Raw genomic sequence first — 72,089 nt, 5'->3', positions numbered from 1 at the left:
TGTATCCATTCGTAGATCTTCTATCAGACATAGTACCAGCCCAATCTGCATCTGTGTATCCAAACAGCTGTACATCTGTACTTGCCTCATAGAAAATTCCATAATGTAATGTGGACTTCACATATCTCAATATGCGTCTGACTGCATCCAAATGTGGCTTTCTAGGTACTTGCATAAACTGACTCACAAGACCAACAACGTAGCTCAAGTCTGGCCTTGTAATGGTCATGTAGATCAAACTCCCCACTATCCTCCTGAACATAGTAGGATTTTCTATCTCATCCCCAACATCAGCACTCAACTTTACATTCTGCTCCAACGGGACTGGTTTACATGCTACCATACCATACTTGGACAACATATCCAAGCCATACTGTCTTTGGGACAGCCATATGCCATCATCACATTTGATCATCTCAATGCCAAGGAAGTACCTTAGCTCACCTAAATCCTTCATCTCAAACTTCTTCTTCAAAAAGTCCTTGACTTCAGCAATCCCTCTATCACTATCACCTGTAATAATCAAGTCATCCACATAGATGACTATGATGACCAAACCTGCATCTCCCTTTCTCACATAAAGTGAGTGATCAGAATCAGAAACATAAAAGCCAATATTGACAAGATACTCTCTGATCTTGTCAGACCATGCTCTAGGTGCTTGCTTGAGCCCATAGAGCACCTTCTTCAACCTGCACACATACGTGGGATGCTCTAAATCTTCATAACCTACTGGCTGATCCATATACACTTCTTCCTACAAATCACCATGCAAGAAGGCATTCTTCACATCCATTTGCTGCAACCTCCAACCGTTGGCTATTGCCAAAGCAATCACACATTTGACAGTTGCTATCCTAGCAACTGGATTGAAGGTTTCATCATAATCTATGCCATATGTATGGGCATAGCCTTTTGCAACTAGCCTAGCTTTGTACCTACTGATAGAACCATCTACATTGTGCTTAATCTTATAAACCCACTTACATCCAATAGCTTTCTTGCCCTTCGGCAATGATACTAGATCCCAAGTCTTATTGGCCTCTAATGTAGCCATCTCCTCATCCATTGATGCATCCCAATGAGTATGACCAACAGCATCCTCAAAACAAGTGGGCTCAACATCCTCAACTAGTTTCACCATATAAGCATAATGGTGAGCTGTATAACCTGCAAAACCAAATCTTTTAACAGGATATTTGACCCTGCTAGATCTATGTACCACCGGATCACTCAATGGAGTCTTTACATTACTATGAGCTCTCTATACACCTGGTGTCCTGACAGAAGGAATGCCAAGCTCATCATCCAAGCTCTCTGAGCCACTGGAGTATCCATCAAGAACTGTATCAATGCCATCTGACACTTTATTCTTTCATTTGTCTTTACCTGTAGTGCTACTAGATGCACCTGAAGATGTAGAGCTACTCCTTAGTCTCCCGGACCAAGGACTACTAGATGATGTCTCTGGTCCACTAAGAGTCCGTGATTCTTGCTTTTCAGCCTGCACATGAGTGTCATGATCATCATCATCATCCAATACATCACCACTAGATGCATACCAACTGCTCATTTCATCAAAGATGATATCCCTGCTCACTCTAAACTTACATGTGACAGGGTTATAACAACGATTCCCTTTCTGCTCTAAAGAGTATCCAATAAAGACAGATTTTTCTGCCTTTGGATCAAGCTTCTTCCATAGCTCATCTAGCACATGAACATATGTAACACAACCAAATACCTTCAAGTACAATACATCAGGCTTCTTGCCAGTAAAGCATTCTTCAAGAGTCATCCCATGAACTGCAGTTGTGGGAGTTCTATTCATAATATAAACAGTAGTATGAACATCCTCAAATAAAAAATGCTTAGGCATATTCTTTTCAGCCATCAAGACGCATGCAACTTCTGCAATATGCCTGTTTTTCCTTTCTGCAAACCCATTTTGCTGTGGGGTATATTTGCATGTGAACTGTCTCTTTATCCCATGAGACCTCAGAAAATCACTGAACTCATTCAAGAGGTACTCTCCCCCTCCATCTGACCTCAAGCACTTTACTTTCAAGCCTGTTTCTCTTTCAACTGCAGCCTTGAAAGTTCTTAAGTGCTCAAACGCTTCACTCTTTTCCTTCATAAAATATACCCACAGCTTTCTAGAACAATCATTAATGAATGTGACAAAGTATGAACTGCCTCCAAGAGATACATTTTGTGTAGGCCCCCAAATGTCTGTATGCGCAACATCAAGGATATTTCTGCTTACATCTCTGTCATGTGAAAAGGGTTGTCTTGCCTGCTTACCAAACTAACATGCTTCGCATATCTTATGAAATTCTGCAACTCTAAATGTAGGAAAACCTATCACCAACCCTTTGGACTGTATTAATTTCAGCCTTTGTACATTTGCATGTCCAATGCATTTGTGCCAAATTTCAATATCTGCAACAACACCTTTTCCTTTAGCATACATAGCAGTATTTGTAGTAGGAATTCCAGCACCCAGAGTAAACATACATCCAACTCTACTTCCTTTTGCAACTAACCTACACTTGTCATTGAAGTCTTCTACAAAGCAGTCCTTTGCATTAAATCTGACTTGCAGCCCTTGTTCTACCATCTGACTGACTAACACCAAGTTCTTTGTAATAGATGGCACATGTAATACATATGAAAGACTCTTTGTCTTATCATCATGCAAGGACAAGGGAACTTTTCCAATGTGTGAAATTGGGTGGCATGAATCATCACTCGTCTGCATTTTACAAATCTTGCATCTCTCCAAACCATTCTGCATGGTTGGTCATATGATTGGATGCATCTGAATCAACATACCAAACATCATCATGTGTTCACTTTCCTGTAACAGCATTCAGCATATGCTGTGTAACAAACAGACGTTCATTTTTGTCTTCATTCTGTCGTGAAGACGATGCATAGTTTCTTTGCTGCAACTTACCACTGCGTGATGCCAGGAGGCATATTTCACGGTGGATTCCGTGCCACGGTGGATTCCGTGAGGTTTTACGGTGGATTCCGTAAACTTTGATGACCGGGGCTCATACACAAAGTGGATTCTTTGTGCGAGAAGTTGATGGGGACGCCTGTCCTTTTCGGGCATTTCATTAATTTAGTGTGTACATGGATGATTCCATAGCAGGTGATTCCGCAAAATGCATATTAAATTAATAAACGTTTATGAGTTTTGAGTGCGCACTCGTAATAAATTAAGGTTAGGATTTATTTCTAATCAGTTGATTTATTTATGTAGCTGAAGACTGCTAGGTATTCACTTTTGTTGGTTTAATTGTATTATTTTACTAACGATTGTGAATGCTTCAGTTGATGTGTAGAGATAGCAGCAGTGGCGGAGGAAAGCATGGGTGGATAGCGAGTATTCGATTTATGGATTATATTCTGATAGGCGCCATGCCTATATTTTGTCATGTTTATTGAGGCATTGATTATTTATTATTATTTTGTATGCGTCCATGTGCACGGTTATGTTATTTCTATTTGGACATTGTATTGGGCGTGCCAGACTCTATGGGCACCGTCCATTAGCTTTATTCCTATTTTTGTAAAAGCAAACTCAAAAGCTAAAAGCTTGATATATTTTTGTAAATTGGGCTATTATTGAGCATGAAGATGGAAATATACATAAAATACATGCTTTGTGAAGTGCTCACACAAGGCATGGGGGGAGATTGCACCCAATTGGTCTCTTGCTCTTGTCGTTCATGCTTTTTACCTTGTAACTTGTGCAAAAAGTAGAGTTCATTGTTCTTGGGGACCTTCCGGCATTCACTACGCGAGCATACAGTGTCCGATCTGCGCACCACTGCGAATATCATCTTTCTTAGCATAACATTTGGCTGCAATATGACCTGTTTTGCCACAGTAGTGACACACAATACCAGAGTTGTTAGAACCTTTGTTTTGTCATCCACCTCTTCCTCTAAAGCTCCCCCTGCCTCTAAAGTCACCACGACCTCCAGAAACCTGCATATCACCAAATTGCTGATTCAATTTGTTTTGCTGGTTGTCATTACCACGTCCTATACCACGGCCTCTTAAAGAGAACCTGCCACGTCCCCTTCTTGAAGTGGAGTAGAAAGCTTGGACATGTTCACCACTTCTTTCAGATGTCTCACTCTGCATGTTGATCTCTTCAGTGATCATAAGGAAGGCCAACTTATCGAAATCTGAAAATGGCTTTCTGACATATACGAAAGTTACAAAAGACTTCCAAGCCTTTTCATTGTTAAGTCCACCCAAGGTAGATGACACCAAATCATCATCATCGGGCATTGCATCAATCGTTGCCAAGGCATCTGCAATGCTCCTTACCTTCAGTGCATACTCATTGATAAACATCTTCCCTTTCTTCAATGTATTCAACTCTTGCTTGAGTTGAATCTTTTGTGCCTTTGTATTTACAAAAAACATACTTTCAAGTATGGTCCAAGTTGCATATGAATTCTCTGCATTTCTGATATGTCCCAACATATTATTGTCAATTACTGCAGACAGCCAATATATGACCTTTTTGTCTTTTGCATTCCATTCCTTCCATGCCTTTGTCTCTTCTGCAGTTGGAGGACCACTCACCTCCGGCTCCTTTTCTTCACCTGTCACAAACTCGTAGAGGCCTTTTCCAATAAGGGAGTTCGTGATACGGAACTTCCATGAAGGGTAGCTGTTCTTGTCGAGCTTCTCAATGATGGAGTTTCCACACTGTTCTCTGCCATTATCACAAAACTAATACCAAACAGCAAGCAGATCTTCTGCAACCCTCGACCTGTAGTGCACAGCAATACACCAGACAGCCTTTTTCACTGTCTGCTCAACAATACATGCAATCTGCAACTAGTTTGCAGATAAACCTTGTATTTATTCGTTGGTAAACACCTTTAAACTTACAGATCTGAAATCTGTAACCTGTGCACCTGTATATGGCAGACACAGCTAAAATTGCAGGGTATCTCGAACTGCTGTCTGCAACCTTGCGGCTCTAAAACAGGGCTTGAAATGACCTCAGATGGCCAAAATAGCAGCGCTCTTCGCGGACACCAAATCTCATTGCAATCTGAGATTTTTGCTCTGCCCTGCTTCTAGTGCCTCCACAAGCACTGTCCAAGAGAAAGAGTGGAAGAATGGGAGAGCTTCTTACCCATGGCCTGCTTGCTCGAACCTTGCTTCTTCTCCTTCACTTCAGCCTTCAAAATAAGCCTCTCTCAATGGCACGGCTCTGATACCATGTCAAGAATCGCGTGGTGGGGGGACTTGCTCAAGATACTGCGCCGAACACACACAGAATGCACAAGGAGAAGCTCACTCAAGAGACAAGAAGAGAGATGGAGGCCAAAACGTTTTCTTGCTAGTTTCTTCTTCTTCTTCCACACACTTTACAATGTACACAATGTACACAAAGTATAGATAAGATACAACATAAAGAAAAGTGACCTACTAAGTCAAACAATGCATAACGGACTACACTAGTCAACTGGCGCTATAACTATGCCACCTGAAAATAGATGTAACAACTTGAATATAATAAGTAATGAGTCAATGGCCATGTGAGAGTCATAATGACCACCGACATGCTAAGTGTAGATGTGTGGACCCATCTAACGAGGCGGTCCATCATTAATGTCTGCATGTGTTGAGCTTGTCATCTCAACATGACTTAGAAAAGAAACATTTAGCTTGAATTGAGGACATTCTCTCAATAGATTTCTATCTAACAATCATAAGAAATGAGAAATGAATCAAAAACAAGAAAAATAATATTGAAGATAGAAGCTAGGCAAAGATCACTAGGTTAATCCACCATCTACTGTGAAAGGCATATATTTAATCAAAGCGAGCAGGCCTCCACGAGCAACTTCCATGCTTGTTATAGCAACTACATTGGCTCAAAGCAGTGCACTTGTCTAAAATAGCCGAGTTGACTAGTTTGCGTGTTGATATAACTAACTTCCTAATTCCATTAGGGTTGGATAATTACACAATACCATGTTATGAAACAAGATGTCAGGGTCACATAAAGAAATAATAACAAAAGATTACCCATGAATCCAGCAAATTCACGAGGTGTGCTAATTTCAACCAATTTAAGCACCTCCAATACCCCTTGCTAGCACATCAATGAAAGTGTAATCACATGGTGTAGTGAGACAAGGTACACTCATTTATTTTGTAAGCACACCACATTAGGTTTGTGTTGTCATAACAATTATTTCAATGCTACTTTTTAGTAAGGGGTGCAAATCCCCATGACATTCCATGATAGTGGTTTAATTTTCATAGTCATCATCGAAGAAATCTCAATTGACTTGAAAAATCTTCCAATGTAGTATACATGCCATTAAATTATATCCCTTTCAACCCAATATTCTAAGGATTGCTTACCTAACAGTGGCTTTTCCTTCCCCTTCGATCATGTCCAAAATCAATGTGATGTTTTTCTCATTGGCTTGTTTATTCTAACCCACATATTGGATTCCTTCGATCATATAGGAGGGCATATGGAAACATTCTCTCATTATAACAAGTTGACATACAAGAATTGAGCATTTTCTAAAGTTATTTGAACAAAATACACATTGGGTACCATTTTATGCATGGTACTTTGCTATACATAGTTGAATCTCACACACACACACACACACACACACACACACACACACACACACACACACACACACACACACATGCATGCACAATCATAATGGTTAAATACACAACACATAAAGTATAAAAGAACTCAGTCTTTTTGAGTTTTCCCTCTTTTCACCCATCTTTGATTCGCACTACCTTAGCATGTTGTTTTTTTCCATTAACATAGGCAAGCTTATTCTTTGCCTCGTTAATCTTGCTAAACCTGCACAAGCTTTGTGTGAATTATGCTCGTCGGAGTTTGCTACACTCTTTGATTGTAGCTATAAAAGAAGACCTTGGCACGAGGTATCACAAAGGTAGTATATTGTCACTCTTCCTTATAACAGTCTTCAACTTCAAACACAATTACAACATGGGTCTCATAATAACATTAGGCAAATAGTTTGGACTCTAGCCTTTGACCTTCAAATAAATGTATCATGCTCTAAAAATTTTAATTCATTAAGTATTTCTATTGTTTGCAATATTAGTAATGCATGAATTGCATAATAACTAAGTAGTAATCTAGAATTTTGTTGTTAGCACCGCATGTGCATGTTAGCATCCATGCCATGTATGGAAAATAGTTGAAGTAATTGACTGGTGTGAGTTGTTGAATCTTTTGATAATCAGTAATTGCACAACCTTAATATGTAGTATAACAAACATGGTTAGCTTAGGAAGAATTATGCTCGGCTAAACCTAGTTACCCCATTTGTGTTCTCCAAAATAGAATTTTGATCCTACAAAAATTGGGATATGGCTCATTGGCCGAAATGGTAATACCCTCACGTTGAAATTTACTTTATCTTCCAAGAATATTTAATGACCTTTGGTAATTGGAACTGTGGCTATTCTGGAATAAACTATGGCTATTTTGAACATGATATCATGCTATGAATTGACATACTTCAGTAATATGTTGGTACAATGCATTCCTTATGATATGCTATGAGAGTATTGATATGTCCTTGTAAGATCATACTTCGTATTATTGTCCGATTAAGAAGCATCACAAGCATGGGATGTCTTGAAAGTGGTACATGCTATGTAATACTATATTCCAGTAGTATGTTGGTATATTGCATCTCTTATGCTATACTTTGGGAGGATTGATCTACTCTTGTGAGATCAAGATTTTGTATTGTGGTCCTAATTGGTGATAATTGAGAACCATCACAAGCAAGAAGTGATATGGTTGGTGGTATTTATGAGCCTTTGATTTGGAGTGTGATGAGTTGATGAGCTTAATGACTTGTATAATCCATTCTATTAGTTATGGGACTGAAAAATTAGTTCTCATGATTATTTGGGCAAGGATATCCCCAAATTGTTAACAAACAAATATTTTTTCTAGATATTAAGCAAATAATAGTATGATCAAATGCCTACATATGAAAGGGCATATTGAAATGAATGAAATACACTTTGGCTAACATGATGTGTACTCTGTTTGTACCTTTATATGATACAAAATAGGTGTGTAATGAGAAGTGTTATTGTAATATACCTCTTACTACAGGATGATGTCATTTGTTATGGTGAGATACTAAAACTTTCTGGCTATAATGGTCTAGTTGAAATAATTTTATAGCAAGTGATCAATTTTTGTATTTCTCTATTCAACTATAGAATAATTAACTTTATTGCATATGGTAAGCAATGATTGAATAGCCTTGAAGGTGGCTAGAGGTTGTAATGAGAATTGCTATTATAAGATACCTCTTACTATACAGGATGCATGTTGTTATGGTGAGATACTAAAACTTTTTGGCAATAATGGTCTAGCTGAAATAGTCTTATAACAAGTGATTGATTTTTGTATTGCTCTATTTGACTATAGAATGATTAACTTTACTGCATATGCAAAGAAATTGATGAGCCAGACTTGAGAAAAATAATAATTGCATAATATTAGGCCAATGGGTTAGTAGTATGACATTAGGCTAAGTCTAGATTTGCATAATGTATACTATACTCTACTTGTGGTTTAGCAATACTACAAATAAACAATGGACCTTTTGATAGCCTTGAATGGGAATGAAGGCTACGCAAATGTATGGAATAGTTATTAAATGCATAATATCTTGGTCTGGAGTTTCATGAATTATAGAACCATTGTGCTTATTGATTAGTAGTGTATTCATATAAAAAATTGATAGTCTTCTAGTTTGATGCAACTAAAAGTAAGGCAAAAAAAAAAAGAATAATGGCTTCATTGTTAGTTGTAATGAGTGGGATACATAGGAACCAAGGTTTAGATACCCAATCACACTGATCAGGGTATATAAGGTGTAAGAGACCCAGCTTAGGGCATCCAAATATTGTCAAGAACATACTCTTCACCTTCATCTCTAGCTTCCATGGCTTTCTTCTTCTTTCTCCCCTCTTTCCTCCTGTCTTTCTCTCTTCTCTTCTAGTTTTTCTTCTTCTTCTTTCTCCTCTCTTTCTCTCTCTTCAGCTCATTATCCTCTCTCCTCTCAGCTTCATTCATTAGAAGTGGTATCAGAGCATCAAGCTTTGGTTCTTTTCTTCTTTCTCTTTCTTAATCTAGTTCCCTTTTCAAATCTGAAACCCTAGTTATTCAGATCACGGATATAGGTACAATAGGAAGGACCACAGTTAGTTTCAGGGGAGTAGGAGCTATGGCTGGAGATTGAGACATATATGGAGGTAAAGTGGATAACTTAGCAAATTGTCACTCCTTTTCATGCAATTTTTAGGGTTTCTAGAATCAAAATGGAGACTCAAAAGTTAGAAAATGACAAAAATCTCAGTTACTTTTTTTCCTAGCCCCCTTGTCTCTCTTCTTTTGCAAGTTGCCATGGCTACCAACCCAAAGAAGCTCCAACAACTTACTCCAGCCTACCCCAAACCACCAACTAGCACTGGAACTCCATCCCCTGTAGGCAGGACCCACAATTTTGGGTGCATTTTGCATTGGTTACTTCTACTGTCCCCAGCCCTCTTACTATTCACTAGAGCTTCTAGCTACCCTTGGACACTCCTTCAACACTCTTCCTCTTCCCTTCCTAGCATTCTTGGACCTAGAGCAAACCCTGAAAAATGGACAACAACTATACAATTTGGGTAGCCATGGATTCTTCATCTGGAGTTATCTCAGCCACCATTAAAGCTAAGCTTAAGCCTTCCCACCTTTAAAATATTAGCTCTCTCAGGAGCTCCTTCAACCATTCTTGACCTCTCTTACCTAGATTGAAGACATGGAGCTTAGCATGTAGGGATTTCTTGTGGGCAACCATGAAAGCTCCCTTTGAAGCTTTCCATTATTAAATATTAAGCTTGAGTACAAGTGTAGAAGCCCCCACCATTAGTGGAAGCATCAAATGCTTGAAGGCTTCATCCATTGGAGGGCTCTAATCAATTGGGCTTGCTTGATGAAGAAATTGGCATCATGGTGGATCATGCTTCATCTATCTTTCCCAAACACTGAAGAGGTATGCCAGTCCAATATTAACCTTTGATTTTAATCCACTTGGTGAGCTTAATTCCTTTTGTTAGAGAGATTACAGTTGCATATGCTCTCTTAGTTAAATCCTTCATTGTATGCATGTTACCCACCTGAAATCAATGACCCATTTGTCTTCCAATGCACCACGATTAACTCTGTATCAATTACTTTTGTTGACATTAACTCTTCCTTGATCATGTATGCTTTGAATTAATCCGAAGTGGATAGTAAGCCATTGTTAAAAAAAAGGGTAAATAGGAGCTAGTGAGTCACTAGACTGCCAAGAAAAGCCCTACCCAAGCTCTTATTGCATCCTTGCATCTCATGAAAAGATCCAATGCACCTCATGCTGGTTGCTTAAGTAAAGATGTTTGCCATGTATACTTCGACTAAGGAAAAAGATTTAAAAATTACACGGTGCCATAAATATAATTTGAGCAAGAGATAGAGAAAGAGAGTACACAACAGATAAGAGGAGACACAAAAAATTTCTTTAACTCCAAACAAGCTAATATAAAGATGGCATTGTCCACCCGTGCACTTCTAATGTGAAGCTTAGATGGTGATCCAGATAGAAGATAGGTGAATAGCTTAAGGCTAGCTTTGGAATAACTCTAATTGGGTAAAAGTATGGATCATGAAATTTGTGAAGGGGTCTACCTTTTATAGCCTGTGAAGGGGGTCATGATGGATGACCTTCCATATGCACATGTGTATGTTGACCTTCCATGTGCACATGTGCCTATTGATCTTCTATGTGCGCATGTTTGTGTTGAACTTCCATATGTACCTCCACTAGTTGGCCAATGAATATTCTAGAGAATATTTCCTATCCATATCCAAGGACTACTTCTATACTCCTCAGACCCAAAATAGGGGTTCTTGATAACTTCCTTACCCCGCGACTTGATGCGGTAAGCCTTGAGTCGTTACGAGCTTTAATTACTCTGTCTAACGCAAAGGCTAGACCCATAATGGTCACCTTTTGGCCATTCGGTCACATAGAACTCATTTGATATACAAGTCAAGACCCACCAATGTCCAGGCTCACACATGGCTTCTCCTCATAATGGGGCATTATAACTTTGAGCACCATGGATTATTGGTGGCTCCTTACAAGGCTAGGGTATTGAGCATGTCCACCTCTAGGTAAACTAGATCTGTGGACCAATGTCGAGTCTCTGAAGATGAACTTGAAGGAGATCCTTTGAGAGTGCTTTGGTGAAGATATCTGCTTCATTCTTCTCTGTTGGATAGTAGACTAGTTCCTCTATCCCATCCTAGATCAAATCACACACATAGTGATACTAGCTCTCTATATGTTTTTGTGCGTGCATGAAACACTCGATTCTTGGCAATGGTGATGCAACTATGATTGACACACCTTAGCACAATTGGATCTTCATCCTGCACTCCCATATGCCATAAGATCCTCCTTAAGCATACTACTTCACATGCAATAAAATAGGCTACGCTGTACTCTGTTTTGATAGAAGATAATGCCACTGTTGGTTGCTTCTTACTAATCTAACAAAATTCCTAAATTAAAAGAAAATGATAATTAGAAACTGAATTTTTGGAATCATTATTGTCTCTTGCCCAATCTTTTGAGTCACAATACTCCACAAGAGAAGTATCTGAAGTGTAGGTGATACCATAGTCAAGAGTTCCCTTCAAGTATCTAAGCACTCATATCCTAGCCTTCCAAAGACTCTCATGGGGTTTGTTTGAGAACATGCTTAAAACTCCAATATCAAAATTAATACTTGGCTTAGTGTTGCACAAGTAGATCAAACCTCCTATACTTCCCAATGTCTGTTAGTGTTGATGTATCCTGAATGGATAACTTTGCATTGGCCTCCATAAATGTAGCTATCACCTTGCACTTAGTCATACCAAATGCTTTCAAGATCTCCCATGCATACTTTTTTTGAGAGATGATGATCTTTCTTGGATCTTGCTAGACTTCAATCCCCAAACAGTAGTGCAACAAGCCCAAGTCTATCATTTCAAACTCGAAGCTCAAAGCCTTTTGAGCTTGGTTAATCACATCTTCATAGTCACCTATTAATAAGAAGGTCATCCACATATAGGACGATAACTACAGAATTTTCACCATCCCTGCAAACATACAAGTTAGCATTTGAGATACATCTTTTGAAGTTTAAGCTTAAAAATAACTTATATATTCACTGGTATCATGCTCTAGGGGCTTGTTTCAGCCCATACAATGCCTTCTTCAGCTTATACACTTTGTTCTTAGAATGGGAGCCTCAGACCCTGGTGGCTCAACCACGTATACCTCCTCCTTGAGGGCATCATTCAAGAATGATAATTTAACATCCATTTGGTAAACTGGCTAGTTATTGTGGGCAGCCATTGTAAGTATTGTGCGAATAATGGTCATTTGGCAATTGGAGCAAATGAATATTGAAAATCAAACCCTTCAACCTATGAAAATACTTGTGCAACCAATTTGGCTTTGTACTTTTCTAAGGTTCCATTAGCCTTGTACTTGACCTTCTAGACCCACTTGCTGCCAATAATCTTTCTCTTCTTTGGTGGCCAATCCACTAGCTCCCAGCTTTCATTCTTCATTATGCTATCATACTCAACTTGCATATCTGCCTTCCTCCATGCTGGATTTGCAAGTGCTTCTTCCAAGTCAACTGGCTCCTTTAGTTCTCTCATAATCTTAGTCATCAAGACCATATTAACTATGTGAGAAAAAACCCTTCTTTGCTCCTCTATTCTCTGAGATCTCCTTGGTCTCTACCTTCTCCTCAATAGATGTAGGCATAGGATCATTTTGTTCATAGAGCTGCTTCACCCATTGCGGCAATGTCTTTTCTGCTGGTGTGGGAGCTTTCGCTCAACCGCCAAGACCCACGGACCGCTTATTGTTTCAAGCGTTCCAAGGAGCTCTAATGGCTATCTCTCACCTAGCCGACGTGCCCTCGATCCTACAAGTGTATTGAGCTTACCTTAGTGCCGATATGAGTTGCCTCCTCTCTCCCACACATCGGTAGCTCCACGATCCTAGATACTAGCTCAAGCATCCTCAAGCCTCCTCCACCTCCAAGCTCCATCCTCCATAGCCGTGCACGCAAGAAGAGAGAAGGGAAGAGAAGAAGAGAAGAGGAGATGGTGAAGAGCTTCACCCTCTTGATCCCTCACTCTCACACACACTCACTCCCTCACACTCTCACACTCCCTCTCTCAAGAGCACACACAAGCAAGAAGGTGAGAAGGAGAGAAGAAGAAGAAGACTCCTTTTGCCACACACCAAAGAATGATCTCTTATTCACTTTTTGAACTTTATATACAAACCCTAAAATCCCATGGGCACCCATCCCTTTTTTACATGATTGGCCATTGTGGCAAGGTCCTTTTTCCATTTTCCTCTTTTAGCCTTGTGCCTCTAGCCTACACCCATCTAATATTTTACAATTGGCACAAGAGGGAGCTTGGCGCTCTTTTACAAGAATTTTTCGAGTTTTTTGAGGTGCCTTTTCTTTTAAGGTTGTGCTTTTTGCCCCGGTTCCTCTTTAGAGACCGCCTGCGTGTCTTTGCTCTTTTTCCATCTTCCTTTTACTTTTTCCTCCGTTTTCACTATCTTGACTTGGGGTTAACATTACCCCCCTCCTAGACGGATACCAATCCCATGGCACTTTGGCATGGGTGTAAGGGTGAGGGCCACATGTAGACTCAAGTGCTTGTGGAAGCTCAAGAATGATGTTCGTCAGAGCAGTTCACTAGATTGCATGGGTGGACAAGGGTTTCCAAAGTTGGTGGTTGGGTGTTTTTGGTGTACCTGAAGAAGAAGGTGCGGTGCTCTACCTAAGGGGAGTGCTATTCTTAGCATGTTGGTGCAGTGTGCTCGTGTTAGTGGAATGGGGAGGTGGGTCTAACCGCAGGCGAGCCTGGGTGATGTCCCACACTTGAGGACTCCATTTGTGCCAAGGTGGTGTGGTGCTAGTGGCTTAGGGTGACAGGTCTAACCATAGGTGACTGTTACCTCCCTAGGTGTGTCCTGCCGTTGATGTGCCCTAAGCATGACGTGGGGGATCAAAAAGGGCTAGGGTGTTAGGAGCAGAGCTAGACGACCGAAGCCACCAGACACGCCTAACTTAAGGACCCCTAGGTGCAGTTTTTTTTTTTTGCCACATTTAGGGATTGTATTACATCAGGAGCAGAACAATCAAGTTTAGTTCTCATCGTCAGAATGAGGGGGGGCGGATGGATTTGCGTAAAAATTGGTGGCTTTGCATGTACCCTTTCAGGTTCATGTGGACATGGAGAGAGGTGGTGGATAGGAAGGGGTGATTACACCTAGTGAAATGGATGTCGCTCATATCGTCTAGGAGAGCTAGGCAAAAGGAAGTGGAGCCCCAAGAGGAACACCAAGGAAAATGGAATTCTCTTGCAAGAAAATCTATCTTGTAACATCAACAAGCTTTTTTATTAGGGTTTATATGATCACAATGAAGAAAAGAACACAGGGCACAACAAATCTTCATGCAGCATCATGTAGATCTCCCACAGATTTGATAGAATCAACCACATTCTTCAATATCTTCACAAAATCCATCAATAGAACAAAGAATACAAAGGAATACACCATCTTTGAATGGAAATCAATCACATAGTATTCATCTTCAATATCTTCATAGTCTTCTCTCTCAATCTCTCATATACAATTACACTGTTTTCATAGAATTGGCTATCTCTGATTCTCTCTCTCTCTCTCTCCATCAATAGTACATCATATGGTCACTACAATACTCTCATAATAACCCTCAATAATCCTTCTTAGGTCGTGGATACACCTCCCAAGAGATATGTCTGATATGAAGAGGCACCAGAGCCACTACAGTGTCTTTTCATAGCTCACCACTGTCACTTCACTCCAGTCTTTACTTGAGTCTTCAACAGCTACTTCTTTTAGCTCTTTTGCACTTGTATTCACCTCTTTCCAAGGCTAGAAAACTTTCTCAAGCTACACTCATCCAACAGAACACATATAGAAGCATACTGAAGGTCTACAGAGGCTCATAGAAGCTCATCAGAGAGTTACAGAAGGTCAATAGAAAGCATCAGAACCACATAACTCATACCAAAACCATTCCAAACCATCAAAAATCACTCAATAAGCTTTCAAACAATCTCAAACCCAAAACAAAACAAAACAGAAGCTCAACAGAAGCTATCAGGACCAAACAGAACATATCAGGACATCATCAAAACTTCACATCTCTACTAATAAACATCACGAGCTTAATAAAACCATTCCAACCTATCCAAAACACTCTCAAACCACTTCAAAACCAATCAATCATCTCATAAAATAAACCATTCAACTCTCAAAAACAACAAAAATCAACCAAAAAATAGGTCATTTCAACACTCAACAGGAAGGTAGTAGGCTAGCTCTCAGCATTAAGCGGGTCATAGCGCAGCTACCAATAGCATTAGGATCAAAAAAGAGGGGAGGCAAGCCGTTTCCTTGCGGTGCCGAATCTTGCTTAAGTAGGAGCTTAAGGAGCCTAAGGTAATTACAGGTGGTTATGAAAGCGGGATCGGGGTAGGAGGAGAATTCAGCAAGGAAGCGTGTCATGGAGGCGGGTAGGCTTGCTAGATCAAAAAGTAGAGCCTCCTCAAAGGAGGTGGTGTTGGAATTGTAGATGATGGGGAAGTCATGCCTCTCATAGAGGGTGGCGACAAAATCCATGCCTACCCTATGGGGATACGCCATGAACGTGGGTCATTCCGCTCGTAGGGTACGGTGTTACAAAATGCCATCCAGGGGAGCATGTTGGTATTACATATTTGCCTTCTCTAGAGGGGTTGGCAATCGTAGCCCCTTACTGTGTGTGGCACTTCATATACTTTGTCTTGCCAAAATTTGACCTCCTCTGTACCCCACAAGGTGGGGATCCTTGCCCTGTCATCCAACCACCTTTGGCCTAGTCGGCTGCCAGCCGCGATCACCTCCTCCATCACTTTGATCAGCAGGACCCTTCTCAGGCTGTCAGGCATGAGGAAGCTGAAAGAAAAAGGGTCCTTTTTGCTTTCTTGCCGTTCTTAGACCACTAACTCTGCGTGGAATTGCGGTGGGAGGTCTTCGGGGCATGATGGGAGGGATGTGGATGGCTGCATGACTGGCTTGTCCTGCAGTCTTTTTCTAGCTTCTTCCACCAGCTTTTTTCGTCGCTCTTTGAGGGTGGCTTGTCTGTCCAGGGGCGGGTCGAGTTGTTGTTGATCCTGATCGTGCGGCGAGGGGGACTGCGGGATTACATCTTCTCTGAATCTGTTTGTGTCAACTTCGAGTTCAGCGCCCTCCCCCTGCCGGTTTTCTTGTGGTGCTCTTTCTTCAAAGCCGAGGGCATCTGCCTCCTGGGGGGTTAGGCCAGCCCGTAGTAGATACTTTCGCTACTCCTCTAAGCCCAGCCTAACCTCCGCAGGTTGGGGTGGCATCTACAGCCCCGCATGTAGGGCTCTGCGTGCGATGCTTAATTTCTTTTTCACCATCTCCAATGGCTCCTTTCCCTCTGGTTGAGTTGTATCCAGTAGTGTATTGAGGAAGGCCTATTGCTGGGCGGTGAAGGCTGTCTAGGCGGCATCCACTTTGCTTTCTGCCAAGATTTTTTCATTCTCCACCAAGGCGAGGCGCCGCGCTAGTGCCTTCACCCGTGTCTCGTTCTGTGTACCCCATTCCTTAGCCCTTTTTCTCATTCCTTTCATGATCTCCCCTTGCTTTTGAGCTAGGGTTATGAGCTTCTGCTCCTGGGCCCTGAGCTCTTTGCTCATGTTGTCTTGCTCTTTCTTCCCGAGGCATAGCTGATCAGTCATGGACACGATCTCCTTTTATTGTTGTCCCCTCTCTTGTCTTCTCTTCTCTTCTTTGGCGTTCAGCTCCTCCATCATCTGCCCAATGGTGGCGGTTTTTGACTCCAGTTCCTTAGATTGCATCAGGAGAAGCTTGTACTCTCGCTGCATCTGCACAAGTTCTTGATTCTCATCCTCCAGCCACCGTCTGTAGCTTTCTTCCTTGTCCTCTTTTGCTTTCAATTCCTGCTTGAGTTCAAATATTTGGCTTTGTTGCATGGCGATGATGCGAGTCTTCTCTAGTTGGAAAGCTGTCACTGACTCTTTTTCTGTCACCAACTCGGCCACCGCCATTCTTTTTTCCTCCTTTGCTCTCTCCAGTTGGGAGAGCAGCTCAGCAACGTATTCGTCGTAACTGGCTACTGGCGTCATTGTTGTGTGGGTGGGGGTGGTTGAGGCCTCCATACGCGGACGCTTTTCGTCCTACTTCGATTCTGCATCTGCAGCTGGCCTTTTTGGTCCCATAGTCATAGTTTCCGTGCTTTTCCCTTGGGCCATTTCCTTGCTGATGAAGTATTGCATCTAGGCCACCAGGTTGGACACTTCCAAGCTGGTGGGGATGCTAGGGGTGAGCGTAGTGGATTCAGCGGGGGGTGCCATGAGGGTGAGGATAGGGTGCAGGGGCACTTTGCCTTTTCCTTCTGGAACTGCGGGGGGGTCGGATCTGGTGCCTGCATGCTAGAGCTAGGCCTCTCTTCCCTTGGATGATTCCAGGCTTCTGGATCATCCGCCCTGCACTGCTGTTTGATGGACTGGCGTGTAGCTTTGGCCATGTTCTCCTCCTCTTTTCTTCTTAACTCTTCTTCCTCCTCCGCGACTCTTCTTTTCCTTTCCTCTTCGGCTTTTTTGTATTCTTCCTCTATTTTTTCTTTTTCCTCCTGCTCTTCTCTTCTTCTCCTTTCAGCCTCTTGCTTGGACGCCTTTTTAGCCTGCTTGACTTGCTCCGTTGTTTCTTCTTCTTTCTGCTTCCTCTTCCTTTCTCTCTCCTCTGCCTCCCTGAGGGATTGTGGTTTCGCTTTCTCCAAGTCTTCCCTCTCCTTTTTACGGCCTTCATCCTGTTTCTTTTTCTTTTGCGCTGCTTTTTTCTTAGTCTCCTTGACTTGCTTTTTGCTCTTCTATTCTTCCCCTTCTTCCTCGGTCTTCGTCCTATCACTGGACCTCTCCTGGTGTTTATGAGGAGGTGATCTGTCGAGCGTTTCCCCCTCCCCCTCTTTTGCTTCCTTCACAGCCTCCTGGATAAGCACCGTTAAGATGCCCCCGTATGCGATGAACGAGGCTTTGGAGGAAGCCCTCTTTCTTTTTGCGGCCTTCGACATTAGGTATTCTCCTCCTGCTGGCATGCTTCCTAAGGCTAGCGCTCGAGCTTCCTGGTCGATAGTCTTGTGCACGTAGCAGTTTCAGTCGACTTCGGGCAGGGTATGGGCTACTACATTTTCTAGTATTGGTACGCTCATCTGGTGCATCAACGCGTTGTAGCGCTGGTTGGAGAAAAGCGCATGTATGAATTTCACCTATAACTTGGTCTCTGCATTGGGGATGTCCTGGATACTAATGCTGTTGTTCATCAGCACGTCCTCCTTTCTCATCCCGAGCATGGCATATACATCCCTCTTCTGCTTCTTTTCCACCTTTGGTTCCAGCTCCAGTGCCTTCTCCACCAAGGCCGGGGTTAGACGAACCAATACTCGCTTAGCATTCTATCCTCTTCCCACTGTGATAGTGTCGCATTTGCTGTCAGGGTTGTAGGACCTGAGAAATTCCACACAGCTCGTGTGGTCGGGTTCTTGTGCGAAACATTCCAAGTACTTCTTGAGGTTGCAGCTTTCCACGATGCTCCTGGCTGCCTCTACCTTGGCCACTAATTCTTCCAGATTGTGAATAGTTTGGAATTTCAATTGATTGTAGGTGCGGCTCTCCAGGTTGATGCTGTACCGCGTTCTCTCCTCCTCTGTGAAAGGGAGTCGGTGGGCTCGGTCCTGCTGCGACATTTCTTGTTTCTATCATACACCATAATTCCCATTAGTGCTTGCGACATAATAATTGCTGAAAAAGAAAAAACTCTATGCTTTTGAATGAATTCATTAAGGTCTAATGCAAATTCCCTTTTTCAGACTTTGACTTCTTGCTCGTTAATTCAAGGTTTTCATGCCCTTTTCCTACCCCATCCGTTTTTCACAATGTATGTCTACGTGCTTCACTGACTTTGATTTGATTTACTGATTCTGATCTGATTCACCTTACCCCCTCCCCTTCCAGTTTGAGAAGAATCCTTCTTAGGATTGAGGGTTAGAATGTGAAGGGCCTTCGGCATGGAGGCGTAGGGGCTACTTGTGAGGAGCCAAGTATAGAAATTGGGGTTGTATTCCAAATGGGCTTCACGGTCCAGGTCGAAGGGTTTAATCCCCACTTGGGTGATATATGTGAGAACATCAGTTAGGAAGTCACCCGAGTTGACTCGGCTAGTGATGTGTAATTTCTCCTCGGTCAACAAGTGGTCGAGGTAGGGGTGTCCCTTGATGTGTTCTTCTATAGGACGGCCCCGCAGTGTGGTTAACACTTGATATGAGGTTGGTGCGATGTATGTGGGGTCATACTCTGTTGTTTTGATAGCGCATCGTTGCTCAGCGTTGGTCATTACTCGGCATCCTTCAACTTCCCATTGTAGCCTAAGAGCGTACCAATGTTTTAAGAACTGGGATTTCGTCTCAGCAAGTTTTGACAGCTTTGCCACTTCTTGGTCAGTGATGGCAGAGGTGGTTCGCTGATCATACGACGTGATGAGGCATTGTTTGATTGCTTGCTCTTTTGAGATCTCACTACTGAGCAACTTAGCAGTGGAGGTAGCGGCTTTTGCAAATGCAAAATCAAACGTTTCCCAAGAACAAGGCATTGTTTGAACTTCGGCTACGAAGGATTCATCCAATAGGCCTAAGTCAAGGCGATTGTAGCTTAGAGCTAGCGACACAAAAGTGGCTTCCAGTCGCTTAATGCAGTCCACCACGTCATCCCTTATTTCCTCAGCTAAATCAACTACTAGTGAGAGAAAGGATTTCCTCTCGTAAGAGGGCCTAAGGCCTGTGCGGGTGGTCGAGGTTTGGTAGGACTTGAGCCTTTGGCGACGAAAAGTTGCGGTGATAAGTGTTCTTGAGCTTGTGATTGGGTCGCTAGGACGAAGGCTGTGTTAGCAATAGTCTCGAGTGACGGCCTGCTGCTTCCAGAATGGATTTGGAAAGTCAGATTGACGTTGACGGGTGATGAGTCCTGTGACGGCGGTTGTTGCGTGGGTCGATAGGCGTGGGTGACTCTCTTGGGTTCGCGCGTGAATGAGCTTGATGGTTGCGGGTTGGGGCTCTGCGGTGTGTGGTTTTGAGGTTCTACGGTTTTTGGGATGATCAAGCTTGAGGCTGGCGTACGAGCGGTGCCTCTGGCCGCATGGGCCTTAGGTATCCATAGCCAAGCATTGCCCTCATAGTAACCTTATGTGTGCAAGAGGGCCTTGGGGACCCATCTTTGACTGATTACACATCTATTCCTGTAATTGCGTTTGGGCCTCCTAGGTTTAGATTTTCTGGTCTTATGAGGGTAGGAGCATCGACTCCTAGGCGGCTGTTGCGGTTATTTAGGCATCCATTGAAGGCAAGGTTGTGGGGCCTTAGCTTTGGCTGCTATGGGTTGCGGTCTATGAAGCTTGGGGAGTGGCAGCTGCGCACTACCCCCCTCCTTAGACTTGCCTATAGGTGTTTCTATCGGTGACTCTGTGCCTGCGTTTTTGGTATTTGGCGACACGTAAAAAATCATTGGAACAGTCTCAGACTCGATAGAAATGGCTGCTTTGCACTTACCGAGTAGTGCCTAGGAATGGTCCCCATATGGGCTTAATTTGGCAGTGGTGGGTTGGAGTTGTGGTTTGCCAAGTTGAGTCTAATGATCATGGGTTAAGACATTAAAGTCTGCTCCCTCGTCAATCAAGGCGTTGAAAGCACATGTTTGTTTTGCCGTGATCGTGATACAGAGGTATGCAGGTTCTACGGCCTCCTCATCCTCGTCGTCGATTTCAGTGATTGCGGCTACTCGTACTTTGACAGGCAGTTCTAACATCGGTGGCTCATGCAAAGGATGCATAGGGGGGTAGTACTTCTTGACGCGACTGCCATTGAAGAAGCCTATCCCTTCATCGTTTAGGGTCTCAAGTTCGACATTGCCAGTTTGGTTGATCGCACGAACTTTGAAGGGTCCAAGACCTCTAAATTTCATTTTTTGCTTATGCCCCTTAACTGAGTAGAGGAGCACTAGGTCACCCTGCTCGAACTCGTGCTGTTTGACGTGCTGGTCAAACCAGCTCTTGCATCGGGCTTTCTCACATATCAATGCATGGGTGGCGAGAAGACGAGTCTCTGAGAGGCATTCGAGCTCAACTACTCGTTGCATCCATGCCTCCTTCCCTTCCCATCGCTCTTGAAGCGCTATTCTCAGGCTAGGAACGAAGAACTCTAATGGTAGAATCGCTTCCGTTCCATATGTCAGTCTAAAGGGGGTTTGACCGATAGCCGTTTTATAAGTGGTTCGGTAAGCCCACAGAGCTACCATCAACTTGTTGTCCCAATTGCTGCGTGAAGCAGAGACAACCTTGGTTAGGACATTGACAAGAATCTTATTCGTTGATTCGGCCTGGCCATTTGCGTGAGGGTAGTATGGCCATTTGCGTGAGGCCATTTGCGTGAGGGCTTGGCCATTTGTGTGAGGGTAGTATGCGATCACTTCATTGATGAAGTGCGTGCCTTGGTCACTGACCAATTCGATGGGGCAACTGAATTGTGAAATTACTTGCTCCCATAAGAACTTAGCTCTCATTCTAGTGTCATTTTTTCGTGTGGCTCGCACTTTTGCCCATTTGGTGAGGTAATCCATGGCCACAATGATGTACTTAGTCTGCAAATACTGTGCTGCAGGGCTGATGGGCCCAATGAAATCAATTTTCCATTTTTTGAAGGGTTGTCAAGTAATGATTGGGGTCAATTCCATTTGATCTTTGTGAATTGGGACCTTCGTCCGCTGGCACTCGTCACAGTGCTTGACGAATTGTGCTGTATCGCGGAAGAGTGTGGGCCACCACAATTGAGACTGCAACACTTTTCGTGCTGTCGTGTCTCCGCCCTCCGGCAATGCCGCTGTGCGCTTTCGAGACTACATCGTGCATCTCATATTCACACACACATCTACGCAAAAATCCATCTTGCCCCAGCCTATAGAGTTGGCGTGAAATTAGCTGATAGGGTTGGATCTTAAGGATTAATTGCCTAAGTCGGGCTTTTTCTATTGGTCCGTCAGGCAACCCGTGCTCAAGCACTTGGACTATATCATCTTCCCAATACAGCGTTAGATCAGCCTTAAGTAGATCCCTCTCATTGGAAAGGTTAAATAGATGGGCGTCGGGCAGTTCATCAATAACACCTTGTCCAACAGCTTCTCCGGTGGGGATGCGCGACATGTGATCAGCCATATAATGCTGTTTTCCTTTCTGTACCACTACGGAGAAGTCAAACTCTAAAAGTAGAAGGAGCCATCGAGCTATGCGTCCTGTAGCGCAAAGTTTGTTTACTAGATAGAGCAAGGCTTGATGGTACACAAGGAAGGTGAAGGGCGTGGCCAAAAGGTAATGCCAAAATTTCTTCATTGCGAATACCATGGCTAATCCCTCTCTTTCCGTCGTCAAATAATTCATGTCCGTCTCAGTGAGTTGTCTGCTAGCAAAGCTCACTGGATAGTCTAAATTGTGTTCGCCAGGCTAGCACAACACTGCCCCCATGGCAAACTTAGAAGCATCGATATGCACGTGGAAGGTGATGGTCCAATCTGGGGCTCGTAGGATTGGTGCTGTGGTCAGAGCCTTCTTCAACTCTTCGTATGCCCGTTGGCATGCTTCAGTCCATTCGAAGACAATAAGCAGCTTGTACAATGGTCTGGCAATCAACGCATAATTGAGTACAAACAGCCGATAATACCCAGTATGGCCTAGAAAGCATTGAACTCCCTTGTAGTTGGTTGGGGGTGGAAGGTCAACAATGACCCTGACCTTCAAGAAGTCAGTGGCAATGCCGTTCTTCGACACCACATGCCCTAGGATGCATCCATCTTTCACCCAAAACTGGCATTTTAAGGGGTTCAAGGAGAGACGGTATAAACGACACCGCTTGAAGACTGCTCGGAGTTTGTCTAAGTGTTCAATCCAAGTCGAGTGGACACAGAGGTCGTTGACAAAGACTTCTAACTCCTTGCAAAGCATGTCCTTAAAGATGATGTACATGAAGCATTGGAAAGTGGCAGGGGCATTAGTCAACCCGAAGGGCATGACTATGTAAGCAAAGATGCCCCACTTAGTGGTGAAGGCAGTCTTATGCCTGTCCGTAGGATGCACTTGCACCTGGTTGTACCCTAAGAAGCCGTCCAAAAAACTGTAAGCTTCCTTGCCTGCCACTCTCTCAAGCATGTGCTCGATGTACGGCAACGGATAGTTGTCCCTCTTGGTGGCAGTGTTTACCTTCTTGTAATTGACGCACACTCGGATTTTTCCATTCTTCTTCATCACGATGACTATGGGCGATACCTAGTATGTGTGCTCAATTTCATAAATGAATCCTGCTCTCATCAGCTTATCAATCTCTTCCTTGACAGCACGAGCATGTTTTGGATTCATAGGGTACAGTCGCTGCTTAACCAGTATTGCATCTAGCGTCATGGGTATATTGTGAGTCACGACACTCGAATCTACCCCCTTAAGCTCTTCTAAGGACCAGGCGAACACGTCTATGTACTCTCGCAAGAGAGCAACAAGATTGTTTCTTCTTCATTAGTCAAGTCATCAGCAATGAAAACTAGTTGGGGTGGGTCCCCTTCTTGGGCTAGGTCCACCTCCTTGACCTTGGCTGGTCCCTCGATTGGTTCGCTTGTCTGTGCTTGACGTTTGGCACGTAACAGAACTACCACCCTATCCCCCTTTTTGAATTTCATAAATCATTTAGGGAGGTCCTACGGTTTTCGTTGTTCTTCCGTTCGAGTATCCCTGGGTTGTTTTGCCTTTTCTTGTCTTAATTGTCTGTGCCTCAAGTGGACAAGTAGGTCCCCCTTGGTGCGTCTAGTTGTGGGCAGCCTAGGGATCTCTGGATCACTATCCGAACTAACCTCCGATTCAGAATCGAATCCCCCGCCTTCGCTAGAAGAGGTGGTCTCCCCTAGTGGGCGCAATTCAGATGGTGATTCAGTTCTAAACATTGATGTCATTCCTGGCTGGGCTAGTCCTGCTTGCTCAAGGTCTATGGATCCTACGTGTTCCAACCAGGCATGGTCACATTCCATGCACATGACTCCTTGCTCCATTCTGAAGATACTCTTTCTCTACGACTTGGAGTCTGCTCGTATTTTCTCTATTTCTTGTCCTTCAGTGTCGTACTCCACGGTATCTACCTCACCCTCACTTTCATCACTGAAGGATTGACAGTCTTCGTATTCGTCGTTAGAATTTCCTTCATCAGACTGCTCATCATCTCCTAGGACTCGGTCTATCTCTGGTCATTGGTCAGGCACCAGGGCCCAGTTATACATGAGGTTTAAGTCATGGACTTTGGTCCATTGCCACTTGGATTCACCTAAGAGATCCTGGAGTGGTTTGAGATTTGCAGCTGGATTGCTAGCTAGCTTGTCCGATAGGTATTCCAGTACCTCCTAGAGTTCCCTTTCGTTGGCTAGGACGTGGGAGTTGACGGGCTTCGGTTTCCCATGAAGGCTTCCTACCATCATGTAGACTGGTACGAAGGGTGTGTTGTTAGCCTTGCCGATTGTTTTGATGGCTTGCTCATATGCCTCATGATCAGAGAATGGTAGGTCGATTGTAGCAAGGACATGCATCCAATCCCTCTCATCCTCTAGGCATGGGATATACTTGGTCAAGGGCCCATGGGACTTCTTGACCTGAGCATTATCCTTAAGTATAGTAGAGATGGCATCTAAGTCAACTGGTGAGGTCTTCCAGGTGTCCATCTCTACTCTCACGGCATCCGTCCTATTGCCAAGGAAGATTAAGCCGTTACCCCAATCTTCGATGACTCTAGCGTTGCGCATCCAGGGGCAGCCTAATAGGATGTCATAGTCCACTCCCTTCATGACTATAAAGTCAACGGAGAACTGGACACCTGCAATCTTCACTGGCCAATTTTTAAGCACCCCGAATGGCTTGACTCTCATACCATTTGCTAGTGTGACATTAAACCTAGCAGTCTCAACAGGTGGGCTTCCCCATGTTTGAAGCACTGCGTGGCTAAGCACACTAACCCCTACCCCCGTGTCTATAATTTCCTTCCTCGTTGTATCGCTTAGGGCTAAGACCGGTAAGACTGCATGCATCTCAGAGCCTTCCCTGAAAGAATTCACATGCAAGGATTTAGGCATAGAGTGCAACGTCAAACTCGGTATTTGCGTTTCTGCCTCATGGTCGTGAGGGTCTGTTGTGACCTGCTCTTGTGTCCCTTCAACCCACTGCTTAAGATCTTGCCATAGGGCGGGGTGCTACCTAAGCAGATCTCCCAGGCTAAGTGTTACAAGGGTAGTCACCAACGTGGTTAGGAGATCGTTGGGTGTTCGTCTCTCTCCTAATCTGGATTGTCCTGGCCAGTGGCCATGACTGAACCGCGGCCCTGTAGCAGCGTCGAGGCTTGGCCTTAGCGGCATCGCTTGTGGTGCAGTGGCTTCTCTTGACTTTGGTTGTGGAGGCGAGGTTGGCGTACTTATGCTGGAGAGATCATCGATCTCGTCCTCTATGATGGGCTCAACGTCTTTTAGATGTTCTTAGGCTTCATTCACCCATTCTTTCACCTTTTCTATGGCCTCTAATTTTTGCTTCGGGTGTGGGTATTCCCCTACCTTAGCGCTTCCCTTTTCGGCCGTCTTAGGGGCTGACGTCTTTGCTTCTGTGTCAGAGACCTTCTTTCCAAGGGGCAGAGTTATAGCACTCTCCGTTTTCAGAGCGATTTGAGCGTTCGACTTTCTCCTTCGCCGTCTATGGCTCTTCTTCCCTATCGAGGCTACATAGAGATTGCTAGGTCATGGCAGAGAGATGCTGGCCTGCTTCGTTTGGGCATGGGTCATGACCCGCAATGGGATAGGCGTGGCCTCCCCGTCATGGTTCTCGACACCAAATAGCCTCAGTGGGATAGATGGCTCGTTGGTTGAGCTAGACAGCGGCTTTCGCCTTGGGCAATCGACGAAGAGATGGGTGATTCCACACTCAGCACACCTTTAGTCAGCCTTGTCTCTGTTTTGCTGCTCCCTTTCAGGGCAGTGTGATGAGACATGACCAGGGTGGCCACAAGTCCAACAGGTGATTGGATCCTGCGTCTGCCCTCCTAGGCCTTTACCTCGTCCTCTTCCTAATGCCATCACCAATACAAGATAATAATCCATGAGGACAACGTTGCCCTCGTCATCATGCGAAAGTAAGGCCATATGTAAGCTTCCTCCTTGGTTGGTTCTTCCACATAATGGACAGGAGCGTCACTCGATGGGTGGGTTACGTAAGGACCAGGCGGCCTAGGGATGCCTGTAGGATTTATTTCCATCCTAGGAACGGATGTCTTAATGTCGTTAGGTGCAAGGAGGGCCAATGGGGCTCCCCTTCCAAAAAATGGCTGTGGCCTGGTAAGGCTAGCCATATGGTTGTGAGTATAGAAGTCTCCTTGGTAGTCTACAATGCGCGACATTATGACCGAACCTACCGCAGTTAGCGCAAGGTCTTGACCTAGGGTCTTGACACTCGGCTGGCAAGTGGTTTCCACCATAGTACACGCATTGGATGTGTGGGCACATTGGTCGTCTCAACATATCTTGAAACTTGGCTAGTTCCATTCTAACATTAGCCAAGTCTTGGTTCGTTTCAGTGGTTTTCCCCTTATCTTGGGATAATGGGGCTGATCGCTCACTCGAGGTTGACACTCTCTCTAAGCTTCGCGAGTTGGTCTCCTCTAGGTTTGTGCTTCTGGAGCTCCGTTCCTTTAGCTAATCATCAACTCGGATGGCTTCCTCAAAGACCCTGGCTAGCGTGTCTCCCTACAAGCTCGAGTTGCCTGCCAAAGTCTTGTATAGTTCCTCGTTCTGAATCCTGCTGATAAATACAGTTGATACTGCTCTTTCAGTTAGTCGCTCTCCAGTAGGGATTCTCTTGAAGAGACTCCGCACATGGATCACGTAATCGCGAATGTCCTCCTTCTCTTTCTACTTGACATTCATCAAGCGCACTAGTAGATTATCGGAGTACTTGGGCTCGGCAAATCTCTTAATGAAGAGATCCTTGAGGCCATCGCAGTTGGCTCGCTCTACGTTATCTAAGCTTGTATACCACGTCCTACCCTTGTCGCCCAAGCAAAGTCCAAATGCTTGAGAGCATTGAGTCAGGTTGTTGAGGCCGTTGACTTCGCAGACTTGCTCGAACTGCTCAACAAAGCTGTATGGATTGTCATGGATTTGGTATTTATCGAGTTGATTGGCAACAATAGGGATTTTGGCTTGGCTCTTTGAGCCCTGGTTTGCTCCTAATCCTGCGAGCAGTGTTGTCGCTAGAGTCATGGCACTTTGCTCTGCAGCTGTGTTATTGAGCAGCCGCTTCATGAGAAGCTCACTCAGTATTAAGTCTCCTTCCAGTTCTCTCTCATGGTCCGTTCGATTTCTGCCAGCCAAGTTCAGTACCCATTACACCTCTCGTAACTCCATGCCTTGCCTATGGTTCCTAGCCTGCTGATCCCTATTGTACTCAGCCATGCTTTGTAATGCTTTGCAGGCCAGCTTTCTCTCCTCTTCTAGATCTGCGATGATAGTGTCTATTGTCCTACTGCGATGCTCATACTGAGCATGAGCATCGTAACTGCTGACCAGCTGGCTGAACAGCATCTGGAAAGGCTTCTAAGTCGAATTCCTCGTTAGATCTGCGGTCTAAGCTTTCTTCTGTCATTGTCGAGTTGTCGTGCTCCACCAAGCTATCGATCAGGCTTAGTAGACTCGTCAGATCCACTTCGTTGGCGTCCCTTGCTTGGTCCTACTTTTGCGCGTTGATGGTTTGTCTATGTATTGGGTTCTCTCCTATTGGTGGGTTCCTTGAGTGGTTTATCTGGGTGAGTTCCTTTAGTTATTTAATACAATCCTCAATTTATGGCCACTCAATGTGTCTTTCCTTGTGCACTTGTGCTCAATCAGGCTTTCAGTTTCCTTAAGTGTACTTCAAGTGCAAAAATTCAGGGTGAGTGCAGCAACCAATTCCTAGACGTCTTACGCACTCTCACATTATTTTGGGCCGAATAGGCTTGTTGGTCAATTTCCTAGCCATCTTGTCAGGGTTTAGGGTTTCCCTAAGATGTTGCCTCATTCAGTTTTGGTCCAATCAGGCCTTACAACTTAGCGGCTCGCGTCTAAGCCTCCGGGTCTCGGAACTGTCCACTTCTAGCTGCTAAGCAGCTGTGCCCTACGATTTTGCCTATTCTGTGTGCCAGAATCAAGTTCTGAGCGCCCTACGGGCTTTCGACAATTTGAGCTACTGAGTCCTAGCCGGGTCAGGTCAAATTTCTAAAAATCTGGTAAAAATTTGCACTTGGCCCCACTGGTCCGAATTGCAGGGTCCGAGTGGGTTACTCGAACGGGCCAAGGCGCATGGTTCGAGGGCCGAATTTGGCACTCGAATGAAGTCACTCGGACGGGTCGAGTGATTGATTCAGACAAGGTTACTCGGGCAAGCCCAAGCGCATGGGCCGAGGGCTGAATTTGTCCACAGTCCGAATGATAGACTCGGACGGGCCGATTAGGGTTTTGGTCAGATGTGTCGAGTGGTGAGGGGCCTATGGCCGATTCTGGAACTCGGCCCAGAAGCGGCCGTTCGGACAGGCCGAGCGCGGCGCACATAAATAGCGCAAACTCGATTTCGATCGTTTCTCGTGCTTCACTCGATCATACCAAGTATAACCCTCTAGATCCTACCTAAGGGAGTAAGAGAAGGGATTCATATACCTGGATGGAGTGGCAAGCTCGTCTTTGGTGCGATCCAATCGAATTGGCTGGTAGCTCTCTCTCTCTCTCTCTCTCTCTCTCTCTCTCTCTCTCTCTCTCACTGAAATGGTTGCAAATGAGTGCTTCCTTGGCCTCTTGGCTCTTATACCCCTGTGGTGTTGATGCCCCCAATCACTCACTTGCCGATCTTAAGCATCGCAAGCGAGCTTGTTGCCATTTTTGCACAATTTTTTGCCCTATTTTGCAACAGTAAACCCTACCCTTCTCTGGTGTGATTTCCTAATCCTATCCTACTCTAAATGCAACAAGAATTGAAAGCAAAATACTGAACTGATTTCTCCATGTTTCCTCATCATCAAACAAACAAAATAACCCAAAATACTTACTTGTTTTGAAGATCAAAAACATCCAAACCTCCTACCTATCTCAAGCTCCGGTTTGGGGATGAATCCCTTACTTCGATGCTCAATATGAGGCGCACAAGTGCTCAAGCTTGAATTTGTTGGTCCCGACAACGGAACCAAAATGTGGGAGCTTTCGCTCAACAGCCAAGACCCACGGATGGCTTATTGTTTCAAGCGTTCGAAGCGAGCTCTAATGGCTATCTCTCACCTAGCCGATGCTCCATCGATCCTACGAGTGTAGTGAGCTTACCTTAGTGCTGATATGAGTTGCCTCCTCTCTCCCACACACCGGTAGCTCCACGATCCTAGATGCTAGCTCAAGCATCCTCAAGCCTCCTCCACCTCCAAGCTCCATCCTCCATATCCGTGCATGCAAGAAGAGAGAAGGGAAGAGAAGAGGAGATGGAGAAGAGCTTCGCCCTCTTGATCCCTCACTCTCACACACACTCACTCCCTCACACTCTCACACTCCCTCTCTCAAGAGCACACACAAGCAAGAAGGTGAGAAGGAGAGAAAAAGAAGAAGACTCGTTTTGCAACACACCAAAGAATGATCTCTTATTCACTTTTTGAAATTTATATACAAACCCTAAAATCCCATGGGCACCCATCCCTTTTTTACATGAGCGGCCATTGTGTAACGTGTCCTTTTAGTATCATCCAGGACACGTCTTAGTAGTCCATCGGGAAGGATGTCTAGAAAGCACAGCCCGGCACTCCCATGGAATGTTACGGGATTTGTGATCTAGGTCTTCCTGCGTCTGCCACCTAGCGGAAGTATCCTGGCCGTTCCCACTTAGGATTGACCGGAATTAGGGTTTTCCTGACTGGTCATTAACTAACAGCAACTAGCGTTGGACCCGAGTGAACTACTTTACGCAAAAACGCCAGGTTCGATGCAGATTCACGTTGCACTTGGTTCAAGGAGAATGGGAAATAAGAGGGATGCAAAGGTTGACCTCTCTGCCATAAGGCATAGTCCCATTCCATTCCCCTAAAACAACGTAAATCGGGTAAGACATAACTCTAGGTCATTGCTTTCGTTATTCGTTTTCTTTGACGATCATCCTGTTGTTCTTTGAGAAAAGTTCCCAGCTAACCAGGACCACCCAACCGTAGGATGGACCCATGGCCCATCCTTCGCACTTTCCTCAGTTTGTTTTAGTCATGTAATTACCTAACACATTAGTTTGACATATAACAACCAGCTTCTTTAATTAATCCGTTAAACACTGGTTCCTTCACGTAATCTTATCACGTGACAAAGAAAAACAATATCAATCAATTTCTTTATTAACATTTCATCATTTTATCTTTGAAATACAATGAGTTCCACCCGTAGGCTTGTCCATAATCCGCCTGAAGGCTATCCAATAATCCGCAGGGATCACTATTCCAAGCTTCTGCCCGTAAACTAGTATGCCGGCCTCGAGATCCAATCCCGAGTCACATTAGCCTCTTGTGCAGGACCCGGAAGGCGAGGGATTTATGGCCAGATCCCCCCCTGGCACCCAAGCGTCCTCCTGCTCCAAGTAGAGCTTAACGGAGAGACCTCTCGCGGCGGGTTCGGTCCACATTCCTGGCGCGGTCAACAACCCCCTTGGTTAGTGTAACGTGTCCACTAGAACACGTCTTAGCAGTCCATCGGAAAGGTTGTCTAGAAAACTCCACCCGGCACTCCCACGGAATGTTGTGGGTTTTGCAATCTAGGACTTTCCGCGTCTGCCACGTAACGGAAGCGTCCTGGCCGTTCCCACTAGGATCGACTGGAATTGTTTGGTCATTGTACTAACAGCGACTAGCGTCAGACCTGATCGAACTACTTTACGCAGAAACGCCAGGTCTGAAGCGGATTCATGCTGCACTTGGTTCAAGGAGAATGGGAAACGAGAGGGATGCAAGGCTCGACCTCTCTGCCAAAAGGCATAGTCCCATTCCGTTCCCCTAAAACAACGTGAATCGGGTAATCGGTAATTCCAAGTCATCGTTCTCACTACCTGTTTCGGTGATGTTGATCATCCTTCTGTTTGTCGAAGACTTTGAGAAAAGTTCCCGGCTAACCGGGACCACCCATCCATAGGACGGACCCATGGTCCTTCCTCTGCACTTTCCTCGGTTTGTTTTAGTTATGTAATTACCTACCACATTAATTTGACATATACAAACAGCTTCTTTGATTAACCCTGTTATGCACTGGTTCCTTCACGTAATCTTATCACAGAACATAAAGAAAACAATGTCAAACAACTTCTTTGTTATCATTTTATCCTTTTATCTTTGAAATACAAGGAGTTCCCGCCCGTAGGCGTATTCATAATCCGCCCAAAGGCTATCTAGTAATCCACCAGGATCACTAATCCAAGTTTCCGCCCGTAGACTAGTATGCGGGCCTCGAGATCCAATCCCGAGTCACGTTAGCCTCTTGTGCAGGGCCCGGAAGGCGAGGGATTTACGGCCAGAGCCCCCTCTGGCACCCAAGCGTCCTCCTGCTCCAAGTAGAACTCAACGGAGAGACCTCTCGCGGCGGGTTCGGTCCACGTTCCCGGCGCGGCTAACAACCCCCTTGGTTAGGGTCAGGCAGGCAGTCGGGGGTAACTGAAGCTGCCTCTCCCTTCAGGCTTCAACCTGAAGTATTTAGATATATTTTCGTCCTTTAGTTCATTGAGCAAACAATGCAAACAGTGCTTTCCAAACTGTTACAAGCACAATCAATTTCCAATGGTCGTTCAGTTGGCAAACTATTAAGGAGTGACTCCTTTCCTCCGAATGCAACCCGCATTCGATCCGGAATCAATTGCAACTTGGCAAGATTCCTATCATTCTTGGGTTGGGGTCATACCCTACCAATACTTTAGGTTTTGTTGTGGTAGGTTCTAGCGACCATGTCGCTTTAATTTATTGTCGGGTCATTTGCTTCAAGGCGAACACCTAACCTTTCCTTTTCCTTGGCAGTTATTCCCCAAGAAAAGTGAGTAACAGGATGATTACTCATCCTCTTGTAAGTTAAATTCTTTCAATAACTTGCCAACCTCGTTTCGAGAGATGACAAAAACTCTCTTGTGGGCAAATCTCAAGTTTATACAAAGTTGCAGCTTTTTGCACATGTATTGCATCCATTCCACGGGATTATTCTACCCATTGTTTAGCGTTTTCCGGTTACGGAATTTACCTCCAGCCGAATAACAGGGTTTTAGGGTATCCTCCAAACCATTCCTAGTTATGTTGGCCCATGGTCCTGGAAATAGGCAACTCCGTCGGAGTTTCATCTTTTTGAATGATCCTTGGGGTAAAACCTTAGATCATTTCATGCATGATCATCCAATTGCTTCGACATTTCATGAGCGTGTGTAGGATCTTTAGATTCACGGTTTTTGTCTAAAGCTAGGTCGAATTATTATTGCACTAAATCCTAGTTAGCACTTGGAATACCTATCATACCGTCGGAGCCATACCCATATGAGTCCCTTGTGGTTTAGGCTACTTAGTCACTTCAATTATACCTATCTTGCGACGAGGATAATCCTTCTAAAGGTAATAAACTAAATCTAACGGAGAGCAATAGATACAATTCCACCAATACGCGTAAACATGCGATTGATTGCCTCTACGTATCACATGGTTCATGATAACTTTATCTTTCCTTGGTAAGGTAAAATGCTTGCTAACTTTCCTAGGTCCTGCTAGGATTTACCAATTAATCATGCCTACTACTTTGTAGTCTATACTTTCGAATCCTATGCTTTGACGAACCATGCAATCTTTCCTAAATGCGGTTTCTAATGAATGACGTTATCGCATGACGACTATGCAATATGCAACATTCTCCTAGCTACGAAGTGGTTAATGAAACTTATACAAAGCTAGTGTTAACTTATTCCATCTTACATGCTATTTGCAAGACCATACGTTCATTTTAGTATTCTATTATTTCTTTCCGGATAATACCTTATGGTGCTAACCTTTTTCCTATGAAATCATTGCGAGAAGTATGTTGCCTAATGTGCGGCACACACTTATTCCTACCATGTCTATGACGAAAGAGAATGCATTTATAAATTCCATTTCTTTGCCTAATTTTAGACTCATTACTTTGATAATGCACCAAAAAAACTACATGCCACTAGCCTTCTAAGGTGGATAACTCGTTCAAATTCATGATATTTTTCAATCTTGCCTAATGTTCAAGAGATTCTTTATCACATGTATTTCTTTCCAATTTCAGTATGCATTAAAATTAAACGTAAAAATGCAATTTTCCTCTATGAGCTAAGCGCGTCTAATCATGCGAGAATAACTCGAAAGAACCTGGACTTGTGGGCTCGGGGAGATGTCCACTTGTACATTCGGAGATGAGCCTTCCGCGGTCGCACCTTGTGACCTTTTTGGGGCCATCGTAGTCGTAAATTCGACTTCCGATTTGCCTTTGTGGTCTACGGAGTGACGGGTCTCGGAATGCGGCCTTCCGACCTTTGCCTTTATCCTTGTAGGCGGAAGATTTCTTTACGCGATGTTGCTTGTGGCAAAAGCTTTAGGAGTCTTTCAAGAAACTCGAATCGGCACGGAATTTAATCTCGGTCGGCTTGCGGCTTTAAAAATCTATCTGCGAAATCCTTGTCGATGGGTCTCATGGGGTCTTTACGATCCTCACCTCCTCCTCTTCAAAGTTTCGGGGAGGGTATGAAAAGGACTTCTTGGCAATGTGGTGGGAAGGGCCTTTGGGACAGGTGGTGGGAAGGGGGCTTAAGGAGGCCCCCCCCTTAGAAGCTTCTAAGAAGCTTTAGCAGGACCACGTGGGGGGGTCGTGAACAGCGTGGCGGCGGCTGAGATGGTCTGCGACAGGCGGACAGGCCGGCTGCGTGACTGGTGGACAGGGCGGACTGGGCGGCAGCTACGGCAGCTGGCGGATTGGCGACCTCCTCCTGCTCGGCGACCAGCACGGCGTCCTCTCCTTCAAGCTTTCTCCCACCGTTCCCTCCTCCACAACTCCTCTCACAGCCTCTCTCCTTAGCACACCCCCTTGATGAGGGGTGTTTATATAGGCATGGGGGTGGGGAAGAGGGTCTCCACACACGTGGAGAACTTCCCTCATGCAGTCCCTCACTTGGCCATCCCCCCCTCCACACTCCCTCTCCTCCAGCCATGCATCGGCTGGGGGAAGGGATAATAGTAAAAAAATTTGCCTTAAATATTTAAATTGTCCCTCCCAAGAGGGTGTTTTTGTGAGTCTTGCGGTTTTTGAACTCCCGGTTTTGATTTACCAAAGCGGAGGATCCCATTTCACGCGTTCGGTCCACATTACACTGCCAATAATTTCAATGCAAGAGATAATCCTTTGCACAAGGTTTACGTCATGTGCGGGACGTCAATATTTACGGTACGCAGTTGCGGAAATATTACAGTTAGGGTTAGGCAGGCAGTCCGGGGGTAACTGGAACTGCCTCTCCCTTCAAGCTTTCAACCTGAAGTATAGGTTATTCATTTAATTTGTAATTCATAATTCAGACAATGCTCAAAAATCTCTAGCAAGCACAAACATTTCCATTAAATCGATCGTGTTATTTGGCAAACTGCTAAGGAATTACTCTTTCCTTTTGAGTGTATCAGCACTCATTCCCAAGGTGTCTTGTAACTTGGCGAGATCCTTTATAGTCCAGGTTAGGGCGTACCTTATTAACCCAACTTGGTCAACCCTAAAGTTCATTAGATACTTTAGTTTCCGGTTTATAACTTTCCTTATTTCGAAGGATATCCAAGAATACATCCATTTGCAAGATAACTTAAGTAAGGATCTGCCATCCTTGTTGAGGTTATTTACCCTTTCGTCTTGTGAATCAGTCACAAGACTACATGACTTCATACTTGCTGCGCAAGTCCTGTGAAGAAATAATCTGTTTTAGTTTCTTTAAGCTGACGTATGTCAAACCTAGCGTTTCTTTTTAAGAACCTCAGGGACAAACCCTAGTCCTTTATCAATACGAATTTATTGTCCCTACAATAAGGAAAGTAGTCAAGTGCTTAAGGTATAAACGTTTCTTTGTTCTTTAAATCATTTCGGAGGCGTATTTTTCTCTTCAGCATGGTATTTCTAAGTTTAGAGGTATAGTTATCTTTTGGAAGGTAATATTGATCACCTCATCACGATTTGTTATCCTTGTGATAATTGATTTTTTAGTCGATGAATTCAATTTAACCTTCCTTTTTCCTTGCAAATGAACTTATGACAAATAATAATCTTTTCCTTGCTAAGAAATGCAGTTTAGCAATGATAACTTCCTAGTAATTTGAGTAACGAGAAAAAAAACCTTTCATGAATTTCATGATGAATCGTTGCTAAAGGAATAGGGTTAATGGTGCGAGATGCAGCTTTTATACCTTCAGGAATTAACTGAAATATACTACTATGATCTTGCTCGTAATTCTTTATAATGCATGATGCAATTCAAATGAAACTATGTTCTATACATTATCATTTGTTCAATTAGACTAAACTCCTTCACTGTAAATAACTCGGAAAAATATATCCTATCCCTATCAATTTCTCTATGCCTGATTGATTTAAAACTGATTTAAAACCAAGAAGAAGAAAAACTTGGTTTTGGGGTGAGATATCCACATGGATACCCGGAGATGACCCTCCCGCAACTACTCCTTGAACTTTCTTAGGTGGCATCGTAGTTCGAACATGAAGGCAGCTTTTACCCTTTCTTTCGGATTTCCACTGTCTCTCTTTCGAGGCAAGGAGTCGTTCAAAAGGTTGACCACGAGAAGGGATAATAGGACCTCTAAAATCTTAGCTTCTTTGGAAAGGGAAAAGGGTTTATGAGGCCAAGGGGAGTGGGCCTAAGGTGGCTTAAGCACAGGGTGGGGAATTAGTGGCTCCACGGGAAAGGAAGCTTAAAGCCTAAGCCTCCACGGAAAGGAAGCTTAAAGCCTAAGCCTCCACGGAAAGGAAAGTTTAAAACCTCCATGAGAGGGGAAGCTTAAAGCCTCCACAAGAAAGGAAGCTTAGAAGAGCCCCCCTTAGAAGCTTCCCCAAGAAGCTTCCAGGAAGCTTCTTGGGAAATCAAATCTACGTGGAGTAAGAAAACTCCAAAAGGAAGAGGAGGGACGGCGTTAGAATTTGGCGGCCTGTAAGGATGGATGGCGACTATTGGATAATCGGCCCCACAGCGCAGCACGGACGTGATCTGGAGGCGACCCCCTCCGCGCAGCCGAACGTGAGACAATGCTCGACGGACTTCCTCCCCCACTCTGGTAACGGCAGGGCGTCCACGTCCACCACCGTGTAGCAGAACATGAGCAGCTCTCCCTCTCTCCTTTCTCCTTGTCCGTTCAGTAGGATATGGCCGCCTCCTCGATCGTTCTTCCCTCCCTAATTTTATAGGGGGGAGAGAATCCCTCCCCCCTTACATGTCATCATGCATGGCAAGGGAGCCAAGCAAGCTCCAACGAGGAGCTTGCTGGCTCCTCCATTCCACCTCTCACGCTCCCGCTCGATACGCCGCCGTGAAGGAGAATTTTTTTTTCCTTTTTATATATTTAATATATTACATTCTCTCCCCCTTAGAAGAATCAAGATGTCCCCATCTCGAGATAAACTAGGGATACTGATGGTTGAGAGTGCCTTCATCTACCCAGGTGGCATCCTCTTTGGAATAATCTTTCCACTGGAAGAGGCATTCTCTCAAGGTTCTAGATCTTAACTGTCTCTCCCTAACATCTAAGATCCTATCCGGCCTTAGTTCAAGGACTCCTTGACTAGGCATTACAATTTGTTGGTCATCAAGTACATGGTTAGGGTTGGGTACATATTTTTTCAATAGGTTGATATGGAATACATTGTGAACCTTTAGGTTCTTAGGGAGTTGCAATCTATAAGCATTGGGTCCTAGGCATTTGAGGATTTTGTACGGCCCACAATACCTTGGACTTAGCTTCTTGCAACCTCCTAGGGATAGAGAACTCTTTTTAGGGCGTACACGAATGAAGATCATGTCTCCTTCTTCGAAGACTCTTTCTTGACGTTTCAAATCTGCATATGCCTTTTGTCTATCCTTGGCCGCTTGTATGTCTTGTCTTATTGACTTTATTTGATCATCCATGTCTTCCAACATCTGTCTTGACGCTTCAACCCTTAGGGTTGGATCAGAAAAGTTTAGAGGACTTCGACAATCATGACCATATAATGCCTAATAAGGGGTCATCTGAATGCTCTGCTGGTAAGAAGCATTATAGACAAATTCAACTAATGGCAAGTATTGAATCCACCTCTTCGGCTCTCAACAGCAGTATGCCCTAAGCATATCTTCGATGATTTGATTTACTTGCTCTGTTTGGCCATCCGTTTGGGGATGGTAGGCGGTGCTAAAGCAGAGTTGAGTCCCAATAGCTTCAAAGATAGCTCTCCAGACGTGTGATGTGAAGAGAGAATCTCGATCACTAATGATTCTTCCAGGTAACCCATGTAGCTTGAATATCTCCTTGATAAATAATCTTGCAATGTCGGAGGCTTTATAGTTTGTCTTTACTGGAATCACGTGTGCAATCTTGGTAAGCATGTCGACCACAACCATAATGGAATTGTATCCTCCTTGGACTTGGGGTAGGCCCACAACAAAATCCATACTGATGAATTCCCATTTCATTCGGGGAATGTCAAGCGGTTGCAGTTTCCCTGGCATCATGACATGTTCGGCTTTGATACGTTGGCAAGACAAACACTCAGTGACATATTTGAGAACGTCACCTTTAAGCCTCTCCCAATGGTAGCTCTTCCTAACTGCATTAAGAGTCTTAGCATAGCCAGGATGTCCTGCGAAAGGAGAATCATGAGCTTCCCATAATATCTTCTGCTTAAGTGACTGGCTTGCTGGTATACACAGCCTTGTTCTGTAGTAGACAAGTCCATTATCAATGGAAAATTCCTGATACTTAGCTTGCAACTTCTGATTCTGCTCCTTGGTAGATATTTCCTTTATCATTGTTTGGTAGGCCAAATCATGGCATACTTCCTCTCTAGCTAGTTCAAGTATAGGGTTGTTTGGCATAGATACTTTTGTAGCCAGAGATCTGGCCGTTGATGGATTCTGCAAGATTAGGGAATTTAGGAATGCCTTGCGACTGAGTGCATCGGCAACTACATTCTCCTTCCCTGGTTGGTACTTGATTTCAAAATCATATTCCTCCAATACTTCAATCCACTGACATTGCCTCATGTTGAGCTCGTTCTGGGTAAAAATCCATTTGAGACTCTTATGATCGGTTACTAGAGTAAACTTGTTACCCAACAGATAGTGTCTCCAAAGCTTTAGATCATGGATGATAGCTAGTAATTCCAGATCATACGTGGCATAATTCTTTTCATGACTCTTCAATTTCCTTGAAGAGTATGCTACTGGATGACCTTCCTGCATAAGTACACACCCCAAGGCAAGAATGCTAGCATCAGTTACTACCTCGAACTCCTTATTGAGGTCAGGAAGTTTTAGAATAGGTGTTGATACCAAACTTTGCTTCAATTTGTCGAAGCTATTTTGTTCAGAAGTTGACCATGTAATGGAAGTTTGCTTCTTTAGTAAGTCTGTAAGAGGTGCTGCAATCAAAGCATAGTTTTTAATGAAGACCCTATACCATACTGTCAATCCAAGAAAGCTACGTATCTCTTTGACGGATACTGGTATTGGCCATTCAAGCACATCTCTGACCTTGGCTGGGTCTACTGATATTCCTTCTGATGATACTATGAATCCCAGATATTCAATCTGACGCTTGAAGAATGCACACTTCTTCATTTTTGCGTACAGCTTATGTGACCTCATTGTCTCAAGGACAATCTGAAGTTGAGGTTCATGATCTTCTTCCTGTTTAGAATAGACTAAAGTGTCATCGAAAAAGACAAGCACGAAATCATCAAGATATGGTCTAAAAATATCCTGCATTAATCTATTGAAGGTAGCAGGTGCATTTGTAAGCCTGAATGACATAACCAGGAACTCAAAGTGCCCATATCTTGTATTGAAGGCCGTCTTTGGAATATCTTCTTCCTTGATCCTTATATGATAGTAACCTGACCTGAGATCAATCTTGGAGAAGATCTTTGCACCCTGAAGACGATCAAGAAGCTCATCTATTCTAGGAATAGGATACTTGTTCTTGACTGTCGATTGATTCAACCCCCGGTAATCAATACATAGTCGAAGTGTCCTATCTTTCTTTTTCTGGAATAGTACTGGAGCTCCCCACAGTGAATTGCTAGGCCGGATGTAACCCTGATCTAACAGTTGCTTGAGTTGTTCCTTCAACTCAATTTCTTCTGGTATGGACATTCTATAAGGTCTCTTTGCAATTGGTGCAGCTCCAGGCACTAGCCTAATCTCATGATCTACCTCTCTTTGAGGTGGAAGTTCAATAAATTCCTCAGGGAATACGTCAACATATTCCTTTAGCTAAGAAGGTCCTTCATGAGACTCTTGCTTTTGATCTAACTTGTTGAGTTTGATCAGGTAAACGGGTAATCCTTTTCTGACTCCTTTTATGATGCGAGATACTTTGGCCAATTGGATTCTTGGCACTCCTGCCTCACCTTGAGTTGTGACAAATTCCCTTTCAGAGTTTTGAAAGGAAACTTGACCCTTTCCATAGTGAATGTGGGCGTCGTTGGGCTTAAGCCAATCCGTCCCAAGTAGACACTCATGGATACCTAAATTCATGACTCTGAATTTGACTGAAGTCTTCTTTCCTCCCAGAAAGAATTTAACCTTAGCAGTTTGCCTGGTACAAGTTACCTCACGACCATTTGCCAATTCCACAAGCAGGGTAGGTGCTTCTACTGTGGCTATTCCTAATCTTTTTGCACATGCTGGTGAGATAAAGGAATGTGTACTGCCACAATCAATCAAGGTTTTGAAACCTTTACCTTGATAGTTCGACGGTGTCTGAATCACCGAGAACTGGCGATTCGGCCCTTTCTTGTGTAAAGCGGCATGGACTGTTGCTTTTTCGAATTCAGCTTCCATAGTCGGATCTTCCTCTTCTTCTTCTTCGCATCTTTGCCTATTGGCAATGCAAGCGGTTCTTCCTCTTCCACGGGTAACGGCTCCTTGACCGCGACCTGCTCCTTGGAAAGGCGTTTGACGATGTCCTCCGCTGAGCTTGGGACATTGCCTCTTGAAGTGACCGGGTTCGTTGCAGTGGAAACAACGGAGGTTTCGGCCATTACTTTGAGTAGGAACAAAGTTGTTGACGTTATTTGTCCTTGCTTTCTTTCTTTGTCCCTAATTATGACCTTGAACTCTCTTCATTTGAGGTGTGAATGCTCCTCTGTTCGGGTCACTATAAGACCAAGTTTTGTTACCCCTTGGTCTAGATTGCACCTCCTGAATTATAGGTGCCGCTTGAATGAGTGCATCCTGAAGATCTGATGGACGTATAGATTCGAGACGGGTATTTACTGGTGGATTTAAACCCGCACAAAATTTGGACACCTGCTGTGTCATATCCATATGTGGCGCATACTTTAAAAGTAAAACGAATTTAGAGTAGTATGCGTCAAGAGTGAGCCCTAGCTATTTTAGCTCGTAGAACTCGTTCATTTTTTGCGTGCGATATGCAGGTGGTAAGTATCTTCCCTGCACGGCTTTGTTCAACTTCTCCCAGGTAATGGATCCCTCTGAAATCCCTTGATCCCTGCACCATTACTTCCACCAAAGTTTAGCTTCGCCGGTGAGCTTTAACTTGGCGAGCATAGCCTGATTGGTAGGTGCAGTACCAGCTGCTTCGAAGTAATCCTCCATGGATTCAATCCAAATTTCAGCATCAGCCTGGATGAATCTGCTTCTCCCGTCAAACTCGGGTGGCTTTATCTGCTTGAGGAGGAACTTCTTCTCCTGGATCACAGCAGTACTTGATGTAGGAGGCGAATTTGGAACCTGTACCTGGGGTTGTGCCTAGATAAAGGTTTTCTTAACGTTATTATATGATAATCGACGTTAGCTTATCTTTCATTTTTAGTTCAGCTATCTCGTAAACAATATAGCTACTTAACTTTTTAACAACTCTTATGCACAGCTAGATATTCATAAAAAGAAGTCTTTATTTGTATTTACATGGGCATAGCCTTTTTGAATACAACGTTTCATGTGATGATAAGCCAATCGTTACATTCAGTTTGGGGAGAACAACGTTGTATTGCATTTGTCTGCAGGAACTGTGTAATAGTAGGGTTTTGGGTCATGGATCTTTAGGAATCGATAATTCATTGGAAGTTCAGGATACACTTTCTGTTGGAATCCATATTTCTCATGGCGGCCCAACACTTTAATCCTGTCGGCTGGGATAACACGGGTTACTTCCTCATATACATATGCGTTCATCTCAACCCTCCAACCTTCAGTATGTAAAGTCGAATTTACGTGAGCTTCCACAAAAATGAACAGCTTCACGACTTTCAAGTCTTCCAACTACTTGATCCTCTTTAGGTTGGTCTGTAGATAAGCAAACCGGTGGGCGGCTATATAGTAGATTCCTGAAGACCCCATCCATCTTCGTTCTATGTATAAAGGTGATGGATTATAAATCTGCTCCAGGATGTTCATCATCCCAATTCTTTGTCTATAAAGGGGAGAATACAGTGCAGTCATAAACATGACCCGAAATACCAAAAACTTGTTCCACGCTTCATAATTCTGCAAGATAGCATTGAAGATAAGGAAATGTTTGGACAACAACAATTTCTTTACTTCAATTTATTGAGATCTTATAAAAACAATTCCATTGTTGGTGGCTATGATACCAACTGTAACGTGTCCTTTTAGTATCATCCAGGACACGTCTTAGCAGTCCGTCGGGAAGGATGTCTAGAAAGCTCCGCCCGGCACTCCCATGGAATGTTACGGGATTTGCGATCTAGGTCTTCCCGCATCTGCCACGTAGCGGAAGTATCCTGGTCTTTCCCACTTAGGATTGACCGGAATTAGGGTTTTCCTGACTGGTCATTAACTAACAGCAACTAGCGTCGGACCCGAGCGAACTACTTTACGCAGAAACACTAGGTTCGAAGCAGATTCACGTTGCACTTGGTTCAAGGAAAATAGGAAACAAGAGGGATGCAAAGCTCGACCTCTCAGCCATAAGGCATAGTCCCATTCCGTTCCCCTAAAACAGCGTAAATTGGGTAAGACATAACTCTAGGTCATTGCTTCCGTTATTCGTTTTCTTTGACAATCATCCTGTTGTTCTTTGAGAAAAGTTCCCGGCTAATCGGGACCACCCAACCGTAGGACGGACCCATGGCCCATCCTTCGCACTTTCCTCAGTTTGTTTTAGTTATGTAATTACCTAACACATTAGTTTGACATATAACAATTAGCTTCTTTAATTAATTCGTTAAACACTGGTTCCTTCACGTAATCTTATCACGTGACAAAGAAAAACAATATCAATCAATTTCTTTATTAACATTTCATCATTTTATCTTTGAAATGCAATGAGTTCCACCCGTAGGCTTGTCCATAATCCGCCGGAAGTCTATCCAGTAATCCGCAGGGATCACTATTCCAAGCTTCCGCCTGTAAACTAGTATGCGAGCCTCGAGATCCAATCCCGAGTCACGTTAGCCTCTTGTGCAGGACCCGGAAGGCGAGGGATTTACGGCCAGAGCCCCCCTGGCACCCAAGCGTCCTCCTGCTCCAAGTAGAGCTTAACGGAGAGACCTCTCGCGGCGGGTTCGGTCCATGTTCCCGGCACGGTCAACAACCCCCTTGGTTAGGGTTAGGCAGGCAGTCGGGGGTAGCTGGAATTGCCTCTCCCTTCAGGCCTTCAACCTGAAGTATAGGTTATTCATTTAATTTGTAATTCATAATTCAGACAGTGCTCAAAAATCTCTAGCAAGCACAAACATTTCCATTAAATCGACCGTGTTATTTGGCAAACTGCTAAGGAATTACTCTTTCCTTTTGAGTGTATCAGCACTCGTTCCAAAGGTGTCTTGTAACTTGGCGAGATCCTTTATAGTCCGGGTTAGGGCGTACCTTATTAACCCAACTTGGTCAACCCCAAAGTTCATTAGATACTTTAGTTTCCAGTTTATAACTTTCCTTATTTAGAAGGATATCCAAGAATACATCAATTTGCAAGGTAACTTAAGTAAGGATCTGCCATTCTTGTTGAGGTTATTTACCCTTTTGTCTTGTGAATCAGTCACAAGACTACATGACTTCATACTTGCTGCGCAAGTCCTGTGAAGAAATAATCCGTTTTAGTTTCTTTAAGCTGACGTATGTCGAACCTAGGGTTTCTTTTTAAGAACCTCAGGGACAAACCCTAGTCCTTTATCGTTACGAATTTATTGTCCCTACAATAAGGAAAGTAGTCAAGTGCTTAAGGTATAAACGTTTCTTTGGTCTTTAAATCATTTCGGAGGCGTATTTTTCTCTTCAGCATGGTATTTCTAAGTTTAGAGGTATAGTTATCTTTTGGAAGGTAATATTGATCACCTCGTCACGATTTGTTATCCTTGTGATAATTGATTTTTCAGTCGATGAATTCAATTTAACCTTCCTTTTTCCTTGCAAATGAATTTATGACAAATAATAATCTTTTCCTTGCTAAGAAATGCAGTTTAGCAATGATAACTTCCTAGTAATTTGAGTAACGAGAAAAAAAACCTTTCATGAATTTCATGATGAATCGTTGCTAAAGGAGTAGGGTTAATGGTGCGAGATACAGCTTTTATATCTTCAGGAATTAACTGAAATATACTACTATGATCTTGCTCGTAATTCTTTATAATGCATGATGCAATTCGAATGAAACTATGTTTTATACATTATCATTTGTTCAATTAGACTAAACTCCTTCACTGTAAATAACTCGGAAAAATATATCCTATCCCTATCAATTTCTCTATGCCTGATTGATTTAAAACTGATTTAAAACCAAGAAGAAGAAAAACCTGGTTTTGGGGTGAGATATCCACATGGATACCCGGAGATGACCCTCCCGCAGCTACTCCTTGAACTTTCTTAGGTGGCATCGCAGTTCGAACGTGAAGGCAGCTTTTACCCTTTCTTTCAGATTTCCACCGTCTCTCTTTCGAGGCAAGGAGTCATTCAAAAGGTTGACCACGAGAAGGGATAATAGGACCTCTAAAATCTTAGCTTCTTTGGAAAGGGAAAAGGGTTTATGAGGCCAAGGGGAGTGGGCCTAAGGTGGCTTAAGCACAGGGTGGGGAATTAGTGGCTCCACGGGAAAGGAAGCTTAAAGCCTAAGCCTCCACGGAAAGGAAAGTTTAAAACCTCCACGGGAGGGGAAGCTTAAAGCCTCCACAGGAAAGGAAGCTTAGAAGAGCCCCCCTTAAAAGCTTCCCCAAGAAGCTTCCAGGAAGCTTCTGGGGAAATCAAATCTACGTGGAGTAAGAAAACTCCAAAAGGAAGAGGAGGGATGGCGTTAGAATTTGGCGGCCCGTAAGGATGGATGGCGACTATTGGATAATCGGCCCCACGGCGTAGCACGGACGTGATCTAGAGGCGACCCCCACTGCGCAGTCAAACATGAGCCAATGCTCGACGGACTTCCTCCCCCACTCTGGTAATGGTAGGGTGTCCACGTGCACCACCGCGTAGCAGAACACGAGCAGCTCTCCCTCTCTCCTTTCTCCTCGTCCGTTCAGTAGGATATGGCCGCCTCCTCGATCGTTCTTCCCTCCCTAATTTTATATGGGGGGGAGAGAGTCACTCCCCCCTTACCTGTCATCATGCATGGCAAGGGAGCCAAGCAAGCTCCAGTGAGGAGCTTGCTGGCTCCTCCATTCCACCTCTCACGCTCCCGCTTGACACGCCACTGTGAAGGTGATTTTTTTTTTCCTTTTTATATATTTAATATATTACACATTGTGGCAAGGTCCTTTTTCCATTTTCCTCTTTTAGCCTTGTGCCTCTAGCCTACACCCATCTAATATTTTACAATTGGCACAGGAGGGAGCCTGGCACTCTTTTACAAGAATTTTTTGAGTTTTTTGAGGTGCCTTTTCTTTTAAGGTTGTGCTTTTTGCCCCAGTTCCTCTTTAGAGGTCGCCTACATGTCTTTGCTCTTTTTCCATCTTCCTTTTGCTTTTTTCTCCATTTTTTGCCATCTTGACTTGGGGTTAATAGCTAGTGTGATGTAAGGTTGGTGAACTTTCACTTCATCATTTGAAGATGATTCTTCCTCCTCCTTAAAGATAGGCGTAGCTCTTGGGACAAGTTCATAGTGGACTACTCTTTTTCTTGATGACAAAGTGGAAGAACTTTCCTTCTCCTCCTCCATTGTATGTGACTGCTCCTTGAACACCACACCATGGCTCACTATGATCTTCTTTGCCTCTTGGTCAAACAATTTCTAAGCCTTTTTCTCATCACTATAACCTAAGAAGGTACATTTTCTATTTTTAGTCTTAACTTGTTTCTTTTCTCATCAGGAACATGTGCATAGCATTCACATCCAAAAGTTTTGAAATGTGAGATAGATGGTTTCTTACTAGTGTAAGTCTCATGAGGTGTTTTTCCCTTGAGAGTCTTTGTGTAGCTCCAATTTACAACTTTGGCCAAAAAACAGTTTGGTAATCCTGTGCTTTTTAGCATTCACCTTTCCATCTCCACAATGGTGTGATTCATGTGTTTCACAATACCATTCTATTGAGATGTATGAGGCATCGTCATATTGATGCGCTTGATCTCTTTGCTCTTGCAAAAGTCTTAAAACTCCTTTGAGTTGAATTCATCACCACCATATGTTCTAAATTTCTTCATATTTTCCTAGTTTCATTCTCAAAAAGTTTTAGCCATCCTTTAAACTTACCAAAAGCTTGAGCCTTATCACAAAAGAAGTACACCTACATCTTCCTACTATACTCGTCGATGATCAACATGAAATAAGAAGATTCTCCCAAGACTTGTGTAGGCATCTTATTGCACAAGTCAACATGTACCACTCTAGAAGAGCATTTGCTCTATTCTTGCTTTCTTGTGGAAATTCCTTTCTCTGCTACTTGCCCATCATACAAGCTTCACATGGTTCCTTCAATTCAATAGGCAGATGAGCAACCATACCTTGCTTATGTATCTCCTTCAAGACTGCAAATCCAATGTGTCCAAATCTTTCATGCTAAAGCTTACTTGTACCCACTCCAACAGTAGTTGTAAGAGCACTTAGCTCATACAGGTTGTTCCTTCTTTCTCCTTTGCCAACAACTTTGCCAGCATTGTCAATAATTTTTGCACATGTTTTCTTGAATCTCACTTCATGACCAAGATCAATTATGATAGCAATTGATAACAGATTTCTCCTAATTTTTGGAATATACAACACATTTGAAAGTTTTTTTACTTTACCATTTGCAGCAACAGAGGAAATAATACTTGTGCCTAGGGCATTTTGTATCATTTCCAACAATCACAGTGATGGATTCTTATAGAGGATGCATAGAACTATATAAACCTTTCTTGTTGGCCATGTGATGATGGGATGCACCACTATCCAACACCCACGAATTAGTGGTAGATTCTTCTTGTATCGAGAAACATACTTCCTCAATGGTTGCCATGAATAACTCGAGCTCTGCTTCAACCGTTGTTACGCAAGCGGTGATCGAGAGCAAGCCTCACTCACAACCCGATAACGAGATGTTAAGGAGTGCCGGTTGGGGTAATTGACTTTGTCGAATGTACAATACAACTTTAAAAATTCAATTATTCGATCATATACCACAAGCCACACAAAAACAAATCAAAACCTCTTATATCTCAAAAATTTTTTAAAACCCGTATGAGGGTAGAGCATCACACAACCACAACTCAACAAAAAAAATCCAACAATCTGAAAACAAACCAAGTGAAAAATATTCTCGTACCTTAACAACCATGATCCGATGCTCGGCACTTTGATATCCAAAGGCTCCGACTTTCAAATTAGCATGATAAGAGCTCACTCTAGCATACGACCCTCCTCTCTCCTCTCTCACAAAATACAATTGTACAAGAGGGAGAAGGCCCCTAACTCTCCATTCTCCTCTCCTTATATAGTTTTCTATCCTCACTCACACACATTAAGCTTTTTGCTTTCAGCTTTTGGCTTTTGCTTTTCTACTGCTTTTCACTATTTTCGTTTTTTTCTGCTTTATGCCTGTTTGCAACTTGTTTGGATCATAACTTCATCATTTAAACTCCGAATATAGTTATTCGGGTACTCAAAACAATCGAAACGTATCTGATAGACATGCATACGTGGGCAAAATTATGAAAATCTATCAAAAATGGGCAAAAATACTGATTTTTGTAAATCGCATCATTTTTCTCCATCTTTTATCTTGGACGACTTATTCCTTTCCTTGGCCTATTTTTCTTGTAATTGCACACTTTCAGCACACATGTCCTCTTTTTCTTCAAGAAATACTAGCTGATGATGTAAAATGCATGACCTTTTCCTTTGATCCTTGAGTCTTCAAAATATTCACTGGATATGAACCTGTTTTTTTATGCAGTGTGTCCTAGCAGGAATATGCTATGAAAAAGAACTCCGTGCCCAATCATTCATGATTTGAAAAAATATGCAATGTTGGATCCATGATATGCAACCAATCAATCGATGCTACACACAAAAATAATGTATGCATTGAAGAAATTGTGCCTAGTCTATCTAGATATGCTAGTGCGTCATGCAAAATGCAAACACAGTTCCTTGATTATTTAAATCCTTATCCTCACCTCTCAACTCTCTTCAAAAAAATATGATATACTCCGCTCCTCTCATCCAATTCTCACAATCTCTCAAGAAAATGATTGTCCTCAAGATGTTGACCAGATAAGAATAACCCTTCTCACTATTGATGGCGTCCTTCACGACTCTCTAACTCACCCAACCTCCTTACACACTCAACCAGAGGTTTCTAACTTTGTGATGAGTATCCCAAATATCGTGTGTAAGAAATGTGTGTGCTCAATGATAGGTGCTCTCTTATGTGCGCGTGCATCTAAAATTTACCGCATATAGCTGCAGTGGACCTCATGCCGTACTAGTGCTCAATGATGGTGCAAAAGTGCATAATCCCAATCCATGGCATGGAAGTATTTAATTAGAACAAGAGACGACCCCTGATTGTAGTGCTTCAACAAGTGCAACGTGAAGTGCTCGTGAACCCATTATCGCCGTGATGTGCAAAAGTTTCGACAAGAAAACATACCTAGCTCCTCAATGTTCGAGAGCTACTAGCAAACACAAGCTTCATCCTATTAAAAAAAACACCAAGCTTGACCAAGGCTATCAAGTTTCACACTCAACAAATCAAACAAAATGACAGAAGCAAATCCTAGGCTAAACAAACACAAGAAATCCAACTACGAAATAACAAAACAAACTGTCACACAAACAACTAAGCTAGCAGAAATCAAACCTAACTACAATTTGAATAGGGGTTTTCAATTTTCACAAAAACGCATGACACCGTATTCGCTGTCTCATTTTTCTTACTTTTAATGATACCATTATTTTCATTTGCCTTCTTGACACTACAATCTGTAATTGCATGTCCTTTCTTCTTGCAGTAGAAACACTTTCCTTGAAATTTTTTCTTATGACCCTTCTTTTTGTCACCATCATTTTTGGTGGAGAGCCACCTTTTCCTTTTGCATTGGCAAAGAATACAACATCTCCATTGCTACTTCCTTCTCAGGCTTTCAACCTCCACTGTTCCTCCATTAATAATGCACAAAACTCCTCAAAATTCAAAGCTTGAGGTCTCACCTAAGTATTAAGAAAAATTAGCAATCCATCAAACTTTGGTGAATAGATTTAGAAATACATCTGAGCTAGCTCCTCGCTAGTATTTTATATCTCAATGCTAGCCATTTCATTGTGTAGATTCTTAATAAGGTAATGAATGCTTCAGTCATCTCTTCTTCAGAAAACTTCTCCACTACTAGTTGATTCTCCATGTTTTGAATCCAAGGAATTCACTATATGTATACCCTCTATATCACGTGCGTTCTCAAGGCCTATTTATAAATACCTTTATCTGTGAATTTTTTCTTAATAAAACATAGCCCTTTTCTATTCAATCTATAAGTAACCCATTTATATGGCGTCCTTCTGTATGTAAAAAATGTATAAAAATAGTATTCTAAAAATCCCTTATGTTGAACCCATGTGATACATATATATACTTATGACAGAACTCCCTAGCGTTTTGAATCCTTATTTGATTTTGTATATCATACTAATTTCTCAATACAGTCCACGTTTCTGATGCCTTTTTTATATGCGAAATCAAAGTAAAAGCAGTATTAGATGAGCTTGTAACTAAGGAACATAGTGTATTTGCATTCCTTTGTTTCCAAGCTAATAGAAGATCTACATTTGGAGGAATCATCACACTCAAATTTGATGGGTTGGGGATCAGTTGTGGTTTTAGGTCAGTCCCTAGCATCATCTCCAGGAGCTCATAAGAATCAAGGAATCAAGGATTGAAGTGGCTTAAAGCTTCCACAAAGTATAGTTTGTACCATCTAACTTGCCTTTGCTAAAGGTTGGTGGATGAATCGTTAGTGTTTGAATTATTGGTACAATAGCACTACCTCTAGAACTGCTTCTTCCTAATGTGCTAGAATTGCTTGCAAAAGTTAACATTGCTTCTCCTTGCAATTGAAGCCTTTTTCTCTTGTGTACTCTTCGATTCCCTAGAGCCCCCTGAGCTCTGATACCATGTAAAAATTACACAATTTAGCGAATAGAATTTGAGCAAGAGATAGAGAAAGAGAGTACATAGCATATAAGAGGAGAATAACAAGATTCTTTAACTACAAACAAGCTGATACGAAGATAGCTTTGTCCACCTGTGCACTTCAAATGTGAAGCGTAGATGACAATCTAGATAGAAGATAGGTGAAGAGCTTAAGGCTAGTTGTAATAACTCTGATTGGGTGAAAGGATGGATCATGAAAGCTGTGAAGGGGGTCATGATGGATGATCTTCCATATGCACCTCTATCTATTGACCTTCCATGTGCACATGTGTTTGTTGACCTTTCATGTACACATGTGTTTATTGACCTTTCATATGCACCTCCATTAGTTGACTAGGGAATATTCTAGGAAATATTCCTTATCCCTAGCCAAGGGCTACTTCCGCGGCCCTCAAACCCAAAATAGGGGTCCCTGATAACTTCCTTGCCCCACAACTTGATGTGGTGTGCCTTGAGTTGCTACTAGCTTTAATTAATTTGCCTAACCCAAAGGCTAAACCCACAACAGTCACCTTTTGGCCATCCAATCACATAGATCTCATTTGATATACAAGTCGGTACCCCACCAGTGTCTGCTCACACATGGCTTCTCCCCATAATGGGGGCCTTACAACTTTGAGCACCATGGATCATTGGTGGCATCATATGAGGGTAGGGCATTGAGCATATCTAACAAAAGACTAATGTCATGCAAGGTGGTAAGCCAAAAGAGAGGTGGCCCTCCCTCTCCCCTCCCTTATCACTTAAGACCTTAAAGGAGTGCACAACCCAGAGACTGGGGGAAACTTTGCTCGCCTCCCAGTGATCTGGAGCTCGATACTTGTATGAAAGTGTAGTTAGACTCCATGGTCACCCCCTTCCAATGAAATGCCCCCATCTGGATACCCTTTCACTACTCATGGCACTTGTGTATGACACTTAACATGTATGCAGTCAAATGAGATGTATGACATTAAGTTCCACTTATGTAGCAATGATAGAGAAAATGTGTTAACCTCAAATTGGAATGACAAAAAAATAAAGAAAAAAGCACAAAAAGAATAGAAAGAGAGCAAAGGCGTAGAGGCAGCCTCGAAAACTAAACGGAGGCAAAAAGAGCAATTTTAAAGGAAAGCCGCCTCAAAAACTCATGGGGGTTTTAGGGTTTGTATATATAAAGTTCAAAAAGTGAATGAAAGCTCATTCTTTCGTGTGTGGCTAACAAGAGTCCTCTCTTCTTCTCTTCTTCTTGCTAGTGTGTGTGCTCTTAAGGGAGGGAGTGTGAGAGTGTGAGGGAGTGAGTGAGCGTGTGGAAGTGAGGGATCAAGAGGGTGAAGCTCCTCACCATCTCCTCTTCTCTTTTCCTCTCTCTTCCCTTCCCTTCTCTTACCTTGTACATGGCTATGGAGAATGGAGCTTGGAGATGGAAGAGGCTTGAGGATGCTTGAGCTAGCATCTAGGATTGTGGGGCTACCGACTTGTGTGAGGGAGGAGGCAACTCGTTTTGGCATCAAGGTAAGCTCACTACACCCCGAGAGGATCGACGACACGTCAGCTAGGTGAGAGATAGCCATGAGAGCTCACTTGGAACGCTTGAAGCAATAAGTGGTCCGTGGGTCTTGGCGGTTGAGAGAAAGCTCCCACATTTTGGTTCCATTGTTTTTGGGACCAATGGATTCAAGCTTGAGCCCTCGGACGCCGCATATCAAGCATCGAAGTAAGGGATTCATCCCCGAACCAGAGCTTGAGGTAGGTAGGAAGTTTGGGTTTTTCTATTTTCAAAACAAGTAAGTATTTTGGGTTATTTTGCTAGTTTGATGATTGGAAAAGATGGAGAAATCATTTCAATTTTTTCCTTCGACTGTTGTTGCATTTAGAGTAGGATAGGATTAGGAAACCGAATAGGAAAAACGTAGGGTTTGTTGCTGAAAAACAGGGTAAAACAGGGCACAAGTCATGCAAAAATGGGAAAAAAAGAGCGCTTGGGATGTTAATGTCGGCAAGTGAGTGATTGGGGACACTGAAACCTTACCCAACAAGGGATTTAAGAGCCAAGGGGACTGGGAAGAGCTCATTTCATGCCCTGGCATTGAGAGAGAGTGAGAGTGTGCTCCTAGCATTGATTCGATTCGATCTTGCCATTGAGGAGCTCTCCGCGTGATTCAAGTATGTCAGGACCTCTCTGCTATGTATTTGTTGTGATTTGGAAGGTGTCGTGCTTGGCGGTTGTGAGGATCGTTAGATTCGACGAAGTCATTCCCAACATGGCCGTCATCGCACAACTCGGCCCATCCGAGTGTTGGTGATTCTGAGCCGAGTCCCAGAATCGGCCCTCAAACCACTTAGCCAATCAGCGCTCGGACACTTGGCCAATCAGCCCTTAGACCATTCGGCCATTCAGCCCACTACACTCAGACGCCTTTCACTCGGCCCATCCGAGTGAACCATTTAGATCAACTTTGAATTTTGGCCCTTGGCCCTGTCGACTCAGCCCAACCCCACTCGGACAAGTTGACATTCGGCCTGGCTGAATTCACCACTCGGCCCTCGGCCCACTTGACTCGACCCACCTAACTCAGCCACTCGGCCTACAACACCATTCGGCCCTCGGCCCTTGGCCCATTCGAGCTAGTTACCATTCGGCCCTCGGCCCTTGGCCCGCCGTCTGAGTGACACACTTAGCCCTTGCAGCTTGGATGAATAACCCAAAGATGGACAAGATAGCCAGATGCAAGTCAACAAGCCTATTAGGCCTAAAACAAAGCCAGAGGGTATGTAAGTCGTTTAGACACTTATTTTCTATACTCACCCTGAATTTTCACACCTGAAGTACACTTAAGGATATCAGAAAGCTTGATTGAGCACAAGTGCGCGGGGGAAAGAGAACACACATTGAGGAGGGGTAAATTGAGGATTGGATGCAATAAGTCAAGAAACTCACTCAAATAAACACCTCAAGGAACCCACTAGTAGGAGAAGATCCCAAGACATAGACGGACAACCAAGGTACAGAGTAGGACCAAGCAAGCAGCACTAGAGAAGTGGATCTCACCAGCTTGTGCAACCTGATCGACAGCTTGGTGGAGCACGAGAACACGATCATGTAACCGCAGGCCGAACAAGGAACTCGACTTAGGAGTTTTTCCAAAGGCGATCCAACAGTTGGTAAGCAGCTATGATGTGCACGCTCAATATGAGCACCGTGGTAGAACAACATAAGCCATCATAACAGACTTGGAGGAGGAATGGAAGCTAGCCCACAAGACACTGCAAGGCATAGTGAAATACAACCAGGACCAACGTGTTAGGAGCTTAAGGCAGAACACAGAACTACGTGAGGTATAGCGGATGATGAACCTGACAGGTGGGAATCAGATCGATCATGAGAGAGCCCTGGAAGGAGACTTGACATTGAGTGAGCTTCTCATGAAGCGATTGCTCAATAACACTGCAGTAGAGCAAAGTGCTGCAGCCCTAGCAATATCATTACTAACAGGATTAGGAACAAAACAAGGGTCTAAAGGCCAGTCTAGAATCCCAATCGTTCCAAAGCAACTCAACAAGTACCAACCCCACAACGACCCATACAGCTTTGTAGAGCAATTCGAGCAAGTCTGCGAGGCCAACAGCCTCACCGACTTGACTCAACATTCTCAAGCAGTCAAGCTTTGCTTAGGCGACAAGGGTGGGACTTGGTACACGAGTCTAGATGCCAAAGAATGAGCACATTTTAATGGCCTCAAAGACCTCTTCATCAAGAGGTTCTTCGAGCCTGGATACTCTGGCAATCTGCTAGTGAGACTAATGAATGTCAAGCAGAAGCAAAAAGAGGACATTCGCGACTATGTCACCCACGTAAGGAGCCTCTTCAAGAGAATCCTCGTGGGCAAACGGCCTACCGAGAGAGCGGTTTCCACCGTACTTATTAGTTGAATACGGTGCGAGGAGCTGTATAGGGCCTTGGCAGGTAATTTGAGCTTGCAGCGAGACTCGATAGCTAGGGTGTTTGAAGAGGCCATTCGAATGGATAACTAGCTTAAAAAGCGGAGCTCTAGGAGCTCAAATTCAGAAGAAACCAACTCATAAATTTTGGAGAGAGCGTCAGCCTCTAGCGAATGATTAGGTCCAATAGCCTAGGACAAGGGGAAGGCCTCTAAGACAAACCAAGACTTGAGTGAGGTGAAAATGGAGATAGCCAAACTGTAGGATATGTTGAGATGACCAACGTGCCCGCACGTATAATGTGTGTATTGTAGCAAAAGTCACGAGTGTCAAGACCCTAGGTCACGACCTTATGCTAATTGCGGTAGATTTGGTCACGATGTTTTGCATTGCAGATTACCAAGAAGACTCCCTTACTCACAACCCTATAGCCAACCATACCTTAGCGAGCAGACCCCAACAATTCTTTGGAAGGGTGGCCCCATTGGCCCTTCCTGTGCCTAATGATGTCAAACCGGTTGTTCCTAGAATGGACATAAATCCTATAGGTATACCAAGTCTGCCTGATCCCTATGTGACTCATCCACCAACTAACGCAGCAGTCCACACAGGAGCCAAATGAGGAAGAGACTTACGTATACCCATACGTCTCGCACAACGACGAGGGAAACGCAATCCTTATGGACTATCCGCTAGTGTCGGTGATAGTGTTAGGAAGAGGTCGAGGTAGAGGCCTAGGAGGGCAGACGCAGGATCCAATCGTATGTTGGACTTGTGGTCATCTAGGGGATGTCTCATCACATTGCCCTGAATGGGAGCAACCAAATAGAGATAAGGCAGACCTAAGATGCCCAGAGTACGGAATCACTCACCTCTTCACTGACTGTGCCAAGGGAAAACCATCCTCAAGCTCAATCAATGTGCCATCTGTCCCATTGGGGCTGTTCGGCGTCGAGAATCTCGATGGGGAGGCCACACCTATCCCATTGCATGTCATGACTCAAGCACAGAAAAAGCAGGCCAACATATCATTGCTAGGTCCGAGCAACCTCGATGCAGCCTCGATCGAGAAGAAGATCCGTAGATGGAGAAAGAAGAAACCCGAAGCTAAGATCATGCTGAAAACCGAGAGTGCTACCACTCTGCCTGCTAGAAAGAAGGTTATTGATGTGGAGGTAGAAACCTCAGTCCCTAAGGCGGTCAAAAAGGGAAGTGCTAGGGTAGGGGAGTACCCGCATCCTAAGCGCCAACTAGAGGCTATCAAGAAAGTGAAGGAATGGGTAAGAGAGGCCCAAGAGCACCTAAAAGATGTGAAGCCCATCCTAGAGAACGAGATCAAAGATCTCTCCAACATAAGCACGTCAGTCTCACCCTCTCGACTGAAAGCAAGAGATGCAACTATGCCACAAGCGGTATCGCTTAGGCAAAGCCTCAATGCTACATGCCAGTGAATCAGTCACGGCCATTGGCCAGGACAATCTGGAATAGGAGAAAGGCGAGCAATCAACGACCTCCTTACCATGCTAGTGACCACCCTTGTGATGCTGAGCCTGGGAGACCTGCTTAGGTCACATTCCACCCTATGGCAAGACCTGAAGCAGTGGGTTGAAGGATCACAAGAGCAAGGTGTCGTAGACCTGCACGACCATGACGTAAAAATACAAATACCAAGCCTAACGCTGCACTCTATGCCTAAGTCCTTGCACGTTAATGCATTCTGGGAAGGCATCGAGATGCATGTGGCCCTACTTGTCTTAGCCTTGGTCAACATAGCTTGAAAGGGGATTGTAGACACAGGAGCGGGGATTAGTGTACTGAGCCACACAGTACTTTAGACGTGGGGAAACCCACTTGTGGAGACCGCCAAGTTCAATGTCACACTAGCGAAGGGTATGAAAGTGAAACCATTTGGGGTACTTAAAAACTGGTAGGTGAAGATCGTAGGTGTCTAGTTCTCAGTCCACTTTATAGTCATGAAGGGAGTGGACTACGACATCTTATTAGGCCGACCTTGGATGCACAATGCCAGAGTCATCAAGGATTGGGGTAATGGCTTAATCTTCTTGGGCAATAGGACGAAAGCTATGAGGGTAGAGATGGACATGTGGAAAACCTCACCAGTCGACTTGAATGCTATCTCCGTGATGCTTAAGGGTAACGCTCAGGTCAAGAAGCCCTATGGGCCCTTGACCAAGTATATCCCATACCCGAGGGATGAGAAAGACTGGATGCATGCCTTTGCTATGATCGACGTGCCATTCTTAGATCATGAGGCATACGAACAAGCTATCTAGATAGTTGGCAGGACAATAAACACACCCTCCACAACAATATGTATGATGGCAGGAACCTTTTGTGGGTGACCTAAGCCTGTCATGTTCCAAGTGCTGATTAACAAGAAGGAACTCCAAGAGATTTTAGAGTATTTGACTGGCATTCTAGCTGGCAATCCAGCAGCAAACTTCAAGCCACTGCAGGATCTGCTAGATGGACCTAGGTGGCAATGGACCAAGGTGCATGACTTAAACCTCAAGTACAATTGGGCTCTTGTCTCTGACCAAAGACAAGAGTTGTGCCAAAACCTAGTGGACGATGAGCAGTCGGATGAGGATGATTCCATGGACAAGTACGAAGACTATCATTCCTTCAATGATGAAAGTAAGGGTAAAATAGACATGGTGGAATACGATATTGAGGGATGAGAAATAGAATAGATACGAGCGGACTCCAGGCCATAGAAAAAGAGTGCCTTTAGGATGGAATGAGGGGTCATGCGCATGGAATGTGACCATGCATGGTTGGAACACATAAGAGCCATAGATTTCGAATGAGCAGGTCCAACTCGACACCAGTGCTTAGAGCAAAGTTACCCTCTGAACTACGACTGCCAGGAGAAGCCACCTCTTCAAGCGAAAACAGTGAGTTCGATTCCAAGTTGGAAGTGAACTCAGATAGCGACCTGAAGATACCTCGACCATCCAAGACCAGACGCACCAAGGGGGACCTACTCATCCACCTAAGGCACAGACGGTTGAAGGAAGATAGGGCAAAACAACCTAGGGACACACAAATGGATGAGCAAAGAAAGCTGCAGGATCTCTTGAGGAGATTTACGAAGTTCAAGAAGGGTGACAGGCTAGTGATCTTATTGGGTGCCAAACGCCAAGGGCAAATGAGTGAACCCATCGAGGGACCAACCAAGGTCAAGGAGGTGGACCTAGCACAGGAAGGGGAGGCATCCCGACTGGTCTTAATTACTGATGACTTAACTGAGCAAGAGGAGACAAGTCTTGTTGCTCTCTTGCGAGAGTATGTAGATGTGTTTGCTTGGTCCCTGGAGGAGCTTAAGGGGGTGGATCCGAGTGTGGTGACCCATAACATATCCATGACACCAAACGCAACACCGATCAAGCAACGACCATACCCAATGAATCCAAAACACTCTCATGTAGTCAAAGAAGAGATTGACAAGCTGATGAAAGCAGGATTCATCTATGAAATTGAGCACACGAACTCGGTGCCACCCATAGTCATAGTAAAGAAGAAAAGCAGAAAGATTAGAGTGTGCATCAATTACAAGAAGGTGAACGCTACCACTAAGAGAGACAATTACCCATTGCCATACACCAAACACATGCTCAAAAGAGTGGCAGGAAAAGAGACCTACAGCTTCCCGGACGGCTTCTCTGGATACAATCAAGTGCAAGTGCATCCTGCCGATAGGCATAAGACTGCCTTCGCCATCAAATGGGGTGTCTTTGCTTACGTAGTCATGCCCTTCGGGTGGTTGACTAATGCCTCGGCCACCTTTCAATGCCTCATGTGCACCATATTTAAAGACATACTTTGCAAGGAATTGGAGGTATTCGTGGATGACTTGTGTGTTCACTCATGCCTACAGGCAAAGTTGGTGTATGCCCTTTTCTCCAGCCAATGCTACAATTCCCTTATGCACTGGATCAATGTACTTGTGTTGGAGAATGTGGCAGCTTGCACCCTGGACAAGGTGGATTGGAATAACTATGTGTGCAAAACAATAGACTAAGCGACCAAAGCACTAGCCTTGGGTAACAAATAGGGAGGTGGAGAATCCCCCTCATCTAAGAATACGGAGAGAAAGAAACCCTCCTCGAAAGCCTCCTTCATCGGGTATGGAAGCATACTTGATGAAGTGTATGCCCTGGTCACTAACTAGTTCGATGGGGCAGTCGAACCGTGAGATCACCTGTTCCCATAAGAACTTGCTAGTCGTTCTAGCATCATTTTTGTGTGTTTCTCTCGCTTCTGCCCATTTCATTAGGTAGTCCATGGCCACAATTATATATTTGGCCTACGAATACTGTGCCACGGGACTAATGGGTCCTACGAAGTCGATTCCCCACTTTTCAAAGGGTTGTCATGCAATGATTGGGGTTAACTCCATTTGATCCTTGTGAATCGGTACCTTTGTCCATTGACACTTGTCACAATGCTTAATGAATCGTGTTGCATTATGAAAAAGCATGGGCCACCACAATTGAGATTGCAGTACCTTGCATGCTATCGTGTCTCCGCTAAAGTGTCCTCTAACAATTCTGTTATGTGCCTCTATGAGCACATCGTGCATCTCATGCTCACACATGCATCTATGCAGTAACCCGTCTTGCCCTAACCCGTCTATGCAGTAGAAGGAGTCATTGAGCTATGCATCTTGTAGTGCAGGGTTTGTTCACTACATTATCTTTTGCATAGCCAAAAGATAATGCCGAAACTTTTTTACTGCAAATACCATGGCTAAGCCTTCTCTCTTAGTCAATCGAGTAGTTCATTTCGGTCTTAGTGAGTTGTCTGCTAGCAAAGCTCACTGGATAGTCGAGGTTGTGTTTGCTAGGTTGGCATAGTAGTGTCCCCACGGTGAATTTCAAAGCATCAATATGTACGTGGAAGGTGATAGCCCAATCTGGGGCTCATAAGATCGGTGCAGTAGTTAGAGCCTTTTGCAATTCCTCATACGCTCGTTGACATGCTTCAGTCCATTCGAAAACGATCAATATCTTGTACAAAGTTCTGGCAATCAATGCATATTTCAGCACAAATAGTTGATAGTATCCCGTATGGCCTAGGAAGCATTGAACTCCCTTATAGTTAATTGGGGGCGAAAGATCAACAATTACCCTGACTTTCGAGAAGGCATCGGCAATGCCGTTCTTTGACACCACATGCCCTAGGATGCACCCATGTTTCACCCAGAACTGGCACTTTAAGGGGTTCAGGGAGGGACGATATAGGTGACACTGCTCAAAGACTACTCAAAGTTTGCCTAAGTGTTTTCACATCAAGGATGTCTTGTAAGCTGATGTTGTTGTTTGTCAAGACTTTTTTCTTGTTCATCTTCAGCAGGGCATACACATCCCTTTTACATTTTTTCTCCACCCTAGGTTCCAGTCCCAGTGCTTTCTCCACCAAGGCCTGGGTTAGCGGTACCTGCACTTTTCGGGCATTGTCCCCCCTTCCCACCATCACCATTCTGCACTCTTGATCGGGGTTGTACATTCTTAAGGCCTGGATTAGCAGTACCTGCACTTTTTGGGCATTGTCCCCCCTTCCTACCATCGCCATTCCGCACTCTCGGTCGAGGTTGTACATTCTCAAGTACTCCACACACTTCGTGTGGTCAGGTTCCTATGCAAACTTCTCTAGGTACTTGTGGAGGTGGCACTGTTCCACTATTCTCCTTGCAGCTTGATCCTTGGCCATCATCTTCTCAAGGTTGTGAATGTTGTGGAATTTTAGTTGATTGTAAGCTTGATTTTCTAGGTTGATGCCGTACTGGGCTCTCTCTGTTGAGATGACAAGCTCAACACATGTGGACATTGATGATGGATCACCTGGTTAGATGGGTCCACACATCAACACTTAGCACGTGGGTGGTCATTATGAATCTCACATGGCCACTGACTCATTACTTATTATATTTAGGTTGTTACACCTATTTACAGCTGGCATAGTTATAGCGCCAGTCGACTAGTGTAGTCGGTTATGCATTGTTTGACTTAGTAGGCCACTTTTCTTTATGTTTTATATTATCTATACTTTGTGTACATTGTAAAGAGTAAAAGAAGAAGAAGAAACCAGCAAGAAAACGTTTTGGCCTCCATCTCTCTTCTTGTCTCTTGAGTGAGCTTCTCCTTGTGCATTCTGTGTGTGTTTGGCGCAGCATCTTGAGCAAGTCCCCCCACCACGCGATTCTTGACATGGTATCAGAGCCGTGCCACTGAGAGAGGCTAATTTTGAAGGTTGAAGCGAAGGAGAAGAAGCAAGGTTCGAGCAAGCAAGCCATGGGTAACAAGCTCTCCCATTGTTCCACTCTCTCTCTTGGATAGTGCCTCTGGAGGCACCGGAAGCAGGGTCGAGCAAAAATCTTAGATTGCAATGAGATTTGGTGTGTGTGAAGAGCGCCATGTATTATGCAGATAAGAGGGCTTGCCATAGTTATTTTGGGCATCTGAGGCCATTTCAGGCCCCGTTTTAGAGCCGCAAGGTTGCGGATAGCAATTTCAGGGTACACTGTGACTTTGGCTGTATTGACCGAAAGTGGGTGCCCAGGTTACAGATTTTAGATTTGTAAGTTCAAAGGTGTTTAGCAGCAAGTAAAGACAAGGTTTATCTACAAACTGGTTGTAGATTGCATGTATTGTTGAGCAGATAGTGAAAAAGGCTGTTTGGTGTATTGCTGTGCACTACAGGTCGAGGGTTGCAGAAGATTTGTTTGCTGTTGGATATTATTTTTGTTATAATGGCAGAGAATAGTGGAATCCCCATCATTCACAAGCTCGATAAGAATAACTACCCTTCATGGAAGTTCCGTGTTACGAACTTCCTTATTGGAAAAGGCCTCTACGAGTTTGTTTCAGGTGAGGAAAAGGAGCCGGAGGTGAGTGATCCTCCAACTGCTGTAGAAGAGACAAAGGCACGGAAGGAATGGAATGCAAAAGATAAAAAGGTCATGTATTGGTTGTCTGCACTAATTGACAATAATATACTGGGACACATTAGAAATGCAGAGAATTCATATGCAGCTTGGACCATACTTGAAAGTATGTTTTCTGTAAATACAAAGGCACGAAAGATTCAACTCAAGCAAGAGTTGAATACATTGAAGAAATGGAAGATGTCTATCAATGAGTATGCACTGAAGGTAAGGAGCATTGCAGATGCCTTGGTAGCAATTGATGCAATGCTCGATGATGATGATTTGGTGTCATCTACCTTGGGTGGACTTAACAATGAAAAGGCTTGGAAGTCTTTTGTAACTTCCATATATGTTAGAAAGCCATTTCCAGATTTCGATGAGTTGGTCTCCCTTATGATCACTGAAGATATCAACATGCAGAGTGAGACATCTGAAAGAAGTGGTGAATAGGTCCAAGCTTTCTACTCTAGTTTAGGAAGGGGACGTGGCAGGTTCTCTTCAAGAGGCCGTGGTACAGGACGTGGTAGTGACAACCAGTAAAACAGATTGAATTAGCAATTTGGCAATATGCAAGTTTCAGAAAGTCGTGGTAACTTTAGAGGTAGGGGGAGCTTTAGAGGAAGAGGTGGATGGCAGAATAGAGGTTCTAACAACTCTGGTATTGTGTTCCACTACTGTGGCAAAACAAGTCATATCGCAGCCCAATGTTATGCTAAGAAAGATGATATTCGCAGTGGTAAGTTGCAGCAAGGAAACTATGCATCATCTTCACGACAGAATGAAGACAAAAATGAATGTCTGTTTGTTATGCAGCATATGCTGAATGCTATTACAGGAAAGGGAACACATGATGATATTTGGTATGTTGATTCAGGTGCATCCAATCATATGACCAGCCATGCAGAATGGTTTGGAGAGATGCAAGATTTGCAAAATGCAGGTTATGTGCAGACGGGTGATGATTCATGCCACCCAATTTCACACATTGGAAAAGTTCACTTGTCCTTCCATGATGGTAAGACAAAGAGTCTTTCAGATGTATTACATGTGCCATCTATTACAAAGAACTTGGTGTCAGTCAGTCAAATGGTAGAGCAAGAGCTGCAAGTCAGATTTAATGCAAAGGGCTGCTTTGTAGAAAACTTCAATGACAAGTGCAGGTTAGTTGCAAAGGGAAGTAGAGTTGGACGTATGTTTACTCTGGATGCTGGAATTTCTACTATGAATGCTGATATGTATGCTAAAGGAAAAGGTGTTGTTGCAGACATTGAAATTTGGTACAAACGCATTGGACATGCAAATGTACAAAGGCTGAAATTAATGCAGTCCAAAGGGTTGGTTACAAGTTTGCCTACATTTAGAGTTGCAGAATTTCATAAGGTATGCGAAGCATGTCAGTTTGGTAAGCAGGCAAGACAACCCTTTTCACATGACAGAGATGTAAGCAGAAATATCCTTGATGTTGTGCATACAGACATTTGGGGGCCTACAAAAAATGTATCTCTTGGAGGCAGTTCATACTTTGTCACATTCATTGATGATTGTTCTAGAAAGCTGTGGGTATATTTTATGAAGGAAAAGAGTGAAGCTTTTGAGCACTTTAGAACTTTCAAGGCTGCAGTTGAAAGAGAAACATGCTTGAAAGTAAAGTGCTTGAGGTCAGATGGAGGGGGAGAGTACCTCTCGAATAAGTTCAGTGATTTTCTGAGGTCTCATGGGATAAAGAGACAGTTCACATGCAGATATACCCCACAGCAAAATGGGGTTGCAGAAAGGAAAAATAGGCATATTGCAAAAGTTGCACGTGCCTTGATGGTGGCTGAAAAGAATATGCCTAAGCATTTTTGGTCTGAGGCTATTCATACCACTGTTTATATTATGAACAGAACTCCCACAGCTGCAGTTCATGGTATGACCTCCGAAGAATGTTTTACAGGTAAGAAGCCTGATGTCTCACACTTGAAAGTGTTTGGCTGCATTGCATATGTTCATGTGCCAGATGAGTTGTGGAAGAAACTGGATCCAAAGGCTGAAAAGTGTCTTTATTGGATACTCTTTAGAGCAGAAAGGGTATTGCTATTATAACCCTGTCACATGTAAGTTCAGAGTGAGCAGGGATGTCATCTTTGATGAAATGAGCAATTGGTATGCATCTAGTGGTGATGAATTGGATGATGATGATGATCATAACACTCATGTGAAGGCTGAAAAGCAAGAATCACAGACTCTTAGTGGACCAGAGACATCATCTGGTAGTCCTTGGTCTGGGAGACTGAGTACCTCTATATCTTCAGGTGCATCTAGTAGCACTACAGGTAAAGACAAAGGAAAGAATAAAGTGTCAGAAGGCATTGATGCAGTTCTTGATGGAGACTCCAGCGGCTCAAAGAGCTTGGATAATGAGCTTGGCATTCCTTCAGTGAGGACTCCAGGTGTGCAGAGAGCACGCGTTAATGCAAAGACTCCATTGAGTGATCTAGTGGTACGCAGGTCTAGCAGGGTGAGATACCCTATTAAAAGATTTGGTTTTGAAGGTTATGCAGCTCACCATTATGCTTATATGGTGAGACTAGTTGAGGATGTTGAGCCCACATGTTTTGAGGAGGCTGTTGGTCATGCTCATTGGGATGCAGTAATGGATGAGGAGATGGCTGCATTAGAGGCCAATAAGACTTGGGATCTAGTATCATTGCCAAAGGGAAAGAAAGCTATTTGATGTAAGTGGATTTATAAGATTAAGCACAATGCAGATGGTTCTATTAGTAGGTACAAAGCTAGGCTAGTTTCAAAAGGCTATGCCCAGACATATGGCATAGATTATGATGAAACCTTCAGTCCAGTTGCTAGGATGGCAACTATCAGATGTGTGATTGCTTTGGCAGCAGCCAAAGGTTGGAGGTTGCAGCAAATGGATGTGAAGAATGCCTTCTTGAATGGTGATTTGCAAGAAGAAGTGTATATGGATCAGCCAGCAGGTTATGAAGATTTAGACCATCCCACGTATGTGTGTAGGTTGAAGAAGGTGCTCTATGGGCTCAACCAAGCACCTAGAGCATGGTCTGACAAGATCAGAGAGTATCTTGTCAATATTGGCTTTTATGTTTCTGATGTTGATCACTCACTTTATGTGAGAAAGGGACATGCAAGTTCGGTCATCATAGTCATCTATGTGGATGACTTGATTATTACAGGTGATAGTGATAGTGGGATTGTTGAAGTCAAGGACTTCTTGAAGAAGAAGTTTGAGATGAAGGATTTAGGTGAGCTAAGGTACTTCCTAGGCATTGAGGTGATCAGATGTGATGATGGTATATGGCTGTCCCAAAGACAGTATGGCTTGAATATGTTGTCCAAGTATGGTATGACTGCATGCAAACCACTTTCAGTCCCGTTGGAGCAGAATGTAAAGTTGAGTGCTGATGTTGGGGATGAGATAGAAGACCCTACTATGTTCAGGAGGATAGTGGGGAGTTTGATCTACATGACCATTACAAGGCCAGACTTGAGCTACGCTGTTGGTCTTGTGAGTCAGTTTATGCAAGTACTTAGAAAGCCACATTTGGATGCAGTCAGATGCATATTGAGATATGTGAAGTTCACATTACATTATGGACTTTTCTATGAGGCAGGTACAGATGTATAGGTGTTTGGATACACAGATGCAGATTGGGCTGGTAGTATGTCTGATAGAAGATCTACCAGCGGATACATGTTCTCTCTTGGTAGTGCAGCAGTTGCTTGGAGCAGCAAAAAGCAATCTATAGTTGCTTTGTCGAGTACAGAGGCTAAGTATAGAGGTGCTGCTGTTGCAGCATGTGAGGTAGTATGGCTACAAAAGTTAATGGTTGATTTGGATGTGTAGGTGGAAGGTCCAGTTGTCATTTATTGTGACAACATGAGCAGTATACAGTTGGCTAGGAACCATGTGTTCCATGCCAGGACAAAACATATTGAGGTACACTACCACTTTGTGAGAGAGAAGGTACTAGCAGGTGATATTGACTTGGTGTATGTTAGCACACAGGATCAAATAGCTGACATCTTCACAAAGGCATTGGGTACATAGAAGCTTCAAAAGTTTCGAAGCTTACTTGGAGTTGCAGAGATGCAGTTGAGCTTGAGGGGAAGTGTTGAGATGACAAGCTCAACACATGTGGACATTGATGATGGACCACCTGGTTAGATGGGTCCACACGTCTACACTTAGCACGTCGATGGTCATTATGACTCTCACATGGCCACTGACTCATTACTTATTATATTCAGGTTGTTACACCTATTTACAGCTGGCATAGTTATAGCGCTAGTAGACTAGTGTAGTCGGTTATGCATTGTTTGACTTAGTAGGCCACTTTCCTTTATGTTGTATCTTATCTATACTTTGTGTACATTGTAAAGAGTAAAAGAAGAAGAAGAAACCAGCAAGAAAACGTTTTGGCCTCCATCTCTCTTCTTGTCTCTTGAGTGAGCTTCTCCTTGTGCATTCTGTGTGTGTTTGGCGCAGCATCTTGAGCTAGTCCCCCCACCACGCGATTCTTGACACTCTCTTCTTCTGTGAAGGGGTGTCGGTGGGCCCGGTGTTGTTGCGACATCTCTCGTTCCTGTCATGAATCATACTTTCCATTAGTGCTATAATTATTATACATACAAGAATTTGCTGAAAAGAAAGATTTTATGTTTGTTGAAGGACAACATTAAACTCCAATACAAATTCTCCTCTTCAGACTTGGTTTGTGACATCCCTCCTACGCCACCTATTTCTTAGGTATTATTGCGTTTACTTGATCTTGATTGGTTTTAATTTGATTCGCCTTCACCCTATTCACCTTCACGCTACTCTTGTACCCTCTCCCCTTCCAGATTGAGAAGAATCCTTCCTAGGATCGAGGGTTAGGAGATCCAAGGCATTTGACATTCGGGTATAAGGCTTACTTGTGCATGAGCCAAGTATAGAATTCTGGGTTGTATTGCAACTGAGCCTTGGGGTCTAGAGTGAAGGGTCAGGTGCTTACGTGTGTGATGTAAGTGAGGACATCGATTAGGAAATTGCCAAAATCAACATGGCTAGCAATGTGGAGCTCCTCCTCGGTCAAGAGGCGATCAAGATATGGGTGTCCCTTGATGTGGTCTTCCATGGGTTGGCCACAAAGAGTGGTTAACACTCTATAAGAGGTGAGTGCGACGTAGGTTGGGTCGTACTCCGATGTCTTGATTGCGTGGCACTGCGTAGCATTGGTCATAATTTGGCATCCTTCGAGTTCCCACTGCAATCGCAAAGTATACCAGTTTCGTAAAAACAGGGAGTCGGTATCATCTAACGCTTTCAACTCCTCGACTTCTTTGTCAGTGATGGAGGAAGTCACACACTTATCATAAGACATAATGAGGCGTTGTTTGATGGCTTGGTCTCTTGATATCTCAGCACATAGCAACTCGGAAGCTGAGTGGGGGTGTTTTGACAAAGGGGAATTCAAATGTTTCCCAAGAACAAGGCATCATGCAAACTTCCGTCTCGCTAAGGGCTCTTGCAGTAGGCCCAAGTCCAAGTGGTCATAACTTAGAGCCAGTGACATGAATGTGGCATCCAAGTGTCTAAGACAAGTAATAACGTCATCCCCAGTGTCTTTAGCTAGGTCTATAGCCAGAGTTAAGAATGATTTCCGCTCATAAGATGGTTTAAGGCCCGCAAGTGACTGGGGTTTGATGAGGCTAGTAAGCGCGACGGCAGATGGTGGTAGTTGCCCATGATGCGATGGTTGAGTCCCATGGATAAATGTCGGAGTAGTGGCTACTATGCTCCAATTGGGCTTGGCAAGTCTTATCGTTTTATCAGTAGGGGTTGAAAGGGGTAACGTTGTTTGGGGTTTGGGCCGATAGTCTTGCTCAACTCCTCGAAGCTCATGCATGGGTGAGCTGGTAGCAGGCAGGCTTGGAAAACTGTGTGGCTTCTGGTTCCAAGGTTCCATGAGGCTCAGGTTGATTAAACAAGAGGGTGGCATTTGAGTGATGCCGCGGGCCGCTCTGGCCTTAGGGATCCATAGGTAGGCATTCCCCTCATAGTATCCTTGCGCATGCAAGAGGGCTTTAGGAACCCATCTCGGCTTCCTTTGATCTTCGTAATTGCATCTCGGTGTCCTGGGATTAGAGTCTCTTGAGCTACGAAGACGTGGGTGTCTACTCCTAGGCAGCGGTCGTGGTTGTTTAGGCCTCCATTGAAACTCGAGTTGTTGGACCTTAGCTTTTGCCATTGTGAGTGGCGGCCAGTGAGGCTTGGTGCATGGTGGCTGAGCCCTACCCCCCTCCGTAGACTTGGCTATGAGTATTTCTACCGGTGGCCTTGTGGACTTTAACAAAATTGCGTAGCCCTTGCTGAAGGTTGTATCAATATGGACATTTCCTATGGTTAGGTGGATGTGCTATGACTCATAATCAACATTGCAGCGAATTTGCTTCTTGAAGGTTCGCCCTAGCAGTGACTCTGTGCCCGCGTTTTTAGTGTTTGGCAACACATAAAACATCATTGGTACAGTCTCAGACTTGATAGTAATAGTGATTTGACACTTGCCGAGGAGTGCATACAAGTGGCCCCCATATGGGTTTAATTGGGCATTAGTGGGCTGTAGTGGTGGTTTACCAAGTTGGGTCCAATGATCGTAAGTTAAGACATTGAAGTCTGCTCCCTCGTCGATCAAGGAATTGAAAGCACATGTTTCCTTGGCAACGACCGTGATGTGGAGGTATGTGGGTTCTACGGCTTCCTTGTCCTCATCACCAACTTTCATAATTATGGCGACTCATATCATGACAGGGGGTTCCAACATTGGTGGCTCATGCAACAGATGCACAGGAGGGTAGTACTTTCTTAATGCAACTGTCATTAAAGAAGCCAATGGCTTTGATGGCACTGCAGCCGGTGATACATATCAAGAGGCCATCTCATCAAAGATAACATCCCTACTCACCAAAGTTTCCCTAGTAGAGGGATCATAGCATTTGTATGCCTTCTTCTCTTGCGAATAGCCAAAGACTTTCATGTGACATATATTTGGCTTATAGCCATACAACTTCTCAAATGATGTCATCTCACAAATACTCATGTATCTACAACTGATTTGTAGCACAGTACTGCTATGACAGGTCCTAGTGGTCAGACAGTATCTCCTTCGATAGCAATGAATTGATAGCATATCTTCTATCCACCTTTCTTATCATCCATCAAAAATCCTCTCCATACTATCCTCAGGCAAACGGACAGGCAGAATCCACAAATAAGATCCTTGTAAATGTCCTGACCAAAGTAGTCTCTACTTTGCATAGCGACTAGGATAACAAGCTGATGGCAGCCTTGTGGGCTTACCATACAGCTTATAAAACGCTGTCGGTGAGACCCCCTTTAGGTTAACCTATGGGACTGAGGAAATTCTACCAGTAGAGTTCTTCGTCCCTAGCCTGAGAATAGCACTTCAAGAACAGTGGGAAGGGAAGGAGACATGGACGCAATGCCTGGGAGAGCTTGAACGCCTCTTAGAAACACGCCTTCTGGCCACTCATGCACTCATATGCAAGAAGGCACGATGCAAGAGCTGGTTTGATAAGCATGTTAAATAGCACGACTTTGAACATGGCAACTTAGTGCTCTTGTACTCAGTCAAAGGACACAAGCTCTACAGCATTTTACTGCATCCTCATGAAGCTTTGTTTTTCTTTGGCCAACCTTGCCTCCCATTTTCCATCTTCTCCTTCCTTTGTTCTTATGCTTCTCTCAGCTCGTATATTTCCTTTTGGCACATGGCCACCTATCTAGTCTTTTCTAGTTGAATGACAAAGCCAAGACTTCTTCTCTAATTTGACCCTTGGCTGGCCAAATGGTGCCCCAAATCAATTTGGATGGGCTCCTGAAATCTCTTGATAATCTTCAATTATCAGCTGTCAATTTTAGTCCCTTGAGCCTTCAATCTCTAGCACGAACCCCAAGGTGGCTGCTAAATCAAGGGGCAAATGACCCAAAATGCTTGCTGGTCATTTATGACAGCAAGAGCAATTGGTTAGCAAGAGGAGATTGAAGGATCTCAAGTTGTACTCCTTCTAATTGAATGAAGCTAAAGAAATACTGCAAGGGCGCCAATTTTGGGGCCAACAGGGAGTCTACTATCCAAGAATGTTATGGTAAAGTGTGTATTTCAGTTTATGTGCATTTATTTATTGCTCTAATCATCCAAGAGGCTATGAAAGAGGCCCAACAGGGAAGCAAAGAAGTAGATGAGACCCCAAATAGGTCGTTGACCCATCAAAAAAAGGAGCAATCAAGCGATCGGATAGAAACCAAAACAAAGAAGGATGAGCGGGAGGCTCAATCCGAACGAAGAAAAACAAAGGAGTTCACTGGGAAGGCAACTCAAAGGAAGAAACAGAAGGTGGGCAGGAAAAAGGAAGAAGAAGATCTGGAAAGAGCAAAAAAGGAATCCCTGAGAGAGGCGACGGAGTGGAAAAAGAAAGAGAAGGAAGAAGCTGAAAGGTTGGCCGAGGAGGCAAGGAAAATAGAAGAAGAGAGAGAAAAAAGAGCTAGGGAAGAGAAGGAAAAGTTGAGAAGACAAGAGGAAGAAGACATGGCCGAAGCAATTTGCCAGTCGATAGAACAACAAAGCCGACTTGATGGCCTAGGGACCTTAAGTCCGCCTGAGGAAGATAGACCCGGCTTAAGCACACAAGTACCTAAAGCCATGCTGTCCACGGTCATCGAGGGCAAGGGTAAGGCCCCCCTCCATCCCGTCCCAACCCCCTTGGTACCCAACAGTGAAGCCACCACTGCCATCCCCAGCATCCCGGCCAGCACTGACATGGACAACTTTGTGGCATGGATGCAATACTTTATCGATAAGGAACTAGCACAAGGAAGGAGCGGGGAGGCCACAGCCACCAGGCACAAAAGGCCAACTAGAGATGCCAAATCCAGGCAAGAGCCAAAAAGCCAAAAAATGAAAGCCTCGACCACCCCAATCCCCACCACCATGATGTCGTACGAAAATCATGACGAATATGTCAATGCACTGCTCTCACAGTTAGAAAAGGAAAGGGAGGAAAGGAGGATCGCTGTGGCCAAGCTGGAGGCAGAAAGGGAAGCGGTAGCAGCCTTCCAACTCAAAAAAAAAAGCAAATGGCTGTGCAACTAAAAGGAAATTCTCAACTTGAAGAAGGAACTAAAGACCAAGGAAGAAAAGGAGCAAAGCTGGCGATGACAGCTCATAGATGAAAATCAAGAGCTCGAGAAGATGCAAAAAGAATATGACTTGCTGATCATGCAATACGAGGATCTAGCAGCGAAAACAGGCTGGATCAAGCAGGGCATGAAGGAGTTTACCATAGGGGAGGAAGGGAGGAAACAAGAAGAGGAGCACCACCACCAAGAAATGGAAACAATGACTAAAAGGCTGAGCCTCGAAAGAGAAGAACAAGAGCGAATGGGTAGAGAGTTGGAAGATCAGTAGAGCGGAGGCTCACAGCCTTGGTGCAAAGACAAGGAGAAGGCATGAAAAGGGATGAAGAAAAGGACTGAAGTGTTGGCAAGCCAGAATGATCAAAGAGTGAAGACCTTGGCACATCACCTAGCTCTGGCGGAGAAAGAGAAAATCCTAGCAGAAGGTGGCCTTCCGCACTCATCAACAAATCTTCCTGAACACCTTGATGGATGCCATGCATGAGGAAGAAGGGGAATCCTTGGAGGCAGTGAAAAAGAAACTAAGCATAGTGCTCAGAGCCCTATGCATAGGGCTACACATGCCCTCCCAACCCATGGCAGAGGGGCTTAGCCGAGGGGAACACCATAGGTATCTGCTATCGGCTGGCCTAAACCCCCAGGAAATTGATGCCTTAGGGTTTGTAGAAGGGATGCAACAACAAGAGCGCCCAGGGAGTGAGACAGAATTGCACGTTGACCTAGGAGGATTTGAAGAAGAGGTGGTTCCACAACCCCCTTCACCTCATCCTGAAGGGCAAGGGCAGCCAACAAACACATCTATGGATAGGAAAACCACCCTAAGGGAGGAGAGAAGGAAATTGATGGAAGAAACCAAACAAAGATAAAGAGCTAACCCTATGGCTCAACCCTCTGTACCCCTCCCGCCATGCCCAAATGACATGCCCCCCAGTTTTCATGCGGAGCTCATACTATGGGAGAGACAGGAACATGCAAAGAAACCCTTCACCTTCAGCTTCCTCACCCCCAATGCCCTGCATAGAGTTCTTCCCACCAAAATAATGGACGAGGTGATCAACGTAGGAAGCCACCTGAACCAACAGTGGCTAGATGAAGAGAAAAGAATCCCACTCTCTGGGGCACCAAGGATGCGGAATACTAGCAGAATAAAGTTTTTAAAGTGCCTCGGTCCTCGCCTGGATATGAGTGCCAACCACTGTGGAAAAGGCGCTTCTGCATCGACAACGTCTTCGCATGGATGGCCTTTTGTGACACTCTCCCTTCAGAGAGGAACGACCCTGCCTACATGGCATACCCTCGACGAATAGGATTAGACTTCAATACAAATGCCCATGGCCGTTATGACTTCCCTGTAATATACAACCCATGTACCACCACTTTAGCCCAGGCCCTCACCTTCACCTCCGATTGCTTAGATGCCACAATAACACGCTTTATCGCTGATTTCTCCTCCTGCCCGGATCCTGCCTTCATCACTACTTGTAACTATCTTAGGCTCCTAAAAATCCTACTTAGGCAAGACCCCACCCCAATCAAACACGGCCTTTTCCCACTCTTTTTTGATCCTAATGCAATCGATAGCTGTGTGATGACCTGCCTCATGATGCGCGCCAGCCCCCTCCCTTCTTTCTTTATCACTGTTCTTGAAGACATGAGCAACAGCCGGTTCACTCGCTGTAGCCATCCTTTCCTCTCCACCACTCCCCTCCAGGTTTGTTTGAACCTTAAGAAATTCCTGCAGGTTCGGAGTTTTTTTGAGCCACCCC

The sequence above is a fragment of the Lygodium microphyllum genome, chromosome 27 (genome assembly GCF_053477565.2).
Source record: "Lygodium microphyllum isolate KBCC chromosome 27, Lygodium_microphyllum_v1.1.10, whole genome shotgun sequence".
Lineage (NCBI taxonomy): Eukaryota > Viridiplantae > Streptophyta > Polypodiopsida > Schizaeales > Lygodiaceae > Lygodium > Lygodium microphyllum.
This window is presented reverse-complemented; position numbering follows the sequence as displayed.